This window comes from Rhinolophus sinicus, chromosome 13, assembly GCF_057876585.1.
Source record: "Rhinolophus sinicus isolate RSI-liver-muscle chromosome 13, RSI-T2T, whole genome shotgun sequence".
Classification (NCBI taxonomy): domain Eukaryota; kingdom Metazoa; phylum Chordata; class Mammalia; order Chiroptera; family Rhinolophidae; genus Rhinolophus; species Rhinolophus sinicus.
In genome coordinates, this window is record NC_142513.1 from 26798529 (window position 1) to 26870617 (window position 72089).

General features: G+C 42.3%; 1 protein-coding gene across 3 annotated transcripts; it reads right to left on the reverse strand.

The window, feature by feature from the left end:
- Positions 1-8712: 8712 nt before the first annotated feature.
- PROKR2 (prokineticin receptor 2) lies at positions 8713-19682 on the reverse strand. 3 transcript variants are annotated; one of them, XM_019733714.3, is made up of 3 exons: positions 19287-19682; positions 16617-17220; positions 8713-12391 (listed from the first exon to the last, which is right to left on the reverse strand). In XM_019733714.3, the coding sequence occupies exons 2-3, from the start codon at positions 17072-17074 to the stop codon at positions 11695-11697; spliced, it is 1155 nt and encodes a 384-aa protein (XP_019589273.1). In that variant the 5' UTR covers positions 17075-17220; positions 19287-19682; the 3' UTR covers positions 8713-11694. The 3 variants fall into 3 exon arrangements, with proteins under 3 accessions (XP_019589273.1, XP_019589274.1, XP_088645379.1); XM_019733715.3 differs by having other exon boundaries at positions 19275-19682; XM_088789253.1 differs by lacking the exon at positions 19287-19682 and adding an exon at positions 19078-19207.
- Between the last annotated feature and the right edge of the window lie 52407 nt (positions 19683-72089).

A 72089-nucleotide genomic window follows, 5' to 3' on the forward strand; every position in this document is an offset into this window, starting at 1 on the left:
GGTGGCAGAATCAGAGCACAATCAGGCAGAATCACAAGTTATGCAGTTTGGCTTACTCGTTAGTGCTGGTAGGCGATGGAAAGGATTATTATGATCAAGACAGGTGAAAGCAGTATCTCTGGCACGGGAAGGGCCATTGAAGAATATGTTTAGAAAGTGAGTGGCGCCATGTTATCCATAGTAGAGGAATTCTGTTGTAATACATAATAGTTGGTTGGACTTGGGTAGAGTCATTCGAGGGCCAGCTTCCCAGCCTTGTGTCAGGAGAGTCTCTTGAGTCCTTCCTGAGGTATCCACTGGGCAGCACCCTTGGCTCCCAGGTCTCCTTCTGTCCCCTTCACTACAGGTAACGCAGGTATGCCTGCACACTGCACTCTCCCCATGACCTGGATGGTGCCGCCTCTCTCCAGGCTCAAAAGGGGGGACACATTTCCCTTTTCTGTCCTGTCCCCTATCCCTTTAAGCACCTCCACAATAGAGTATAAGGGGAGATAGGAGGTGGAAATTTTTAATAAAAAAAGTCAAATGTGAAAATCTCACTTTATTTCTCTGTAACTGAGATTAAACTAGCTCTTGAGCCTTAATTTCCACATTTTGGAGAAAACTTGAATTTGCCAATTTCCATATGTACATGTGTCTGTATCTGGGGCTTTATATTCTATTTCATTGGCCTATTGGTCTATCCTGTCCCTGAATTCCTCACTCTTTTAATTACTATAGCTTTATAATATTGTTCTCTGGTAGAATAAGTAAGTGGGTCTTCGAAAAGGTGCCTGGCTTGAATTTTGGGATAAGCTTGTCAAGTTTGCTATTGATTTTTGTTTCTGGATCTTGTAGCCAACTTGCTGTACTCTCATTAATTCTATTAGTTTTTACTAGATTCTTTTGGATTTTCTGTGTAGGGAATCATATTGTCTGCAGATGACGGCAATTGCATTCTTCTTTTCTAATTCTTATTATTTTTTTCCTTGTCTTATGCTGACTTCTAGTACAGGTTGAATAGAAGGGCTAAGAGAAGATATTCGTATCTTATGCTTGCCTTAAAAGGGAGCACCAGTTTCTCTTTAATTCTCATTGTAGGACTCACACTCACATTTTTAGAAACTCTATTGTTTACCCAGGCGATTCACCTCAACCAGGATTTGCCCTTGGTGCTGAGGAACTCCATCTATGAGAGTGACCTTTGGGCTCCGGGCTCCAGAAGGGCTGTGAGGGCTGGCTTTTGACATTCTAGTTCCCATTGCACAGGCCAGGATGAGCTCTTCCTTCCAGTTCTTCTCCCCATCTGCGTATTTTGCAGGCAGACCTCGTCATCCTTCACGTTTTCTAGTGAGTGGCTGTTGAATCAGGTGGAAAGGCATATAACGAACCTTGTGTTTCCTCTCTCTCTCTCTCTCTCTCTCTCTCTCCCCACCTCCCTCCCTCCCACCCCTCTTTATTCTCTCTCTCTCTCTCTCTCTCTCTCTCTCTCTCTCTCTCTCTCTCTCTCTCTCTCTCTCTTTCTCTTTTCTGTCTCCAAGGACAAATGATAATTGTCAGAGACAGTGAAAACCCACAAGGAGACAGAACAACACTTTCCTTCACACCCCATAATTTTAAAAACCACGTTTCCTCAGTGGAGTTCAACTTCTCGTTTTTTATGTGGAAGGATCACTGGCTCCTTTTCTTTTGTTTCAACCCCCCCCTGCAGGCTGTTCACCTGGGTCCCACGGGAGTAAGAAATAGCACTACCTCTTAGTAACTGTTTCCTCCGCGTGGCAGACCCATTTTGAAAAGCTCTGAAATTGCTACATTGAAGCTCAATTAAAGTCTTCGCCAAAGGCTATCCTCCTTTCCACTCTGGGATGGGGAGACTGTGGTTTTCTTCTTCCTGTTCCATAATAAGGCCATAGAACAGATGAGCTGTAGCTTTCAAATTCAGTTCTGTTTTTTTTTTTTTTAAATGAGAAGGAAAAAAAGTTATTCTCCTAGACATGTGGTCCCTAGAAAGTGTGGGCTGCGGTTTGGTTAAATGTGTGTGCGCCCATCCAAGACCTTCCTTTCCAAGGGGTTTCAATTTGTATCAAAGTGGCAGAATTTTGTGGGGGTGGGGGGCGGGGGGGCGGCAGGAATGCTGCCAGATGTGGCCATTTGACAAATTCAAACCCTGGACTCCATGGTTTTATTCAACTAGAACTTCAAGTTATGTCTTGTGACAAACGAGGTTTGAACTCAGGAGATGACAGTCAGTTCTCATTATTCACAGTAGTTGGTTTTATAAAGTCACTGCAAACACTGAATTGTTGAATACGGAATAATTGCTCCTTGAGGAATTACAGGGTTAGTTTTCTGTGAGCCTCTGGTCACAACAGTTTTGCCAACCACTCAGTACTTACCATTGTTTTATGTGTGTTTCTGTTTAAAGACACCTTATTTATTGTATATTGTTGATTCATCAACACTGAACTCATGGCCAACAGCTTTATAACTCATGCCTGAAGGAAGCTTATCTAAAACATGTATTTTCTCTTTCTTTTTTCATTTAGGAGCAGTTTGTTGTCTGACAGCCTGAACTCTGTTTGTTCCTCTTGCTTTTATTGCTCTCCCTAAACTTGACCCTTAGCCTGCCTTGACCAGCAGTATTGCCTGTCCCTTTCTGGACCGCCTTCCAAATCAGCCTCATCCTATGGCTGTCCTCACTGATGTTAAGGCAGGAGGGTAAACATTCAGCCAGAGGCATATAGTTTGGGGAGGACCAAAGTGCTTCCTGATTGTTCACCCTCAAAGATAGCAATGGAATTGGTGCCTGTTTGTATTCGTTTCCTATTGCTTCTGTAACAAATCAACACGAACTTAGTGGCTTTAAATAATATAAATTTATTCTCTTTCAGTTTTGGAGGTCAGAAATCCAAAATGACACGGTTGTGTTCCTTCTGAAGACTCCAGGGGATAATTTCTTTTGTTGCCCTTTTTAGCTGTTAGAAGGTGTCTTATTTCCTTGGCTTGTGGTTCCTTTCTCCATCTTCAAAGCACATCATTCCAACCTCTGCTTTTGTCATGACATCTCCTTTTCCTGACTTTTTTCTTCTTGCCTGTGTCTTATAAGGATACTTGTGATGACACTGGGCTCACCCCAGATAATGCAGAATTATCTCCTGATGTCAAGATGCTTAACTTAACACAAGCAAATCCCTTTTGTTACAAGATGACATATTGACAGGCGGTGTGGACATACTTGGAGGGTCATTGTTCAGCCCATCACACTGGGGAGTAGAGGCTCATTCAGAACCACCTCAGTGGGTTTGTAAACCCAACATTAAGCGATGTTTTTACATAAAATCGTGCTTAGAGCAAAGAAGTCAGGCTCAGGTGGAGTAATCTGAGAACCAGAAACCTCAGCACCATGTGGTTTTGTGATGCTATATAGCAGATCCTTGAATAACATTTCATTATAACGTTATAAGATGCTGTAGGAACTTACCTCTTCTTTATATCAATTAGCCTGTGGTAAAGTTGATTTCATTATACATAGTTACACTTAAAGTCACAGAACCTATTGATGACATTAACTGAGGACTTACTGTAATAAGAATAACCTTGGAGAAAAAGCTGGGGTTGCCCCTGCAATAAATGATGCGCAAAGATCTGAAAAGCAGTGGCCTAATTACAAAACAAACAAACAAAAAAACTGTTGTGAAAACAGTGTGGCAGTGGATGGTGATGCTTTCCTGGGTCAGCTATGGACCTCCCAATTTTCTGCTTCCTTCCCTTGATGTTCCCACAACTCTCTGCAAACGGTAGGTGGTGATGATTATAATGAGGAGGAGAAGAACTAATTTCCAGAGTTCATCTACAGCTGCCTCTACATGATACAATGTAACAAATAAAATAAAATAAAACAAAATTTTATTGTGCTGCAATAAAATGAAAACTCGGGACTCCAGGTGTACTGTCTGGGTTTGAGTGAGCCAAACCATGCTTGAAGGTGACGCAGTTCAAACAACTTGAATGATGAGAAACTAATTCATCCACGTGTTTGCCATCCACTTCATATCCCTTTCGGGGGGGCCAGACCTTTAATAATCTTGCCTTCTTTAGTCAAGTAACGGATAAAATCTTCAGATTAACACAGATTCTTGGATCAATATTCTTTCTGCCAGCTATGAATCTATCTAATCGACGTATCACCTCATCTATATTTCTCAATAGTCCCACAAGACTCCCTTGAGAGAAGGTGTTAAAAGTTTAACTGAAATCTAGGAAAGACAGAGGCTTGACACTCATGAATAAATCATCCTAGAATGCACACTTTTGGGAGTCCCAACTATATGTTCAGTCTATGGCATCTAATTTCTTCCATAATATGTAATTTTTTTACAGGCTGGAACATTTGCTGAAAATTTTATGAATCACTTCTTGTTTCAGTATAAAGCTTATATCCAGTTTATGCCATGGATTGGAATAAGCAAAAATGTCATTGTATTCTTTAAATTTATCTGAACTTCTATTCTCTAGCTAATAACTATCATTTTTGAGAGAATCTTTAATTTCTCATCTTAATTTCTTTCTTCTCTTTCAATACTAGCACCAGTTCTCATTGTCAGAAAGCCATTGGCTTTCTTTTGGGGGACTTTTTTTTTTTAAAGGAATATGATCTTTTATCATTTCGTGAGAGCAACTGGATATACAATGTTGAGTAAAGAACAAGAAAACCACATTAAAATTGGGCTGCCATGGTTGGCAAGGCCTAGTCATTGCTGTGCAAAATGGAACTCTCTACCTTCCAAAATGCCAAATGATTGCATCATGAATCTGTGATTGCTCATGAACAAAGTCACAAATATCAAAGCTGTCAATATCAAGGGCTACCATCAACTATATCAAATATATTTTACTATATGCTATATCAACTATATGCTATAACAGCTATATTTTCCTGCACCATCCATGTTGAAGACATGCTAGCTTCTCCTTATTGTTTCGAATGCTATTCTAGAAGGTCTGGATCTGGATCCTGTGCGATAATTTTCATTCCTATCATGTGTTTCCAGTGTGACAACTTCTCTTTCTCTTTTCTCCCCAGTCTTTTGCTGCCTCTTTATCATTGTTATATATGAAATGCTGGCTGACACTATACTTGGATGTATAAGGAAAACATAGCTTCTTGACTTTTCTGTCTTTAGTCGAAGCTTCATGAGCCCCCATCTCACTGGGAGGTGGAGAAGCAAACTTAAACTTAGCTATTAATGACAGATAGTTGTTTTGAATTTAAGTAGATTCCCTTCAACTTAAATCACACACTTTCAGACAGATGAAACCTTTTGGATTTCAGGCTCTGCCCCCTACTCCTTTCCCAACCTGGTGGGGCTTCCTGTGACCTTATGTTGGAGGAAGGGGAGAGGAATTCTCAGAATCAGGTGCAGTTTTGTGGGTCCTAGACCCTTGCTGGCTCTGCTGCAGGATGGATTGCTGAGGAATACTGGGTCCCATCTAGTCTTTTGTAGCCTATAGTCCTGGATACTTGTTCTTGATGGCAAAGGCCCAACATCTAATGGCCTCTTTGACCCAACCCCAGGCTTCTGTCTACCCATTGTGGCCCCTAACTGGGGCACATGAAAATTTATGGATCCTTGCTGGCTGTGGGATATTAAGGCACTGTCTCAGACTCCTCTCTCTTGTTTCTGTCTCCTCCACTGCTGTTTCGCCACGTCTCTGGGCCATATGCAGGCTCCTCTTAGAGGCTTGTGTCCTCCCCCAGATAACCCCGGGGAAGGATTCCATTGGTGCCTCCCTGCCCCATGTTCTTAGGCTTCTCTATGCCTTCGATACTTCTATTGTATTCCCACCTTCACCACCTAGATTTAGCCCCTGAAGAAAACAAGGCCAAATGCAGCTGGTATTCAAGTAACTTCTGTTTCTTTCTTTCCCACTATCATTGGGACTGGAAGAGGTGGGATCTGGTTTCTTCGTCCTCTATGGAAGGGACTTTCTCTCCATCATAGTTTCCTTCTTGAGGGTCATGAAAACTCCTGACTCAGCCTTGATGGTGGAAGGGCATTCTCTCTATAGTATGGAAGGAATCCTGTGATTTGAGCTGGTCAGGTACAGTTAGGAGTACAAGATACGAGGGACTTGGGATCATAGAAAATAAAAATACTCTAGTTTCATAATCCCAAAATATTATATCCATTATATGTGATATACAATATTTTGGATTCATCCAGGAGAAATTCTGTTCCGAGAATTAATCATTCTAAAAGTAACAATTACTACCTGTTGATTGCTTATGATGTAGTAAGCATTTTTCTAAGATATATATTTAACGCACATAGAATCCTATTATGTAAGTACTATTATTATTCCCATTTTACTCACGAGGAACTAAGGCTTGGGTAAGGTATATTTCCAAATTCATATGGTTAAGTAATACTTACTATTTGAACCCAATTCTGTCTGATTGTGAATCCCAGGCTTTTTGAATCCACCCCTATGCCTGGCCTCTTTCTTCATCCTGCTCTTCAGTCTGCTGCTTGAGTCTATTCTTCCTCTAAACACTCTGTATTCTGTGTGCCTTTCAGACCAAGCGATTTGCTGTTCCATTTATATTCCATCTCATTGCTCCTCTTCTATGTCTTTGCTCATTCTATTCCCTTGGCCTAGATACTTTCTCCCCACCATTCCCTATCTTCCAGGGCTCAGCCTAACTACCCCACCACAAACCTTTTCTGATCCTCATGGCTGGAAGGAACCTGTGTTTTAAATTTCCTCCACTTTTGTTCTTATGGTATCTCAACTTTGACATAGAATCAATCACATATTATTTCAAGAGTCACCTTGAGATTCAGGCCTGCATCTCCATTATTTTTGTTCCTCTACAGCAGCCAGCACAGAGACTGGGTGAGTAGATGGGATACCCTTTTCTACACACACTGGATCATCACTGCAGCAGAGTTCAGTCAAAGAATTATGCCCGGATCTTGCCTAGGAGCTGGATCCAGAGCTGGAAACCCATGGTCAGCATTAAACGAGATTTTGGCAACAACCTCTTTCATTTTAGCCTGTGACTCATATGTCACAAAGTGATATCAACAAAGGCATACAAGGACCTTGTGTCTACATGACCTTCTGTTCCAGGAGATGACCTCCCGGCTTCTTGGAGGCAAACCCCCTGCCTACTTCCCTGTTCAGTGATTACTTATTCTTTCCAAGTTCCAATGAATCCCTTGCCTCCCACCAATTTGTTATATCTGAAAAAAATGCCACATTTTTTTTTACACCAGTTTATCTCTTGGAAAAACTGTACTGTATTTGGAGCTCTTTGAACATCTGTAAAGGAGTAAGTGGTTCAAACAGCCCCAGGAGGTGATGTGTGCCTGGTTGGAAGACGTCAGGAGAGTCTAACCTGCTGGCCAAAAGGCATTTGGTTCCCGGGATGCATGAAGAATGTCCACTGCTTGGGGTCAGCAGTCGTAATATGTGTGAAGATTGCACCCTCTGTCTTGGGTGGCCCCAGTCTTGCTTTGTCTTTGAATGTCAGCAAGCCGCTCTCCCACTACCTGCTTTTCCTGGGGCCAGGGTCACCTCCCATCACAATATACCTTCCCACATGGCTCTAGCATCACTTATTAATAGCTTCTGGTGTATTCAAGTCAAACGTCTTTAGACATCCCCCAGTGCGGGCATCTCTCTCATTAGGGGAAAAGAAAGGCAGAAACACTGGAGTGTCCTGGTGTAATTCTCCCCGGTTTCTTTTGAATCCTGGAGTCTGCATTATGAAATCCCTTGGATGGGATGTACTTTTTGCTTGCCAGATGGAGGGAAGGCATCTTTTGTGCAGTTTTTCTCCCATGAGGGGCAGCCGGTTGGTTCAGTGGTTAGAGCATAGTGCTCATAACACAAGGGCTGCCAGTTCAATTCCCACATGGGCCAGTGAGCTGCGCCCTCCACAACTAGATTGAAAACAACTTGACTTGGAGTGGATGGGTCCTGGAAAAACACACTCTTCCCCAATTAAAAAAAAATTTAAAGATTCTCCCATGAGGTCAGAAACTAACTTAAATGGCCCTTTAAGCATTCTTAGAAATGGTCCTTTGGACTCTGGAGGGCAGTTACTGAGTGCAGTTTACTGGACCACAGTGAGACCTTGGGGCAATATTTTGGCTGCAGCAAGTGTTAGCTGGGCAACATTGAGTCATTTCCTCATTTGAAATGCAGACCTTCTCATCTAAGAAAGGAGTGCGTTGAGTTATATGCCCTTAAAAGGTCTTTTCCTGTTCTGGTATCCTATTGGGGTGTGTGTGTGTGTGTGTGTGTGTGTGTGTGTGTGTGTGTGTTCTTGAGCCCAAGGGAGAGATAATGGTTAAATTGCGGAGATAAATTTCAAAGCCATCATTTCTCCCTAGAAATAGAACTCACTTTAAGTTTTCTAATCACCTCCCACATGTCACATTCTCCCTCATAAGTCTGGAATTGGTTTTTATGCCTGAAGGGCTTAAAGCCATCTTTTGATTTCTTCAGTCAGAGCATCAACTTATTTTAGATGTTGGATGCTGAAAGAAAAATCTCTAATAGCTTCATCACAAAGCCATCTTTTCTCTTATTTTGGCTGAGAAAATGGATCCATTTTGCCAAATGAGATTAAAATTTCAATATATAATAGTATATGTAAGTGTTTATATATCTTAGCACATTAAAAGTATTTTTAAGCTTACCATTAGTGTTGAGAAGAAAAAGTTAAACACAATGCAATTAATTTATTACTTTAACACTAGTTAGATGAATGAACAGTTTCCACGCAAACAGCAGTTTTCATTAAACAAACAAGATGATTTTAAAATGAAGGAGTAACGTGGGCCCAAGTAGTGGTTCTCTGTGAATTTGCATGCATGAATGCACTTCTGGGCTGTCAGCTTAAGGGATGTGACCAAGATGAGGCTGGTTGCTGGTATGAGTTGCTGCTGTTCTGAAAATGCCTTCAACAAATTCCTTTTCTGTTTTAAGGTTGAACTGTTTAGATGGCTATTACTTCATTTATGAGGTTGGACAATTAAGATCATGAACTCACCCTAGAAAAAGTGCTACATAACCTCACTGCTGAATATCACTACAGTTACCTTCGAAGTGCTCCCTTTGGGAAACTACACACCAATGGCAGTGCTTAGTTCACCCTTTAAAGCAATTTTGGAACTCTTCCTGGAATGGCCATCAGAGCTGTCATTGTATTACCCTTGATATCCTGAATGTCATAAAAATGTCTTCCTTTCAATATTTCCTTTATCTTTGGGTAATGAAAGAAGTCATTGGGGGCCAGACCAGGTGAGTAAGGAGGGTGTTCCAATACATTTATTTGTTTACTGGCTAAAAACTCCCTCACAGATAGTGCTGTGTGAGCTGGTGCATAGTCGTGATGCAAGAATCATGAATTGTTGGCGAAAAGTTCAGGTCATCTAACTTTTTCACGCAGCCTTTTCAGCACTTCCAAATAGTAAACTTGGTTAACTGTTTATCCAGTTGGTATAAATTCATAACGAATAATCCCTCTGATATCAAAAAAGGTTAGCAACATTGTTGCAACAAGTTCGCGAACTTAATTGTCACATCTCGCATATCTAAATATACTAACATATATAAAAGATTGGTGGGGAAAATGCTCTAACACTCTGGTAAGATTCCTTATTTTAATATTTCATTTAATAACAACCAAGCACTGGAAAATAATAAATACACACTCATATTTACAAACATGATTTCAGGTTACATTTAAGTGAAGAGAGGACAGTACATTTCAGGATCAAAAGGAAAAAGGAGATGAGTTCTTTTGATAGACACAACTGGTACACGGTCTACTCTTAAAGAATGTTATTAGGAGAAGAGTCAAGAAGATGGTAATAAATAAAAATAGTTATTATAATCATAAAAATGCAGATAACCCCCAATACTTACTTGCTTGGTTTTAGAATGCATTGTGTAATTTTGTAAAATCAGAATTTACAAACCATTTGGCTTAGGCTAACATTTTCTGAGAGTACAGTGACTGGGCTTCAAAGTGTCTGCCGGGTGGTGATGGAAGAAAATGTTGATTGAAACTTCACTGTTGAGTAAACAACCCAAAAGTTAATTTAAAAACAAACAAACCACAAGCAAAGAGGTAAATAACGCTTTCTCTTAAAAAAAAAAAAAAAAAAGTCCAAATGTGGATGGCTGAATTCCAAACCAGGTACCATTTATATAGTCTTTGCTTCAAAATGAATCAGGAAGAAATTAGGACAAATACAATCACCACAGATGTACAATAATATAAACAGATTATGAGGCCCTGGGGTCTGCAACATGCAGGGAACACTTGTAGGACAACAGGGATGCTGAAAGCATGGGGGCCACTGACACTCTGAGGTTGAATCTTATAACCCAGGACAGGGATTCCTTTTTTGCCCCAATGTATATGGGCTACACTATAAGAATTCAGGGGTCTCTGGTCCAAATAGAGATGAAAATGTGGGAATGTTTCTCCACTATAAGCCACAGTGGAGGAAGTTTCCCTTGTCGAAACAAACTTTAAGTATCACTTATCCATTCTTATCACTCATATAGTTGAAACACACTGTCACAAAGTATGACCTCAGTGGGCTCTCCCAACAGTCCTAAAACGTAGACAGTACAAGTATGTTCATCATCCTTATTGCATTGAAGCAAAACTGAGACTCAGAGAGAGTCAACATCCAGGTTATATGAGTGTTTGAGTTAGGACTTGAATCCAGGCCTTTGGATTCCAAGTAGAGTTCATTTTGTAAAAGAGGATTTGTTCTAGAAAAGTGGTCCAGACCTTAACAAACAGCCACATAGTTTATGTTCATTGCCAGGAGCAAGCGCCACCTCTTTCTCTGTCCCCTTCCTCCCTGACACTAGGATCCCTTTAATACTTTAAACTAAGGTGTCAGGAACTGGCTGTGTTCTTCATTTCAGGATTATTTGTCTTCACCCCAAAGAACAATGAGCTTTCAAGCATCACTGGAAAAGATTTTTTGGTTCTTTACTTTGAAATTATACCACTGTAGATCACCAATAGCCTGGCTGTGAGAAAATTCTTTTCCGGCTGCCAGAATCCTAGAGAATGTGCTAGGGAAGTAGTAGGGCCCGAGTGGGAAAACTCCATGTGATGGCATGAACTCCCTTCTCATGAGGCTGTAAACCCCATACGCTGACAAACTTATTTTTACATTTCCATCATGTCTGAGTGCCTTATTTTTTACTGCCTTTTGACATTCCCGCAGTGCTGAGATACAGAATAAGGGACGATGGAAAGTCGGTTCAGATGACCATTTGAAGCCTCTGTCTGGCCATTCTGCCATTTAGTTTTGTTATTTAAATACTTTTGCACACAGTCAGTAATTAACAAATGTCAGCTCCTGTGGCCCTTGTCTAATCTCACTGGTGTGGCTGGCACACAGCACATGTTCACGTCAGTTGCCATTACTGTGTAGTCTCACGGGTGCGGTTGTGCATCCAGTAGGTGCTGAGCAGATCTCAGTAAAGGTCAGCGGCTGTGGTTTTGCATATGGTCTCACTGCTTGTTATGACTGAGAAGCATCCAGAAACTCGAGGGTGGTGAGGAATGCACACAGTTGCCCTTTCCCCAGGCAGCCTGTGAACGTGGTTATGGGTACATTTTCCTCTCAGTGCTGCCTTTCGGATTTTCAATTATGAAACACCAGAGGGTCACTTCAGCCTGATACAGTCCACCTCTTCTGTGGCCGGCATGCCGCTGGTTTTGAGGTCGAGTTCGGCGCTGGACTTGCTCCCATGGTGAGAGGGACGCCAGTGGAGCAGCATCATCTTCTTGAAGTACTTCATGGTGTTGTTCTTGACGGTCACGAAGCACACGGTGTTGATCATGCTGTTGCTCATGGCGATGCACTCGACGACGTAGAAAGCCGTGAGGTAGTGCTTCTCCTTGACGAACACGGTGGGAAAGAAGTCGCGCACGATGGTGAAGCCGTAGAAGGGCGCCCAGCACAGCACGTAGGCGGTGAGGATACACATGAGCACCAGGACCGTCTTCCGGCGGCAGCGCAGCCGCTTCCGGATCTGCTCCGTCTGGAAACCAGGGACGGCCTTGAACCAGAGTTCCCGGGAGATCCTGGCGTAGCACAGGGTCATGGTGACCACCGGGCCCACGAACTCGATGCCGAAGATGAAGAGGAAGTAGGACTTGTAGTAGAGCTCCTGGTCCACTGGCCAGATCTGGCCACAAAAGATCTTTTGCTGGTTTTTGACGATAAAGAGGACCGTTTCTGTTGCGAAGTAGGCGGATGGGATGGCGATGAGAATGGACACCATCCAGACCAAAGCGATCAGGATGGAGGCCGTTTGATAATTCATCCGTGGTTTCAAGGGGTGAACGATAGCGAGATATCTGGTGGGGAAGGGAAGCCATCAATAATGATGAAAGTGTGCTTGGGAACTTCTAACTAACTCCAAACTATTATTAGTTTATAACTAACCCCAAACACACACAAAAGCAGACAAAATGGCATGAGTCCCCATGTAGCTATTAAATCCAGCTTCAACAAGCGTTGTCGTATTTTACCAAGATCATTTGGCATTTGGAGAAGTGGGGTGGATTAGAGGAAACAGCACAGGCCTTGGGTCAAACAGGTGGAATAAATCCCGGCTTTTCCCCTGATTGGCTTTGGAGTCTGGAGTGAATCACTTAAGTCTTTCTATGTTTCATCAACTGCGATATGGGATAAAATGACACCTATCTTGCAGGGATGCTGTGACTATTAAATATGATAATGTTTGTAAAATGCTAGGCTTGTAGTAGGTGTTCAATAAATACACGTGGCTTATTATTATTATGAGTCCTATTGATACTACCTTGGCTTTCAGTCTTGCCATTCTGTCCAAGAACATAATACTTTCAAAACTCCTTATTCTAAATATCCCGTGGCTTAGAGGAGAAAGAAGGGCTGTGGACCTCAGAGAGAGGCAGGGGCGTTTTTTAGGGCAGTAAACTAGGACTTTCTCGCTCCTTCCCCCAGGTGTCATCCTGCATCACAGAGCAGGGGAATCAGAGTGGACTTGGGGTGGAATCTAAGGAATCTAATAAGTAAGTGACTGGCCCAAGCTTACTTGGTGCAGGGACCAGAATCCTGGCTCATGATACAAAGCTTTTACACCCACTTCCCTGGGCTATCTCAAGCTTAGATGAGGTGTGTGAAGTTGCCTTGACACCATAGAGCAAGGTGGTTGTTGCCATCTATCTGCTTAGATGTGTTTCCTGAGGTCAACACTCTCCTTCTAGGGTCTCTGTGACTTGAAATAGCATCCCAAAGGCCTAGGCACAAGTTTCCTGTTCTCCCCAGATGCACCCTCCTACACAGCAGTAAAGGCTACCTGTTCTGCTAGTTCCTCTATCAGCTGGACCAGCTGCACCCCCAATCCTCAACCTAATGGGGTTTACCTCTCTGCTAGTTGGCAAAATTATTCAAATAAGCCAATCACATTCTCCCATGGGAACCAAGGGTCACCCCATCCAATTGTCACTCTAAAGCCTGCTGCCCACAGCCCCAGCTGGTTCATTCTGTTCCTGAGTGCAACTGCTACACGGCCCTGCATGGTGTGCGGTATCCTCCTCCCACGGGCTGTGAGTATATGGGACAAATTAACTGCCATTGGTTGCATCTGTCCAGTGTCAGGTATTGTGTGTTCAGTCACCTTGTGCTATTTAGGGCAGGAGAATCCTGCCTTCATCAATGGGGTGAGTAGAAGGTGGTGAGCATAGCACACTTGAATTTCAACATCTTCTCCATGAATCATTACCAGACTACATCACTAACATAATGATCACATCTTCCTCCAAGTTACTCTTACCTGCCACTTGATAATTCTAGCGTCTGTGGGAAGAAAAGCTCCCTGAGCTCAAGGACTGTGTATTCTACTACTTTATGTTTCCACACCCATAGGCTGGGCACACACAGCAGGGCAAGCAACCTGTTGTGGATTTACCAGGTTGCAGCAGATGCTGTCGGGGTTCCTCTCATATCCTTTGGCTCTTATCGCTTCAATGCACACCTGTCCACTCCCATCTGCTAGCACCTGCATTTCATTATCTGCAGGCCTCCTCTGGCTTCCAGAGTCCTCTAGGCTACCTGCACAGCATTTCCAGAGCAGCTCTCACCAATGACTTCTGAGTTGGTGTATAAATACCCCAGCACCTTTCCACTTCCCACTCCTAAGAGAACTCTGAGGTGTGATCTGTACCAGCCCAAGAGGAATAAGCATCAGTTGCCCCCAGTGGAAACTTGCTCAGTAACACAGTCTATACTGACTGCCTTCCCTTGCCTGCCTCACTTTCTATCTCCCTATAGGCGCGTCCTGGGTGCTACCTGCGACACGAATCCTTAGTTTGGGAGTAAGCCAAACTAAGACACAGATATAAGGCTCTGTGCTAGGCACTGTGGAGACAGAAAGATATAAAATATGGTTATTGCGTTTAAAATACAATGTTCTTTGGAAAAGACTATCTGTATCTCCTCCATACACAGCATGAGATTGGGAAGACAAGGGGACATCAGATTATAAAGGCTCAGGAATGCTAGACTCAGGATTTAGCATGTATTCTGTTAGGTACTGAAACTTTTGGATGTTTGTAAGCAATAAAATATTTTAGGAAAACTCATCAATGATGATATTCTGATGCTTAATATGAATGAGTATGTATTTCAGAGGACAGTGAGGAGCCCCTGAGGGGGGTGAAGAGACAGGTTAGAGGAGCATTATGATGGTCCAGCTATGGCCGACCAAGAGATGAGGTTGGGGGACAATTAGTTGCCAAGATTTGGTGCAGGGCTGAACACAAAAGGTGGGTGGTTGGGTGGGGGTCAGACAGGAAGAAAGGCAATGAATGATGCTGATTTTTTCTGTTTGGGTGATTGGGAACCTGGTGGAACTGCTGATGGAGCTGGAAATCTGACTGGGGCAGAGCTGATCTGTGGTGAAAAAAGAACTACTTTTTGTGTTGTAACAGGATGGTTGCTTCTTAAGAAACTTCTCTTACCAAAAGAAAACCAGAAAAACAAAGAAACAAAAAAACCCAAAGTACATTATAAAGACAAAATTTCAATGGGACAGAGGGGCTGAGAGTGATAACTCTCACTTGAGCAAACAATAGAATCACTCAGAGAACTGGATAAAAATGCAGATTCCTGGACCCTGGCCCAGGAATTCTTTTGTTTAGCAGGGCTGGGGTGGGGCCCAGGAATCTGATTTTACATCACTGTATCAAAGAATACCTTGTATCATTTCCCTGGGGGAATTTTGTGCAGTTGGTTGATGGTTACATTTCATAAACACTGGTTTCAGGGCTGGAGAGCCTCACAGGTGTAATAACAAAATTGTTTTTCCTGCCAGAATTATGTTATAGAAAAGAAGATGCCTTTTACGTATGTGTATTTAATGATCATAAATGAAAAATAATCAACTGGTTGATTTAAAAGGACAACAAACCTAAATAGCACTGAGAACAAGGGAAAAACAAAAGGGTTAAAAGAGGACAAAAGTGGGGGGAAAAATGATTAAACATGGAGGAAAAACAGAGGGTTGCTAGAGGGGCGGGGGGGGGGGATAGGGGAAGGTGAGAGGTTTTGGGAACGTACAGAGGGATAGTGGATAGTGGATGGGGGTTCACACAGTGTGAGGGATATAAATGATAAACGTCTAAGTTTTGCTTTGTCTTGTGCACCTGAAACTAATTAAAAAAAAAAAGATTAAAAAACATCAAAATGAGTTTCAGCATAGCTTACAATGGTGGACCAACTGGATGTGACACCAATTGCTCCCCTCAAACAGCCATTGCTGGCCTATAACTGTTTACATAAATAAAACATGTGTCAGATTTGTCATAAGCTGCTATTAGAAATTTTATTTTATAAATCTGTAACAGAGCAAGGACTTCCAGAACATCTCATGCAAATGTATGCAAATGAGCAATGGATGTATGCAAAAAAGCAAAGGAAGCATGTCCTTTCCTCTTTTCTGTAAACAAGCCCTATTATATGATTTTAAAATCAGCTGTGCAACAAACTCACTAGAAACAAGAGTACATCCTGTATGATTCCATTTTTATGAAGGTAAAGAACAGCCAACACTAAACTGTGATGATGGAAATCAGATCAGGGTTGTGTGTGGTGGGAAGTTGCCTGGTAAGCGACATCAGGAAGTTTCCTAGGGGATGAAAGTGTTCTGTATCTTGAACTGGGTAGTGGTTACAGAAAAACTTGGTACATGCTATCGTGCCTGGAAACCGGTTAACTCTTCTATGGCTTCTAAGTAGTAAGCTGCCTAAACTTTCTGCTTTTGCTTTTGTGTTTGATGTCACTCATGGTCATGTGACATGCCTGTTATTCGAAACAGATGTGGCATTTGTGGGGCATGGCCCAGAACTGGGGGGCTCAGAAGCCTCACTCTTGCTCACATATGGGAGAACACGAGCCACAACTGGAGAAACCAGGTCTCTTCTTGCCCCATGATAGGTCAGTGAGCATTCATATCGGAAGCAATGCCAACTGTCAGAGCTGAAGTGAGGGAAGGGGCAGCCTGGCCCAGCCCCCATCTTTGTCCCAGCCCAACATCCTCACCTGTCAATAGCGATGGCCAGCAGGGCGTTGGTGGAGACGTAGAGGGACACAGTACGCAGGTAATTGACAGAGGCACAGAGCACGTGGCCATGCTCCCAGGACAGCTGGCGTACCACGTAGTAGTCCATCTCGAAAGGGCAGCAGACGATGGCCACCAGAAAGTCAGAGATGGCCAGGTTAGCGATGAGCAGGTTGGTGAGGTTGCGCAGCTTCTTATAGCGGACAAGGGCAGCAATAAAGACAAAGTTGCCAATGCCGCAAACCAGCATGATACCTGCCAGTGCCACACCGATGACGATCTTGGCTGCGAAGAAGGTCCGAGTCTTGGTCATGTCCTCGTCCTCGTCCAGAGGGAGGTCGTAATCACCATAACTGAAGTTGAAGGGAAGGGAGGAAGCATGGTCTTGGGATGAATTGAAGTTGGGTGCAAAACCAGTGTTTCCATTCTGGGTGGCCATGGTGAAGCTGGCAGGTAGGGTGGTGGATGGGAGTCTCCGGGTCTGAGCACTCTGAGCTCCGGGTGCAGACCTTCTGCTTTCACGAGGTCAGTGAGCCGAGCACCCCGCTCACATCCTTGGAGAGAGTCAACACGTCATCCTGGATCCTGGAAGGAGACACAACTAGTGGACAACATGCAGGAGAACACCTGGTAGCATTGCCCCAGAGTCCCCCAGGTATAGGCCAACCAGATCCTGTGCTTACCCACAGACAGAACCGCCTGGGGTATAGGGGAAAGGTGACACAAGATCTGGAAATTAGAAAATCCTCCACCAGCTGTCAGGCTGTCAGACAGACTAGGCATAGGATGGACTGGACTCTCCAGGCACATTCAAGAAGAATGTCCGTCTTTGCCTTTTCCCCGGGAGCCAAGACCACTGACTGCCCAGTCACCCCCCCCCCCCCATTAGCCCTCACAGCGATCTTCTGGAAGTTTTCCAAGGCTCTTTCAGGGAGCCAGGCTTCTATGGCAGTCACAATGTTAGCCAGGGACTAGGATACAGCAGGGTCTTTTCTCCAAAGCAGGGCACTGCTCCCTCTGTCCTGGCCAAACCATGGACTTGGAAATAACCAAATCCATTTTCACATGGACAGGCTGAGTCATCTTGGGGCAGTGGATTTATGCTCTCTGTGTCCCAATCTTCCTGTAAACCAAACTCCTGCTGCCCAGCCCAGGGCCTGGCACACAGCGGGGGCTGGAAAAGAGGAATCTGTTGAATGGATGAATGAGGATTCCAGCCAGGATTCTGCAGGTGGAAGGGGTGTGGGTGGGAGGGAATTCTGCTGCTTCCCTGAATTCTGAGAAGGAGCTCTAGAAAGAAATCCTTTGTCTACTTCCCCTTCCTCCCTTGTTTCCTTCACCAGGCCCCCAATTCCCCTTCCAGAATCAGCAAGGTCGATCACCAAGGTCTGCATCCTCTGAAAGTGGTAGGTGTTCCAAGACCTGGCCTGTTCCAAGCCCCCCAAGGAGCAGGAGAGTGTCAGCAAGGTCCTAGGAGGGCCTGAGGACAAACCTGTCCCTAAGTCCTTTATATCCTCAAGATGCCCTCAAGAGACGAAATAAGGGATCTGAAGTATTGAGCCCTCAGGCGACAGGGTACCACTGGGTTCAAGCTGTCAGAAGGAAAAAGACCCGGACACCAGTGCCCGCAGTGGGGGCTCCAGTCGTCCAGTTGTGAACCATCTGCGCACCCCCCCCTTAGCACACCTGGAAACGACTTCAAATGTGGGGGCCACGCGATGCTGGTAGCAAGAAGTGGACCAAACTGGACAGGAGGTCGGGCCCTGTCCTGTGAGAGGAGAGGGAGAGCCAGGGAAAGAAACTGCCCCGAAAGGCAGGGACAGCAGTTGCAGGGTGGCAGGGACACTCCAACCTGAGGTAAAGAGAGGTTCAAGTCCAGAGGTTTTTGCAGCCGGGGGTGTCCTCCCTCCCGGTCGCCTCTCGGTCTCACGCGAGGCACAATGCCCGCAGACAGTATTCAGCCCGAAACCGAGAAGCGGGAGTGGGGCCCTCTCGGCTTCTACGCTCCACGGCTCTCCAGGTCCTAGGACCCCAGAGGAGGGGGCATGCGCCCGGATTGGGCAGATCCCAGCCCCATTTCCGCGGGATGCACTACCTGCCCTTTACCAACTCCCTCCCGGAGCCTCCTGCCCTCCTTTCCGTGATTAACCACCCGGCGCGGCCTCGCGGTCCCCACTGGCGCCGCCCTGGCAGAGGCGGGAATCAAGTCAGAAATTCGGGCTTGAAAAGCAAAGTGGGTCTGGCCTCCGGGCGGGAAGAAAACTGGGGGTGGAGGTGGAAACAGTGAGCACGAATTTTCCCAGAGACGCTTCCCTTTTTCTGCTCTCTTTTCAAGAAGGTGCACCCCTGCCCATGCCCTTCCCTGCAATTTGGCGCTCACCCATCAGCCCACCATCCGTTGACTCCCTCTGCCCGCGCCCGCACTCCCCAGTCTCAGTTTACCATCTCCTTCTCGGTCTCAGCGGGTCCATGGGATGGGGGGCTCTCACCGCACCAACTCCTCTTCTGCGAGCCAGCCCGCGGGTATCCCCAGAGAGGCGGGAGGCAAAGCAGCCCCAAACCCGCGGAGAAGTGGGCGTCGGCGCACCCAGCCCGGGCGACGCCTCCGTGGCACCAATGGAGCCCCGGGCTGTGCTGACCTCAGCATTTACCTGCCTCGGCGCCTTCTTCCTCCGCGCCCCGGGAACCCAGGCTTGTACTTGAGGAGGCGCTGCGTTGGGGGCGTCTGTGTTTCTTACTCGCCCGGGGTGCTTTCCCGGAGCGTCGCGGTCTCTGTCTTCCCGCTGGAGTTGGCGCTCCGCCTCCACCTCTCTTCTTCGCGCCTCGGACCCAGCCGGAGGCGCCCCGCCCCGCGCTCGACTCCGCCCCAGGGTCCCCCGCCCGCTTCCTAGCCAAGGCCGAAGATGGGCGCTGGGCTCCCGCACCCGGTGCGCCCAGGGCGCAGGGCGCACGGAGCTCCGGGGCCGTTGGCGGGGATCCCCAGTCGGCCGGGTTGACCCTTCGCAGGGTTTTTTGCGCCTTCGCACCCCGGTGTCATTGCGACCGCAGTAGCTCGATTTAGATGATGCGATTTGAAGCAACCTGCAATGCTCTCTGTGTCCCACGGTGGCTGGCGCCGCATGGGAGGTGGACTACCAGCGCAGAGTGGGCTTTGGGTGGTGGGTGGTGGTGGAGGAAGCACCCCCACGAGGAAGCTGGGGTTGGGGGCAGCTTGCCTTGCTCAAGGCTCTGACCCTCTCCAAAGTCCTCACCAAAACCCACCGAAGCCCACCACTGCCAGATTCCTTGGCCGTTCAAACACCATCCCATCTGGGTCTCCACCTGTCTGTGGGAGACTCCAGAGCCCTCCACTTTGCTTCCAACGGGCTTTGATTTTAGGCAATTTTCATGACCTCTCCGATCTTTGGTTTCCTGATAACACTGAGCGAGGGGATTGAACTCTAAGAAGCTGCTAATTCTAATGACTGGTAGCTGGAAAACACAGAGAGAAGCTCTGCGTTTTTAGAATTGGAACTGGGAGCTGTGGCAGGAGACTGAGTACCCCACTGTGAAATCCCAGCCAATCGCTGCCAGCTTGGAATATGGACTCTGCTTTGTTAGATCTTCCCATTTTTTCAAAGAGTCTGGAATTTCAAGACTTTATAAATATTGTTGGGTTAGTTAAAACAAAATAAAACAAAAAAACCTGTGTTGGCCAAAGACAGCAGATCTCAGAATGAATATAGTCCACTGGGATGCCAGCTCAAAATTCCTGAAACCCTTTGGGTGGTGACATTCTGTGATTTTGTATTTCCCACCTAATGTGGAACTAATCCCACCCTCCTCCCTTTAAAACAATTTTAAATAGTTTTTACAGCTTTGTTGGGATATAACTAACACATAATATTGTATAAGTTTAAGATATACAACTTGATGACTTGATACATGTATACATTGTGAAATGATTACCACAATTAGGTTAGTTAACACATCCATCACCAAATGAAATTATAGTGTGTGTGTGTGTGTGTGTGTGTGTGTGTGTGTGTGTGTATGTGCTGAGAACTTTTAAGATCTGGTCGCTAGGCAACTTTTAAGTACCTCTTAACTTTCAGTATTATTAACTATAGTCATGCTGTACATTAGATCCCCTGAACTTATTCATCTTGTATCTGGAAATTTGTACCCTTGACCAACATCTACCCATTTCCTCACCCCCACCTCCTGGCAACCACCATTCTACTCTGTGATTCTGAGTTTGGCTTCTTTTAGACTCCACATATAAGTGAGATCATACAGTATTTGTCTTTTTCTGTCTGACTTATTTCACTCATCAAAATGCCTTTAAGTTCCATCCATGTTGTCCCAAATGGTAGTATATCCTTCTATTTATGGTTGAATAATATTCCACTGTGTGTTTGTATGGCATTTTATGGCTTTTTTACGGCACACTCACACACACACACACACACACACACACACACACAAACACACACACTCCATATATACCATCCATTCCTCTGTCGCTTGACACTTAGGTTATTTCCATGTCTTGGCTATTCTGAATAATGCTGCAATGAACATGGGGTGCAGATACCTTTTTAAGATAACAATTTCATTTTCTTCAGATATATACTCAGATGTGGGACAGCTGGATTATACGGTAGTTCTACTTTTAATTTTTTGAGGAACCTCTGTATTGTTTCTATAGTGGCTGCACCAATTTGCAATACCACACACTCGAGTTCTCTTTTCTCCATATCCTTGCCAACACTTGTTTTTGCTTGTCTTTAAGATGACAGCCATTCCAGTAGGTTGAGGTGACATTGTGGTTTTGATTTGCATTTCCCTGATGGTTAGTGATGTTGAGCATCTTTTCATGTCCCTTTTGGCCATTTGTATGTCTTCTTTGAAAAAAATGTTTATTCAGGTCCTTTTTCTACATGAAAGAAGCTAATCTGTAAAGGCTACATACTGATTATCCTAACTACCGGTATATGACATTCTAGAAAAGGCAAAACTATGGAGACAGTGGAAAGATCAGCGGTTGCCAGAGGTTAGGGGGTAGAATGAATAGGTGGAAGGAACAGAGGATTTTTAGGGCAGTGAAACTACTCTTTATGATATTATAATAGGACATACATGTCATTCATTATACACTTGTCCAAACCCACAGAATGTACAAGACCAAGAGTGAACCCGGATGTACACTATGGACTTTGGGTGATAATGATGTGTCATTATAGGTTCACTAATTGTAACAAATGTGCCACTTTGGTGAGGGATGTTGAAAATGGGAGGAAGCTATGCATGTGTGGGGCAGGGAACATTAGAAATCTCTGTACCCTCCACTCAATTTTGCTGTGAACCTAAAACTAGTATTTCTTTTGCAAATGCAGTGATATATCTCATTTATTCCCTTTTAAGAAGTTCCCATATCAAAATATAGAGCACTTCTTCAGTCTTTCTTTTGTAATTGTAGGATGGTCCATTGTGTGGATATACTACAATTTTTTTTTATAGTTCTCAATTGCTAGACACATGGGTTTAATATTTTCAAAAGATGACTGTTAAATTACAAATTGGATTATTTCCCAATCTTTAGCAAATAGAGTGCTATACATGGTGCTATAATATAAAATTAATAGTACTTCAATGAATAACTTTGTACATAACATCTTTTTGTATATGAGCAAATATATTTGAATGACAAATTCCTAGAAGTGGTATTGCTCAAGGCATAAAAGCATTTGTAATTTTTGTAGATATTGCCACCTCAAACTACATAAGGGTCTAACTATTTTTCACTTTTGTGGTAAGCAGTGTTTAATAGAGGTGACTCCCAGGGTCTGAATCAACAATCAATTGTCTGTTGAGACCAAAGAAGGCAATATTCAAAAGCATGATTTCTCAGGAATGCCGTTCTCTCACACCTGTCCTCAGTTCTGAATGTAGGGTGTCTTCTCAGTCATTCAAACTATGGTATGGAGGGGCACTGGGAAAATTCCTGAGAAAACTACCTCAAGTTATTTTTCTGTGGGTCTGTGTGTCTCTCCTAGAGTAATTAATAATCAAATTAAAAATGTGCCTTTGTTATCGACTGCAGGCACATAGTTAGGTAAACTCTTTAATTACTTTGAAAGGAAATGTAATTAAGCTCTATGAATCATGGTTAGGAAATATGGAGCATAATTAATGGCTCAAGGTGCATTGGCTCTGGCTCCCACCTTTCACTCAATCCACTTGGCTGTCACAACCTTCTGGAAAGGGTGGCTCTGTAAGACACACTGGCTGGCTCTCCTGACCCAGGCAGAGTATTTTTCCCTCTCTGGTTTCCACGTGCCTCCAGGGCAGTGCCAAGAAGATGATAGTCGGGGGTGAGACAAGGCATCAGGGTCTCTGCCCGCCAGCCATACTCCCTGTCTATGGAGGAAGACACAAGAATGTGGTAGCTTACACAAAAGCTAGATTTTTGGTCAGAAACCTGTGATTGCTTTTCATACTGTTTCAGAAAGTTTTCAGAATTCTCAGGAGGAGGCAGTGGTAGGGCGAGGGTGGGTTGAGTGAGCAAAGTCCTTGCAAGAAGCAGGTTATCAATGGACTAAAAATTGGACTTGATAGTATGAAATCTGGTTAATGAAATCCCCTTGGTGGTAATGACATTGTTCTCTGGAAGGACAGGTGAATGAGAGGACTATGTTGTAGCTAATAAAAAAGATTGAAGGCTTTCGAGTCAAGAGCTATGTTTGGTTGGGTTTGGAAAGCGTTTAGTTTTATAGGGAAGTACTTGTGTGTCAATTTATGTAAACCTTCAGCTTCTCTGGTGCTTCCTGCTCCAGGTAAAGGCCCTATATCCAAGTGCTCACATGTTGTCTCTACTTGAGCTCAGGAAAGGTCACACAACTCCTCCCTCTGGTATGTCATCTGAGGTGGGGTTTGGGTGTAAACGTGCAGAACAAAATCACATAATATAGAAAGTCCAAAGTTAAATTCCTCCTCTGCCTCCCCGCCACAATCCAGGCCCTTACAGGTGACGCCTTTTTACTGGACTTCATTATACACATGCAGATGCAAACCAGACTGGCTTTGGGGGTGCTTGAGCTCACTATGGAAAGAGGAAGGGGAAGGAAGAAAACCATTTTCACTATGGGTGACCTAGGGCTCTGAGTCATTTAATTAGAATACCATGTTTCCCTGAAAATAAAACCTAGCTCGACCATCAGCTCTAATGCATCTTTTGGAGCAAAAATTAATATAAGACCGGGTATACAATATAATATAATATAATATAATATAATATAATATAATATAATATAATATAATATAATATAATATAATATAATACTGGGTCTTATGTTAATTTTTGCTCCAAAAGACACATTAGAGTTGATTGTCTGGCTAGGTCTTATTTTCAGGGGAACAAGGTATTAAAAAGAATGTGACCTCGGGTTTGTGCTCCAAGGTGAAATAAGCTGTCTTTGTTCGGGTTCCTATAAAAGTACATCTTGAGACAAAAATTTGAGAGCACCAAGTTTACTGGAGGTGATCATATTAGGGGAGTAGAAAAATGAGACTGGAAAGGGTGTGGAATCATGCAATTTACCACTGTGGGCAAATGGAACTTCATTCCACTGGGGAACTCTGGGAGGTAGTGTGGAACAAACACCCCCCCAACACACACACCGGAATTCTACCAGCAGAGGGGGTGAGGAAGCTCACACTCATCTGCTGAGAACTGTTCCCGAAGGGTGTTAATTCCCAATCTGTCTACTCTGCTCCGCCCATGGGCAGAACAGAATCTTGTGATCAAAGTATCTGATCTTGTCCTCAGGCAGAGATGCCTGTTCTGTCAGTTAGAAGATATGCACTGAAATAGTGAGTGTATGCATGTGTATATGTGTGTGTGTGTGTGTGGGGGGGTACCCAGCACCTTTGCCACGTGGGTATCACTGTGGTTCTCGGTTGGCCCTGTTCTTCATGTCTCTCATCCTCCAGCAGGTTCATATGAACATACCCTTGGCATGGTGTGGCAGAGGTACAAGAGCAAGCAAGTACTAATGTATAAAACCATTCCAAGCCTCTCCTTGCATCACATCTGCTAACATCCCATTGATAAATCACATGAGTCCAGAGTCATAGGTTGGAGCAGGTCACCTTACCCATTATGGGAAAGTTACATACATAGCAAAAGGGCATGGAGCAAAAGGGCCAAATAGTACAATCAACCACAATCATCTCCTGTGCCTTGGGTCCCAGAGCAGCCTGCCCTGTCTTTTCAGCTGCTGTTCTGAATCTGTGAGTCACCTCACCACCTCAATAACTTCCCTTTTTGGCCCAATTTACCCAGAATTGGAGTCTGTTGTTTGCTATCAAGGAACCCTAAAAGATCCAGGCATTTTCATTCAAGAGAGAATAGGCTCAGTGAGATTCCAAAGGTCCATAGATCACATAGCTAGTGGTTGGCAAAACTGGGATTCAAACCAGGTTGCAAATTCCAGACTTTTTTTCCCATTACCCTAACTTGAGAATTGTGGTTTCTCTAGTGCAAGGGTGAGACAGGCTGGGGTCAGGATTTAACGCATGTTCTCTTGCTCTCATGAACTCTGCCTGTGTCTGAGGGAGTGTGGTATTGAAGCAAGAACTGGACCAAACAGGAGAAGAATGAACAAGATGCCCAGGACCAGGGCTTGACTCTGGGGACTATAAGCATTGTAGTCCAGATGGTGTGGTATTAGATTAGCTATGATGGCAGTTCTCAAATTGGAGTGTGTATTAAAACCTTTTTCAAAATACACATGTCTTGGCCCCTGGTTGGTAGATTCTTATTCCACATATCAATAAAAATTTCCTGGCTTCTTCAAGTATTCATGTTCCCAGAAAATAAAACAACACAAAAACTAAAAATACCCTGACGGAAATCATTGACTGTAAGAAATGGACCTTATGCCCTCTGCTGCAAAACAGCACAGCAGCTCCCTAGCAGAATGGCATTTTGTTTTCCGACTTTGCTAGGCAATGTAAGGCTTTGAAAATGCAGTTCGGAGTGTAGCTTAGATGGGCAAAGATGGGGAAGGTGAGAGGTATTAGCTTCTCCAAAGGCACAGCTTCTTCAGGGAACTGGCAGTAGATCTTGAGAAAATGTATCCAGCAAGTCCTCACTTAAGGTAGTTGATACGTTCTGCTAGTTTAAGCGAAATGACATATAATTAGACCATAGGCTGATTGATATAAACAAGAGTTAGATTCCTATGGTATCTCATCAACGTTATAATGAAATGACGTTGAAAGACGGATGATGTTGAACGAAATGTTACCTGCTGTACCCAGTTAGTGGCCTGAATCATACACGCACATTTCTTTTCAACAGAAGGCATCTAACATTTAAGTCCAGAAACGCTCTCATAGGGATGTCAGCTGTGAGGTCCTGAAGTGGCTTCCGAGCTCAGACGTCCTTATAGTCCAGCTGGTGGCACATTTGTGATGTTTGTATCACTTTGGACATGAACTGGGAATAAAGAAACCAGAAACTCCCAAAGCTTGCTGCTCCAATAGCAAATATTCTCAACAAGAGAACTAAAAAATGTCCTTAAACAAAGGCATATGAGAGCACGGAACGTTCGTGCTGTTGGCCGTGACTTTGAAGGAATGGTGAGCGACAGTAGAGGGAGGCCATGCTAGTCAAAATCACTCATCTGTTTCAAGCCCCGTGTCAGGATACGTGCACTCTCTTCACCACACAACACTGTCCCTGCCCCATTAGGGACCCTTTGTAGGGAATGATGAGAATCGGGGTGTGGGCAGGACCAGCAAGGGCTATTGGGCTTCCCCATGGCAAAAGCAGGGGCTGGCGGAAGCCCCATGCAGACGTGCAGTCTGTATTTGCTGAGTCCCAGCCTCCCAATGGAGAGATCCCCTACTGGAGAAGAAGTTAGAAAGAAAAAAAGAGGAAGAGGTAGAAAGAGATAACCGAGATGGGACATTATAAATGTTGGTGTTTATACTGCCCTTGAAAGGTGAGAAGTGAAGGAGTGAGCCCACACTGACATTGTCCATGTCTGCAGGCCCAGCAGGTGCCGTGCTCTTTCTCCTAGCTGCAGCCCCTCTTTCTTTTTAATGACAAAGGCCTTCCTTAATTCTCATGGCTTGATTCCCCTGGTGTGTCTGTGCCCATAGAACCCCCTTTGCTTTGTAACCTGCAAAGCTGAAGTTCATGCTACAGCTTTCCTGTTACTTAAGGCCAGCTAATTCAATCTGTGTCACTAGATATTGAATTGTAGGGTGTTCTGAAGTCAACATCTCCTCATTTACTTCTGCTGATCTTCCAAAGCTGGTTAACACCGTGACCTTCCTGAGGCTCATCTGGTGGTCATGAGTTTCCCAGAGCTGGAGGCAGACGTTTACCTGATGCCTTGAATTAGTGATTGTTGCTATTTTTCTTGAAGGAGAAAGTGTTCTTGATGGGACAACTATTTTCCCTTTTTCTTTTGTAGGCAGCACTTAACGCTCTAAGTGTGTGGGGGAGCCATTTTGCAATTGGACTGGCTTTAGACCAAAGTCTGGCAACTTCCAGAACTAGTAAATGATAGTCTATCATCATACATCACACATATACAAGTAAAAAACATATAACATTAAATGTACCAACAAAACCACTTTAAGTGTACAGTTCAGTAGTGTTAAGTGTATTTACATTCACTTATTACAAAGTTCTAGCAACAGATTGCTAGAACTTTTCTATTTTGAAAAACTAAACTCTAGATCCATTAAACAATAACTCCCCCTCTCCCCTCCCAGCCCTTATCCGCCACCTTTTTTCTACTTTCTATTGCTACAGTTTTGACGAGAGTCTATTATCTTTGCATCTATCCCAAATGCCAAAGCAGTTAGTACTTCCATTGTACCTCATGGTTACTCAAATAGGTTAACCCAGTTATGATTCTTTACCCTAAGTTCTTTTAGCCTCACTTCAAAAATTATTATGAATGAAAATGGCACACCAACCCAGGCTGGCCCTCCAAGAAGTCAACATTCTATCACGAAAGCTGGTTAATCCAGATACTTTATACATGTGTAAAAGATTCTTGGGAAAAGATACTACAACATAGTAACAGTGATTATCTCTAGATGGTAAAATTTTGATTGCATTTTTAACTTGTCTTTATTTTTAAATAGATGCATGGGAGGCATGGATTACTTGTCTAACAAAGAATAGACACATACAAAACAAAAACAATAAGTTGTCCAGATATTTGGTACCATGTAAAAAACATTTCTTTTTTATACTTTCAATGTTTGTGAAAAGCTGATTGGGGAATGAATTAAACCCAGGAGTTAGTTTTCATAAATGTTTTCTAATAGCCAAACAATTGGTTAAGAACCATCTAAGCAGTGAAAAGTCTTCCCTAGGAGAAAGCTAAACACACTGGTGAAACTTCCTGTCATCAGGGAACCACATCAGTAAAGAAAAATTAGGGGAAGTTATTCTGCCTGGGCACAGGACTCAAATAATTCAGCTCAAAGTCACCTGGGGAGTAACTTTTCACAAGACCTTTGCCTTCGTCAAACATCTCTGGTTGCAACTTGAACCAGCCCATGCTGAGGGGAACCTGGGGGAGAGAGCCAGGTACGTGTCATGGGAACCAAGTCAGAGCTCTTGGGGTCCAGAATCTCAGCTGGAGGATCATCACAGAGCTTGCATCACCACATTCTGGGGCTCTGCCTGGTTTTCTGCATCCTCTTCTCTCAGCGTGTGTGCTCTGTTCTTCTCTCTCCCTGTCCCAGACCAAGCACCATCTGACTTCTCAGTTTTAAAGCCCAGGAATCCTGCATGCCTAGGAAAGAAAGATAATTTTTTTTGGAAAAATGACAAACATTCTTTTTCTTTTTATTTATTTATTTTAATCTAGGAAAGGAAATTTTTATTAAAATTGAATAAACCATTTCTAAATTATTTCAGGTGTACAAAACAACATAGTGATTAGACATCTACACACCTCACAAAACAATAACTCCAATACGACTATTACTTATCTGACACCATATATAGTTACTGCAATACCACTGACTGTATTCTGTATGCTGTACTATATAGTATTCCTGTGACGATTGCTTTTAAATTACAGTTGACATTCAATATTATGTTATATTAGTTTCAGGTGTACAGCATAGTGGTTAAACACTTACATAATTTATGAAGTGATCTCCCTGATAAGTCTAGTACCCATCTGACATCATACATAGTTATTAAAATACTATCATAGTTATTAAAATACAGTATCCCTGTACTGTATTTTACATCCTGTGACTCTTTTTGTTTTTTTTTTTAAAGATTTTATTTTTTTTATTTTTTTTATTGGGGAAGGGGAACAGGACTTTATTGGGGAACAGTGTGTACATCCGGGACTTTTCCGAGTCAAGTTGTTTTGTTCTTTCAATCTTAGTTGTAGAAGGCTCAGCTCAACTCCAGGTCCAGTTTCCGTTGTTAGTTTCAGAGGGCGCAGCCCATCATCCCTTGCGGGAGTCCAACTGGCAACCTTGTGGTTGAGAGGACGCGCTCCAACCAACTGAGCCATCCGGGAGCTCAGCGGCAGCTCAGCTCAAGGTGCAGTGTTCAATCTTAGTTGCAGGGGGTGCAGCCCACCATCCCTTGCAGGAGTCCAACTGGCAACATTGTGGTTGAGAGCCTGTGCTCCAACCAACTGAGCCATCTGGCCACCCGGAAGCTGAGCGGCAGCTCATTGACTTCATTCTAGTTGCGGAGGGCGCAGCTTGCTGGCCCATGAGGGAATCGAACCGGCAGCCCCATTGCCCAGAGCTTGGGCTCTAACCAACTGAGCCAACCATCTGTCCCCCTGTGACTCTTTTGTAACTACCAACTTGTACTTCTTAACCCCTTTACCTTTGTGAGAGAGAGAGCTTAATGGACCCAGCTTCCTAGGGTATCTGCCCAGGAGGCCACTAGCCTGCCGGGTGCATTGGTGTTATTGGGGAAAGGAAGACTTCCTCCAGAAAGATGCAGCGCTGAGTCAAGGCACACACTCAGGCTTCACTTGCGCCTGCCCACTCCTTCCCTTGTGCAGGGCACAACCCACACAACGGTACATGGCAACTCTTGTCCACCTTTGGTCCAATCAGCTGTGGCTGGGATGGGAGCAGGCAGAATCACAAGGTTTTCCCCAGCAGGTGGGTGGGGAGACAGCACTCCTCCCCTCCACTCCTCACCCCAGGAAAAAAAACAACTCTAGAATGGCCCGCCCTACCTTTTTCAGGCAGATCATGTCACAGTGGGGCTGGAGGTACTTTGTGCTGTCATATTCCACAAAGAACCTTTGGAATATGTAATCTTTGCTTGTAAGCATAAAGAACATGATTAAATTAAAGTTGATAACGGTTTTACTATGTATAGCCAGGAGAAAACAATAGAGGTCACCTGGGTTCAATTTATATCGTCAGATAACTGAATGAAATACAAGATAATTTTTTGAGACTTACCATGGAAAAACAAATGGTGTATTAGAGAAAGGAATAGAAGTTCTTCTTCAGGAGGATTACATCCTAGAAATTTAGAAGCACCTGGAATGGTTCAGAATTGTGTCTGCCAAGAGAGGGGGCAGGCATGAATGGCACGGTCTGGAGTGTGTCTCCTGGCCCCTACTGAACTATGTAGATTAACTGGCTCAGAGAAATCAATCAGATTTGTCCTTTCTTAACTCTTTGAACCCACTCTTTTAAACTAGTTCATGGTTGTCTGAAATCTGTTTGTAACTGTCAATCTTCTTACCCTATTAGACATAAAAACACAGCTGTGTTTTGGGAAAGCCTCTGGTCTCTTCTATATCTGTTTTTCCTCCTCCTCAGTCTCTCCTATGTTTGACAAGACTCCAGTCTGTGTCAGGAGTCCCCTGGTTCCCTTTTCTCTCTGCAAAGCAGACTCTCCTGCTGGGTCGTCATTCACTGAGGCTTCATTTCCCTGCCCTTCTGGTGACATGGGATTTCCAAATTTCCTTTGACCCTGACTGCCACTGATGGCCCTTCCTCAGCTTCTTACCATCCCTTTAGACCTAATGTAGATGGGCACGCATTTCAAAATGTCATTCCATGAGCCTTTGTGAAATGACAGGGCATTTTCTTCTTCTGTAGTTGGAGGTCAACATATTTATAAATGACTTTAGAATATTCTTTGAGACATTGGGACTGTTCTTAGGTTTTCTGTTTCGGATTTTACTGCCTATTTTCTGCCTCAAAATAACCCCAACTTGATTCAGTTCAAGGCAGTCAATACCAGCTCTGGGCTGGATGGGGCAATCGTGGCAGGAAATGCTGATGGTCACATTTACAACACGGATATAATTGGTTGAATCAGCCCTGTCCAGGGTGGGAAGTTTGGGAAGTTTCTGTATCTCTTCTAACCCCGTCATCCTGGTGTGTTATCTTCTTGTTTGGAGAACATTGAGTTGTACTACATGTCTTCTGCTATAGGTGTAACATGACTTAGGCAACTGACTGTTCAGTAGTGACTTGGAAGGTTTTAAAAGTCTAGGGAGAAAAGCAGTTTGGCTCATTCTAGAGATCTTTGGCTTAAAAAGCTGGAGAGGATTTGTAGGAGTCAGGTTGTAAAATACAGACAAAATCCCTGAGTAACAAAAGACTCTTATGGGAAAGTCACAGTATAGATGCAATTGACTTTTGCGCACACAGTTTAGGAGTCCTGTGGTTGAGCCATAAAATTGTTAGGATGTAGGGGCCAAAGAACTCCGAATAGTAAGCCAAGAATAATCTTCAAAAGAAATTTAGAAGCATTTTCTGCCAGGCAGGCAGAGACAGAAAAGGGAATCCTCAGAGTAGGGAAGGTTATTGAGAAAATGATTACATATTTAAACCTCTAATTAAACAGCTGGACACCTTCTGGTGTGTTTTGGTAACTTTCCAGAGTTAAGGAGATGCTCAAGAAGAGAAAACATTTAATTAATCATTGTTGGAAAATTGTGAAGTTTGGGTGTCAGAGCACTCATTTTATGTTACCCTCCCTAGAATATGAAATTGCTAGGAGTGGAAATTGGAGATGAATGAACGTGCCTTCTGATGCTTTTGTAAAGGGTGTCGCAGAACATGTATTAGTGGGTGGATCACGTGCTGTATTCTCAATTCTCCAGGCTGAAGAATGACTTACATCTGTTGATACACTTAGAAACAGGCATATTCAGTGGATCTGGTTCTCAGGCTTGGCTGTACACTGGAATCAAACAAAGGAGCTGTAAAAATATATTGATACCTAGGGTCTACTCCCAGGGATTCTGGCTTAATTGATCTGGAGTGTGGCCTGGGTATTGGGATTTTTAAAAGCTTCTCCAGATGATTCTAATATGCAGCAAAGTTTGAGCACTCTGTGGGATTTTCTTGTTGCTTTAAACATTTTTCAATTTACTCTTTGAGGTTAGATTGATTGGCCGTTATTGCGGGTTGGCATTTCTACTCAACAGTGTGTTTATGTTATAACCCAGCTAAAAAAAGTTGAGAATGTTCCAATGTATTCTTCAGTTGCTCATGTCTACCTTATACTAAAATAAGTATGTATGTAGAAACTCACAAGATAATTTGTTTTAAGTTCAATTGAATTTAAAATTTGCTGAAACCATTTTAAGTTTTGTTTTTAGAATCCTGATAAAGACTCAGCATCAGTCTTGTTTTACAAAGGGTTATAATCTATGAAAAGGGATCTAATTTTTTAAAACATAAGGTACAGTTTATATCTTGAACCAAAGTTTGTATGTTAGAGAGGTTCTGAAGCATATCAGTTAGCTTTTGCTGCATAACAAATTGTGCCAAAATGTAGTGGCTTAGACCAAGAGCTATTCATTATTTCTCATGAGTCTCTGGGTCACCTGGGCAGTTCTGCTGTTCTCAGCTGGGCTTGTTTATGTGTCTGACCTGGATATGGGCTGATTGGTCTCGAATGGCTTCACTCATATGTCTGCTGGTTTTCTAGCTATAGACGGGGGTGATGGGAATGACTGGGGTCTCTCACCCTTCAGCAGGCTGGCCTGGCCTCACTCAAATAGTAGTCTCAAGGTTCCAAGCGTAGCAAGAGGCAAGTCCCAATGTGCAAGCAAGCACTTTCCAAGATGCTGCTTGTGTTACATGCTTCTGTCCCATTGGCCAAGTGGTGAGAACATTTTTTTTTTGTGGTGAGAACTTTTTTCCCCCCTATCTTGCCATGTTGGAACTTCTCCCCACCCCTGCCCCCAACATTCTTGCATTAATTTTTTTTTCACAGAATTGTCAATGGATTGTTGTTTTCACTCCACCTCCAGTAAATTCTCTTCTCCTTCCAGATTTCAGCCTTGAAGTATCAGCCATCAGATTACTAGTTAATTAGAAAGGAGGAAAGGTAGCTTTATAATAGAGTTATTGAGAAGGCATCACTTTAGCCAAAGGGTCAATCTTTACATTTATGGCACTTTAGCCAAAGGGTCAATCTTTACATTACAACCATGGAAGAAAGTGACATCAGGTGACCACTAATGTGATGCACTGAATGTACAGAACCTCATTTCTGTTGTTGTGCCAAAAATGAATAAGCTGAATCTTGTTATGAGAAAAAAAGCCACACAAATACAGTGTAGGTACGTTATACAAAATAACTGGTTTGGACACTTCAAAATGCCAATATCATGTAAGACAAAAAGTGTCAGGACAGCTATTCTAGATGAAAGAAGATTAAAGAGACATGAAAATAAAATGCAGTATGGGAACATAGAATGGCTCCTGGATTGAAAACAAATCTATAAGGATATTGTTGGGAAGATCTGGGAAAATTTAAATATGGACTGTATGTTCAATATTATTAAATTGATATTAACTTTCGAAGGTGTGCAAATGATATTGTGGCTGTGAAGGGGAATACTCTTAGAAGCAACAAACTTAAATATTCCAGGGTTAATTGTCATGATGTCTGCAACTTACTTTCAATTAGTTTCAATGAAAAACAAACAAATGTGACAAGATCATAACAAATGGTATATAGATGTTTATTCTATTCTTTCAAATTCTAATCAGTTGGAACTTTCAAGATAAAAAGTTGGAGGAAGTGTTTTGGACATTTGCACTAAAACTGCAATGGCAAACTTTCATTCTCTATCATGATCTGAAGTTTTCAAGTTCGCTTTTAGGCCAAAAACAAGAACAAGAGCAAAACCTCAGAAGTTTTCTTGTACTCCAGGCCAGGAAATCTTTGGACACAAGCCACCCGGGAGGCTGGCATAGGGAGAGCCCCAGGAAACTTACCCATAATGCACAGGGGCATCTTTCTGCTTAGAGTCAGGAATTCTCTGCCATGTGCAGACCACCAGGTCTGAGCGCTTACTTTGGCTTTTGAAATCAATTTTGTCACAGAACGTACCCTGCTCTTCCTCTACTGCCCTTTCTGGGAATATTTTGGCTTCATGTTGCTTTGGTGCTTTGTGTGTTCCCCTAGGAAGCCACAGAAAACACGGGAACTGTCATCACTCATAAATCCCTCTATTTCCCAAATTGCGCATCCTAGATTCAGTTGGGAAACAGGAAATGGGTACTGTTCCATGAAACTTTGGCTAGCTCCACTTGGGATTGACTCCAGGCTCATGTATTCCATATTGGCCAGGCATGCATTCCTTTTAAACATTATTCCTAAAGAAAGACCTAAAATTTAGAATTTAAAATGTTTTTCTTGCCTATGGTACCTTCCAAGGGAAGACCCAGCTGGGCCTCTGAGCCCTGGATGGTGTATTGTTCCTCTCCTCGTACATTGTAGGGTCTCATGGTGACTTCCCAAAGCTGGGCAAATGCCACCCATTAGTACCCACTGCACAACTCAGCAGCTCCTGGTCTAAACACCAGTGGCCCTGAACTGACGGAACTCAATTCCAAATTCAGTTTCAGAGTATTCTTCATATTCTATTGTAACATTTGGATGTGGTTTTAAAATACAGATGACAGTACACTGTTGCTTTCTTTCTCTGACAAGAAAAGAAAATCATCAGGTTATTCATGTCAGCAAAACTAGGTAGGGGATGTGATTCTGAACTGGTTTTGGATGATGAGTTTGTGGGAAATGTGTAAGAGAGGGGAAGACAGTTCAGGCTGATGACCATCGATGTGGAAATGTGAGACAGCTTGGAGCATTCTGGAAACCATAAACCATCCAGTGAGGCTGGACAGTAGGGTGAGTGTCGTGTCCAGCACCACACGAGCTGTGGGAAGCGAGAAGGGCGGCACAGGGTTAAGAAAAGACAGTAGCCAAGATTAGAGTGCCAGCGAGGCCAAGGGTCTCAAGCCTCAAGGACTGAGCCCCGAATCGGGCCAACACGTAGTTTTTATCGGTAAACTTCTAAAGAGGTAAAAGATTGTTAATCTCAAGATCTGTGTGTTAGTAGCCTGCTGGCTGTCTTTCCGAAAGTTCCCATTGTGTTCCAGCTTGTACTTTGCCTTCACACACACGCACATCTCCAAGGAATCCACTGAAGGGGAGGGACCGATATGATTCCATCGGGTCTCAGTTTGCTGAGACACTCCCTTGTGAAATCCTGGGAAGAGCGCGGGGGAACAAACGGCTTGGCAGCTGTAAGGCAACAGGTGAGTCAGAGGGTCGCAGTGAAAGATAACCTGAACAGGTGGCCAAGGGACAGGTCACAGGCAGTCTCACCTCCTGGTACATTAAGGAGTTTAGACTTCATTCTTCAGGTTTGTACTTTTCTATTTTTGTTATTTGTAAATCATTTGTTGGATGCCATTATTAAAAAGGATAACTGATTACAGGTAAATTAAGAAGAAACAATTTAATACAATCTTAAAGTAATACACTGAAGCATATGTTTTTTAAAAGAACATAATTGTTTCATATCAGTGAGATGGTATTTTTGACACGTCTACCAAAGCTCAAGGATAGAAAAGTTGTGCCACCCTATTCCATCGATTTCTTTTCTTAGTCTTTCTAAAATTAGAAATTCCTAACTCACAATGCATTCTGGGAATGGCAGCCCACATTTAGCTGCTTTTTCAGATGGATCTGTGGACTTGGATTGAATGGAGAGAGAAATTATGGAGGATTCTCCCAGAAGACCACATTCAGCACTTTGTTGGACACAAAGTCAATGAGAACACTGCCCTTAAAGGATGGAGTTTCGACCTAGGAAGAAACCACGAATGGATTCATATCCACTCTTTGGATGTAATTTAGTTCCAAAGAATTCTTCGTATTCTATTGTAACATTTATTTGGAAGTGGTTTTAAGATACCAATGATAGTATGCTATTGATTTCTTTTTCTGACAAGAAAAGAAAATCATCAAGAGTTGGCAAAGAACCAAATGCTCAAAGATTGAGCCATTTGTACAATGTTTAAATTTGTTTCAAAGTTATTTCTCTTCAGCACTCTGAAGATATTTGTTACTCAAGTGACTTCTGCAGCCAAGTTGCTAAAGACAAACACCTGAATCCTTTGTAGCTAACCTGTTTTCCACTTTGATTGATTTTGGGTTTTAACGTTTTCCTTTTCAAAATTTTCATTTTTAATAAGTCCCGGGAGGAATCCAAGGCTGCAAGTGCCTTTGAAATGCCAATGACCTACTGCAATGCACATGAAGTCTCATAGCTAGCTCATTCTTTGTCCTTCGTTGACACGATCCAGTCATCCATCACTAATGGATCCTTTTGTTTTGAAGTTTCACGTGGTATGTGTATGTGTGAATTAAAAGGAATACTGGACTTATTTTACTGAACTCTTGTCAGAATATTTTAATCTGTGGACTCCTGTCCTTATTCAATGCCGAGAAATTCTCAGCTCTTCTCTCTCCAGCAGTATTTTTGCACTATTTCCTCTGTTTTTAATGATCTTCTTTCTACTTTCTTTGGATTTGTGTTTCTACTTTCTGTGATCCAGGCCTTTGCATTTGCTGTTGCCTCTGTCTGGGATGCTCTTCCCACCAAACCTTCTACCATATCCTCCAAGGTCCAATTCAAATAACTCCTCTTACATGAAACCTCTTTTGATTCCCTACTAGATATTCCCAGTTCTCCAATCACACAAAATTATAAACCCTCTGAAGCCAGAATGGTGCCTTCTCTTCCTTTGTATTTCTCAAGGTTCCAGAAGAGTGCAGGGCACAGGTAACTTATGGCATGTTTGGTAGGTTGCTTTTGATACCTGAAAAAGAGTTGGAAGGTCACTATAGACAAGGAAACTAGAACTCTGGTTTGGGGGGAAAGGATGGGGACCATGGGGCATTCTGGGATAATGTACTGCACATATGCAGACATAAATTATGCGAGCAAATGGTGACTGCTCTTTCAGAAATAATGATAGCCATTAATAGCTAATATTTGTGGAGTCTCTGTTGTGTGACAGTTACTGTGCTAAGCACTTTAATTTATTGTTTCAGTTCATGCTCAAAACAGAACGGTGAGGGAGGCAGTAGGATTCTCATTTCCCAGTTAGGACACCAAGGTCGAGAGTGGTGGGTGATGTTCCCAGGCGCACACCGCCGGTCAGATAAGCTGGGATAGAAGCCCATGTCTGGCTGACTGCAGGATGTGCTCAGATAACCGCCATGTTCCAAGGTCTTCCGAAAGGCAATGTCTGAGTACACAGGACCAGGTCACTTAGTGACCATTAAACATTTTGAATGTGTTGTTTGGCTAATGCCATAGGGAAAACTTGCTTTTGTCCCGAAAATGTGATTTCTGTGGCAACCTGGAAGTCTTGTGGCCTCACCAACTCTAAACCAAAAATCACTCTTAGGCTTTTGGAATTAGCTTTGGGCCACTACTTACATAACTGATGACTTTTAAGAGTAAGACATTGTAATTATATTTACATTTGAAGTATTATTCATGCCGTTCTCAGGGAATATTGGAACATTCTGACACTTCTCAGATAATTTGCAAATGTCTTAAATGTCAATATGCAAAAAAGTCAGTGACATTTGAAGAAGCTCTCCACATTTACATCTTTGTATTAATGGGGGGGAGGAACCCATATTCCTGCAAAACAGCAAAGCCTCATCATTTATGGAATAAGCCTGACAAACCTGCCAGATTTTGCTGGTCATAAAAATTTTGTTTTGGCTTGATTTACCTTGGTATTTTGAAGAGCTGTGGTTTTCTTACAAAGTATGTGATGCTAATTACATGACAGCAAAATGCTCTCTCTCTGCAATTTTGCAAATAGGTCTGAGAATAATTTAGGGTGGTGGGGGTAACCACCTTCCAAATGTAGACACCACGGGTATGAGTTTTGTTTTCTTGAATGTTGAGGTCAGAGTGGGCAGAATGAGCGGCTCTGTCAAAATTGTGTGGGAAAATTAAGACAACCAACTTCCAAAGTGGCTTTGTTTGGGTCATGCAAGGTGACAGTCACTTATACTATCCCCTTCAGAACACTCTCACTATGCCTGCCTAAGCGGTAACCCTCTGCTGAAAGGTTCCTATACAGAGGTCAGTGCTATGGGTTGATTGTATCCCCCCGCCCCCCAAAGATATGTTGAAGTCCTAACTTCGGATACTCGTGAAGGTAACTGTATGTGGAAATAGACCTTTACAGGTGTAATCAAGTTCAGATGAAATCATTCGTGTGGGTCCTTAGCCAATATAACTGGTGTTCCTATAAGAAGAGGGAGCAGACACACACACAGAGAGTAGATGGCTATGTGAAGCTAGAGGCAGAGGTGGGAGCTATGCTTCCACAAACCAAGGAACGCTTGGGGCCACCAGAAACTGGAAGAGGCAGGATGCATCCCCCCCCCCCCCCCCCGCCACCTACAGGCTTCAGAGGGAGCATGGCCTTGTTAAGACCTTGATTTGCGGCTTCTAACCTCCAGAACTGTGAGACAATACATGTCTGCTCTTTTAAGCCAGTTTGTGGTACTTTGTTACAGCAACCTTAGGGACGTAATATAGTCAGTGACTCAAACCACTGACTGGTATTTAGAAACACCTGGGGAGCTCATAGACAATACTAATGTCTGGGCTACCCCACCCTAGACTAATAGAATTTCCACACTGTTAACTTTGGCCTGGGTACTTTTTGAATGCCCCGTCATTTCTGGTAGGTAATTCTAATGTGCAGCCAAGGCTGAGAACCACCGACAAGGTCATCATTCTTTGTACCCCGTACCCATGTTTCTCAGGCTTCTACTAATGAGGTCCATGACTCACACCTCTGGCCCACAGGTAGGTGTGCTCTGTCCTTTGAATGCAAGGATTCTGCCCAACAGCAGCATCCTATGCAGGAAAGACTATGTTCTGTGACCCGCCAGATCTTCTCTCTTGGGGAATTTGAATGGAAAATAGAAAAACAATATCAGCAGATAGTCGAGAGGCACGGAATCTGGGAGAAGGCAGTGAGCCCAGCTCAGAGCAGGAGGAGCCATGAGTAAGCAGGTGGCATGAGTCAGTGGGAGGCATGGGAGAGTGGGGGAAGGGCTACAGAGAAAAACAGAAATGGAGGTGCTGAGTCTGAGCTTGGAAGGTTTCTTGAGCGGCTGTGGGTTCCTGGAGCTTCCAGTAGGTAACCAGCACTGCTGCAGTGTTGGCAACTGGGATGAAAGATGCTCCATCCTCCGCCATCTCCTCACTCTGTGAGGTTGTCTGTGGACAAGCAGTGTCACCCGGGAGCTCGTTAGCAATGCAGGATATTGGGCCTTCCCTTTGCCTTCCTGACTCAGGATCTGCATTTTTACAAAATCCCCAGCGGATACACTTGCTCCATAAGTTTGTCAAGCACAGCGACATAAGTCCTGGCTGAGTGGCTCCTGGTATTATTTCCTGGGCTTCCTTACTCCCTGTTCCTCCTTTTAAAAACCAAGTCCCGTTGCCAGAGGGTAAGGGGGGTGGGGGGTGGGGGGTGGGAGATGAGGGTAAGGGAGATCGAATATATGGTGATGGAAGGAGAACTGACTCTGGGTGATGAACACACAATGGGATTTATAGATGATGTAATACAGAATTGTACACCTGAAATCTATGTAATCTTACTAACAATTGTCACCCCAATAAATTTAATAAAATAAAATTAAAAAAAAAAAAAAAAACCAAGTCCCCTGAGGGAACCCGAATTCGTACCTGATTCTTGCAGCCTGAAAGATCTTCTCCCCGCAAAAGGCAGGAGTAATTTTCTGTGTAAGAGCTGTATAAAGTTGGAGAGATTTTGAAAATGTGTCTGGGCATTAGGGATTGAACAGATGGCCTGTGCCCTTCATCCAGTGTTGGTTCTACAGAGGCAAAGCTTTACAACGATCTCTAGTTCAGTGGTTCTCGAACTGATCTCTGGACCGGCAGCTTCAGCATCACCCAGGAATATGTGTTAGAAATGCAAATTCCCAGGCCCCACCCCAGACCTACTGAATCAGACACTCTGGGGGTGGGATGTAGGGGTTTTTGCTTTAAGAAGCCATCCCAGGAATGCTGGTGCATGCCAGCACTTGAGAACCATTGTGCTGGTTCATTGGTTTTATTCCATACACTCTCTCATCTTCCGAACTACTGGACACATGACCTGGAATGTCACATCTAATTCGTTGATAAAAATACTGGTAAAATAGCTCTGTGATAATCCCAAATTCAAAAGGACCCAAATGACCACAACAGCAAAATGGGTAAACAAATTGAGGTATAGTCATACACTGAAATATAGTAATAAGAATGAATGATTTACAGCTGCAGACAAAATGTTGAATGAAAGAAGCCAGGCACAAAAGACTACCTATTGTATGATTCCATCTATATAAAATACAAACACAGCCCAAAGGTATCTACGCTGTGAGAAGTCAGGCTTTGCATAGGGTACTCTACCTCCCTGCGTCACTGTCCCCACTCCAGCCTGCCCCCCTGCTATTTCCTGTCTAAATCCTACTTACCCTGCTATTAGCTTAGATGTACATTTTCAGGTACCTTTCTCTGTCACCTCATTCAGAAGTCACACAGAAGGAGAAGTGTCTGAAAGGAGGCATGAGGAGGGCTTTAGGGGGAACTGGTAATGTTCTATTTCTTGCTCTGAGTTCTCATGAACTGGTGTGTTCATTTTGTAAAAAGTGTAAGCAGCTCTACACTTACCATTGGTGCACTTTTCTGTATATATGTTATTATATGTCCATAAAATTAAAAAAAAATACTGGTGGGTGGTTATTGTAAAATGTTTGAGTCCTGATGTGATTTTCCTACTGCATATTTTTTATAGCCTATAATTTGGGGTTTCGGTCCAATCTCCTGTTTTCAGTACATGACATCAGGAACGTTAGTGACCCACATGGTTGTGTGAATGAAACCCCAAAACCTCACTTGGAACAGCATTTTAACACTGGGAAATGATTAGAAGTTTATAAAGTATTCTAAAATACATCTTGCTAATGTTTCCAAGTCAAATTTTGCAATAGCAATTTATTTTGTTTTTGATCCATGAACAATTTCACCCAATTGTTTCTTTCTGAAATAGTGGCCTTATCATCTTTTTTATTTATTTATTTTCCAGTGAGCCCTTTTCAATCACCTTTGGAATTCAGTGGAAAAGGAAATGTCTGTGTGATTATTTGTTCTCCAGAAACCCACTGAGGAAACATGTGGCCCGAGCTTTTTCAGGAAGTAATTGTATTGATTAAGATGAACATCTAAGAAAATAGAGATAAAAAAGCAAAAAAAAAAAAAAGCAAGGAATAATAATAAAATAAAAAGAAAGAAAAAAAAAGGCGAACATCTAAGAGATGTTATAAACTCAAAATGAAGCCATTTACAAATCATTACAGCTCCTTTCCCAAAACTACAAATACTTATTACATATGCATGGCCTAAACTGCATTTTAGATAAGTAATCAGAAAAGAGGGAGAAACAGGAAAGCATACCAACCTAATCAGTGTTTATTCAAACCCAAAACGGCATGGTGTAGCCCCTCTGCCATTATAATTTACAAGGTATTTGAAGAAAGAATAATGTTCCCTTTTGCGAGTTGCAAGACTTGGTTTTATTTCTATTACCCAGATTGAGGTTTAATAGAAAATCCTGCCACAACTTTATCCAAATTGGATTGCTGGGGCTTGAGGTGGAAGGAACATTTGAGGTCCTTTTGTGTAATCAGCTTCTTTGACAGGTAGGAAAAATGAAGCCCACAGAGACTGAGTGGCCTTCCCAAGGTCATGTACCTGGTTAGTGAGAGAGCTTGGCTGGACTCAGTCTCTGGGCTTTTTCCATGGACAAGCTGAAAGCTCAACAGAGAGCTGGTTCTGGAGTGAGGGGTGGGGTGGGCAAAAGTGATGAGAGCCCCAAGTGCCTAAAGCAGAAACAAGCCACTCTCAGAACTGGGATGTGGTCACAACAGAAGACTGCGACATGCCAATTTTGCCTCCTTGACTGTTTCCAGGCTGGATCCCTGTGTCTCTTGTGGATTTTCTTCCCTGTTCCACTTTTCTCTATTGGTTCAATTTGGTACACGAGGTTTTGAGAGCTATGTGCCTGCTAGGCACGTAGCTAGATGTTGGAGATTTGCCAATGAACAACACTGTCCCCACCCTCAATGTGTTGAAGAGCAGATATTAAATCAATCATAATGAGGGGGAAATGCAGGATGCTGAGAGGTGTATAACAGAGTTTTGAAGCTAGTTCAGGGTGACAGAGAAAGGCTCCAAAAGTTTCCTCTAAGCCAGGAATGACAGAATGAATTGGCTTAAGACAGTGAAGACCAGGGGATAGCTAGGCTGGGGACAATGTCCCAGGCAGATAAAACATCATGACCAAAGCCTGGATTCAAGAGACACAGTGTCACCACCAATTGGTATTAATGGAAAGGGGATTTGGGTTTACACAAGTAAGGACTAGCACTGGAGATTGAGCAGAAACTAAGGGACGTGCAGCCCTGGACATGGGAAATGTCTGGTGCAAATGCTGCTAATATCTCCAAATATCCTCTCTACCTTCATGCCCCTTGCCCAAGTCCTGGAGCTAGAAGGCATCTGACTGGCTGAACTTAAGTCACATGCTGGACCCCTTCTATGCTGGGGAACCCAGGAGGAGATAGAAGGAGGCTGGCATTGGGAAAGGCTTTTATACGAAGACTACAATATTGGGAACATTCAAATTGGGTATAAAGCCAATAATTGTCATTTTTTGCTTATTTATATCTTTGCTTGTTTGTTTTCTGTCTCTTTTCCCTGCACTGTAACCTCTCCAACTGTCCACTGTTGTCCACTGCTGGATCCCTAAGCCTTGAATAGTAGACAATCAATAAAAACGTGTGGACTGTATCAATGAGTGAACATTCAGGGGATGTAAACATAGTCCACATTGCCCCATGTGTAGACAAGAGTGAGTTTGTCCTTGTTAAAAAGATGTGGATTTTGGCTCAAGGTAAGGAAGACTTTTCTAACAACCGAGGTGTCAAACAGCATTACAATCCATCTCATGAATAATAGGTCTCTGAGTGTGGAGGTGGCAATGGGATTTCAACATGGATATCCATTACCCCTTCCTGTGCTAACAGCCCCTGCAAACTCTTGTCTGGGGCTTCCTTCCCCCACTCTCAGGCCATGTGTTTTCTGGACAGTTCACTTCACTTCCAAATCCAAAGGCTAATCTAATTGGAAAATTCCACCCCCCTGGCCACAGTGACTAGTTCAAGGAGAGGCATGTGACCCAAATCAGGTCAAGCAGGGCCAACTGGTTCCAACCCAAGATTTTTGTTAGAGCCTTAGGGGAAGCAGATGCTATCTTCTGAGGGATTTGGGGCCATGATAATAAGGGCCTGGAGTAGCCAGGGGCCCCCGTGTAAACTCGAGAATGAAGCTGACATGGAAGAAGGCAGAACTGAGAGAGAGAGGGAAGTCCTCACTTGTGTATGCTTGAAGCCAAATCCATGAATCTTTAAAATGTGAGTCAACATTTTTCCTTGGGTTGGGTTTTCTGTTAGTTGCAACAAGCTGAGTCCCAAATGATACAAGTGCCAACTCTGATCAATTGCTAGTGACTACGCATAACATTGTTGGAAGACCATCCTGAGGCCAAATCCTGAAACCATGGAAAGAGTAAGGTTGGTGAGTGTTGTCACAGGAGTGGGAAGGGGAGTGGTGTCATGCATGCCATCTGTTTGCCATCCTTGGACTAGCTGCTCATGTCTCAGGGTGTCTTAGCACAGATTCCTATCAGAAAGGTTGGGCCAGGTCTTATCAGTGGACATAGAAGGTGGAACCACGCATGCAATTTAAAATTTTCTGGTAGCCATAGTATAAAAATTAAAAAAAGAAACAGTGAAACTAATTTTAATAATATATTTTATTTAACCCAATACATCCAATATTATCATGTCAACATGTGACACTAGCCACACTTCAAGTGCTCATGAGCCACATGTGGCTAGTCTACTGTACTGGACAGCACAATTCTAGAACCATAGAGTACTGGAACTAGAATAGACTTTGAGTCAGATGGAACCTCCTCATTGCACAGATGGGTAAATGGGAGCTGAGAGAGAAGTGAGTAACTTACCAAAGTACACGAGTCGTTGTAGTGACTTTCTGTGGCATATTTCCTTCTTTTTCTCCAAACACTAAGTCTGTATAGTGAGTATGGTAGACAGAGTAATTACCCCCCCCCCGCCCCCAACCACCACCAAAGATGTCCATGTCGCCCTACTCTCTGGAACCTACATGGCAAAAAGGCCTTTGCTGATATGATTAAGTTAAAGTCCTTGAGATGGGAAGATTACCCTGGATTATCCTAGATCATCCAGGTGGACCCATTGTAATCACAGGGCCCTTAAAAGAGGGAGGAGGTTAGAAGTCAGAAGAAGATGTGATGATGGAAGCAAAGGTTAGAGTGATGCACTTTGAAGATGGAGGAAGAGACCATGAGTCAAGGGATGCAGGAGGCCTCTCGAAGCTGGAAAAGGCAAGGAAACAGGTCCTTTTCTGAAGCCTCCAGAAGGAACAGAACCCGCCTATACCTTATGACTTACGATAGCCTGTGCCTCACTTCACAGACTTCTGACCTCTAGGGCTGTAAAAGAATAAATGTGTTGTTTTAAGTCACTTAACTTGTAGTAATTTGTTATGGAAGTGATGGGAAACCAATACAGTGACTCTGCTCAGTGAATTCAGAAAAATTTTTTCCTTGATTGTTTTAGATGGAAATCCATGTCCCCTACAATAAGATGGCTCATCTTCACTCTAGGGAATTCAGAGGCATATGTGGCCAGTTTCTGCACACGATCCTCCATTTCCCTGGGGGTACAGCTGAAGGACAATTCTCTAGCATAGCCCTTGGCATCCTACCAAAGCTTCCACCAGTAAAAAGTGACAAGATGAATCTTTCCACTCTAAGTTTGCCTTTGGTGGGCTCCAAGTCTGGGCTGGGGAAGGAGTCCTCAAGCTTACTGGCAGGTTATTTTTCTTGGCTTTTCCTCCAAGGTGCTACAGAAGACTGCAAAGCAAATGCTCTCCGGCATTCCATGAATAATGTGGGCACAAAAGGAAAAAATAAAAGACAAAAACACCAGAGTTCACATCTTTCTTTCCTTTTATTAAATGCCAAGCACAGTTAGAGAACTTTAAATGTGACATTTTCATAATTCAATTTACCCATTTGGAAAATCCAGTTTAATAAAGCCAGCTGTATTAGTTCTAAGAACACCAGACGGAGAGTCTAAGGACTGAGAATCAACCAAGAATTAGCTCATGACTTCTCTGCATCTGTGTTTCTTCATCATCAAAAAGAAAAGCTGAATTGGGAGTTCCTTTGTGGCTCTCAGATTTTATTTTAATTGTATATGGGAAGTTTACTGCCGGTGTAAGGAGCAAGCATCATCACCACACACAACACTAAAAGCCTAATTTCTACTTTAGAAAAATTTGTCATCATGCTTGACTTTAGTGTTGTTTTGAATCTCACAGAATCATACATTTTTTTTTTTTTAGGGAGCTTAACATCTATTTATTTTTTCATTTTGTATGCATTTATTGAGCAGTATTGTTGTGCCATAATCTTTTGGTAATGAGTAAACATTGAACCCTCTTCAAACAAACAAACAAACAAACAAACAAATAAACAACTAGGTAGACAGAATGATCATTGCAACTTAAATTGGTTAAAAGCCTTAATAAAGTTAAACCAAAATTGCTGTGGGAGCAAATACAAACAAGAAAGTCAATGTTTAAGATGGTACTACATTAGTTAAGAAGTGACAATCTTTTAAAAACTATAACGGGAATATTAAAATACTTACTAGCAGATATGTAAAAGACATGTGTGATTTGAAATGAATAAAACAAATTAGGATCACACCATTTAAAAGGCATGTGGCTAGCAGCTTCTGGCACACTCTCTCCTGATTTGCATTTAATACCCATAAAAATATGCACAAAAGTTTATGGAGTGTGTGTGTGTGTGTGTGTGTGTGTGTGTGTGTGTGTGTAGGAAAATTTATTTGACACGTAGCTAAAAGGTTACAGACACAGATACATGTTGGCAGGCCCTGAATGTCTTCTTTATAGAAAAGTCTACGGTATCTAGTACACAAAGTTTTTTATTTATTTTTTCCTCTTAGTGAAAAAAGAGGAGGCTTTAAAATTAAATACGACTTAATTTACATATTTCAGCTACATAACTGGCAATGTGATCTTGAGCAAAATAGTAAATCTCTCTGAGGCTCAGTTGTTACCAGAAAATAGTAGCCAAACCACAGAATCAGACAATATTGAAGGGGCCGTTGAGAATGCCCATCCCAACCCCTCATTTCACAGTTAAGAAAAGCAAAGCTCCGAGGGGTTAATTGACTTGCCCATGTCTCGGGACTAGAAATGATGTCTCCTGATTCACAAGCCAGAGCCCCTCTTACTTCCAGATCAACGCCTTTATATCATCCTACTTATAAGTCTATAGTTTCTCTTAAGAATAGCTAAGTGGCATACCCTTCCTATCCCTGCCAGTGGTGAAGAAGGAGAGAGAATCGTGCTGGGTACATTGCTGAGATGGAAAAATCTGTGAGGCTCAGTTATCTGCATGTAAATAACTTTGGGTAGAGGTTTGGCCATCTTTGCTGCCCTGGTCACTGGTGATCATGAAGCGGCCTCCTGAAGGGGACTGACTACTCTTATTAATTCCAAAACTTATATTTCAGAGTGGGGGCAGCAAGTTGGGGAGAGGGTGAGGTCTGCTATAAAGGGGTTTTCCTTTTCTGGCTCTTATGTCCACTTAACACTCATTTTTTCGCTCTAAGAAACTGGCAAATAAAGACAAAAAAGTCAACTCCAAACTATCAGTTTTCCTCTAAGAAATTGGCAAATAAAGAAAAATTCATAGAGTTCCTTTATGGTTGTTCTAGCTCAGAAGCACCCAACGTACACCTGATGACTCAAGGGAGAACCAGAGTGCTATGCCCTCCCAGGTTCTACTGCTCCCAAATCCACGTAGCAGGCACTGACTTACAACCACCACACAGGTGCCAGGAAATTATATTTCACCTCCCTACCTTACGCAAAGATCAGTTTCAAGTGGGTATTGATCTAAATCTGAAAGGTAAAGCAACACAGTTTTTAGAAGAAAACATAGGAGAATATTTTTCTATCCTTGGTATTAGAAAAGCTTTCTTAGATTTAGCGTTTAAAATTGTTCTTTGAGAAAGTGGCTTGGGGATGACAGTCACTTAAGTTTTATTAATACTGTTTATTAATACAATCTTAATTGTCCCCTTAAACTTTAGATTTCCCATTATCTTTTCTAGCTAAAGAATGGAGCATTTGGATTAATTAAACAGTTATAAAGTAATTATCATTATATATATATATATATATATATATATATATATCAAAACACATCAAAGTACACTCAATATTGTCACATACAATAATTACTTTTCCTTTGACAAATCATTCCTTTGACAAATCAGAAGACACTTCAAGATTCTCCATGCTTTGGGACCTTTCTTATGAATGCTAATTATAGATGTGCAAAAGTGTTCATCCAGATAAAAATAAGGGCAGAAAAATTCACTTTTCTTGTGTTCAGAATGGAGACTGGAAGAGGCTGGCAGGAGCAACAAAAAGAACACAAACCATTACATGAAGTATTTACACCAAAATCAAGGAGCATTTTATAAGGTTTTGAATAAAGAAAATGGGCTTCTCTCTGGCTTTTACAGTTCCAGTTTCATAGTCTCAAATGGTTCTCTCGATAATGAGTAGCTTTACATATCATGGGAAAGGAAGAAGTGGTGAATAAATAAAATAGTTTAACTTCCTATAATTAAAGAATCAGGAAATTTTATGGTTGGAAGAAACTTTAGAAGATATTGATATATAGAAAGAGAATGCCGATATAGATATTCCTCTAAAATACAGTATTCATATTGACCCATTTGCAGTATAAATCAATGAGATTCTTGCTCTACGGTAAGTCACATTGTTATTTCTCACAGCAGATGGCTACCTGGAATTTAATGTTGCAGGCAAGTCTCATTTTACTAGCAGGTTGGGTTCCAAAATGTGCAGACTGGATACCTGAATTTAGGAGATAATTTGCCATGGAATCAACTCATAAGTGGAGGTTGGATTGTCAGGCCATAAGACATAAAACCCATAAGTGCATTGTGCCCCAAAGTACTGGTAGAGACCCCACCCACCTTGTCTCCTAATCACAGTTCAGGCTTCAGTGTTGCCTCTGTGTGGTGTTGGAGTCAACAAGACCACGGTTCAAACCCCAGCTCTGCCCCATGCCAGATGTGTGTCTTTGGAGTAACTGACTTACCTTCCCGTGCCTCCATTTTCTCTACTGTGAAATGGGGTCAATCATGCTCTCTTGAGGTCACCAGACTCCAAGATATTCTCTAGTGTTTCCCAATCCTGGTTTTCATGCCCTGGTGTAGTCTCCTCCTACACAGAATAGGGCTGGTCTGTATAATTAATTGGATATTGTGGAAGTGACAGAATGTGACTTCTGAGGCTGTGTCAGAAGACATATGGCAGCTTGCTTTCCCTTGAATCTCTTGCTCTGGGGAAGCTGGCGGCCATGTTGTGAGGACACTCAGGCAGCCCCAAACTGAAGCAGTCCAAGTGGCAAGGAGCTGACACTCCTGCCAACAGCCAGCACTCTCTTGCCAGGTACGTGAGTGAGGATCCTCCAAACCTAGTCAACTCAGGGCCAATAAAATTAAATGTTTATTGTTTTAAGTTCCTAAGTATTGGGGGTAATTTGTTATGAAGCAATAGATAACGAATGTGTCATCTCATGGATTGGATAATGTAAGGAATGAAGAGAAGGCATTAGCCTAGACTCTGGGTAGGGAAAGCACACGACAAATGGCGGCTGTTCATATTACTATCCCCTTGTTATGCCTTCAATGCCTGGTGCGCTGATAAATTTCACTGCCAGAAATAAAACAATCACCCCATTAGGCTTCAGTCATGAGTACACAGACTGCTGAGGATGGCAGGAGACATTTCTTTCTTTTTCCCATTGGGTTTCTCTTTGATCCCACAGATTTGTGAGCCTCAGATGGTGTCCACCGTCCCTTCTGCCTCTTGTCACCTTCCTCTTCTCTTTGCTACCCCTCTGTCCTCCTCCCTTGGCTCCATCAGGTGGCACAAAGGTGTCAGGCAGGTGGAAATGGTGAGGTAGTTCCTGATTCTAGCCTAATAGATCCTTGATCCTTCCCAGAAGGGTGTGTAATTTTGGTACCTTATTACGCTAAAGACCCATTCCCATCCAGGATGGGGGTCAATCTCAAGGAAGGAGGTTAGCAACCCCAGGCTGTCACAATATTGTAATATTAATATTCTAATAATATTTCACCTTTCCATGGCTAGTCAAGGTAACATTTCCATCATATCCAATGGACAATCCTCTTATTTTTGTAGTTCTTTTTTGGAGGAGGTTGAAGGAAGAGTTGGTTTCTTGATATCATCTGCAATGCTTTGCCTGGACAGTCCTCAGTAACCATGAACTGGACACCATCTGAGCTCGCTGATGGGTTATTTCAGATGCTCCTGTGTGATTCCGGTGCTCATATGAAGTACTCTCAATCTGCACTGCGGCACTTGAGTGTACCAAGAGAAAAGAAAATCAAACACATAATTATTATTTGGAATTTGTGTTCATGTAGGCATATTAAATTAGAACCAATTAGCAATTATGGTAAATTTTGTTGTTGTGAGGCTTAATGGAAAAATTTAAGAGAATAGAAAGAGTTCTTGAGAGTGCTTATTAATGCAAACAAACATTAGGCTTAGAATTTCACATGAGAATAAAATTCAAGATGGAAATACTAAAAATACTAAAAATACTAAATACAAGTAAGAACTTATTTTCAGAGAGTCCCAAGATAACTGAAATAATAACTAACATTTACCTATCTATCAGCACTTTACCTATATCAATCCTCACTTACAACCCTGTGAGGGACATCCTTTGATCTCCATTTTACAGATAAGAAAATTGAACACAGAGTGGTTAAAAAACTTGCCAGAGGGTACCCAACTGGTGACAAGCAGAACCAACCCCCCTGGTATCTTTTCTGAAACGTTAGAATCTTCCCTTACAAGTTTTCTTATATAAAAACATCATGAACAAAAGAATGGGTTACTAATAGATTTTAAAAAACAAGTGCCTGACTCTTTTTATTCTGATAAACACATGCGATTTAGGCAGACACTTAACAAATTTAAGTGTCTGACACTTGATGTTATACTACTAGATCTTCCCACAGTTATCTAGTTCAGCATTGTCCAATGGAAATGTGAGTCACGTGTATGATTCTAAATTTTCTAGTAATAACTTAAAAAAAAAACAAGTGAAATTAATTTTAAGGATAGATTTTATTTAATCCAACATATCCAATATATCTGAGGAAAAAACAAGCAAAGTCAGGCAGGGATTCTGAGTAGGCAGGAGATTTTGGTTAGCATGATTCTCTGAAAATTTAAGGAGTGAATAGCCATTCAGAACTCATTATTTTTCCATTATTTTGTCATACTGGGCAGCAGTTTCTACAGATTTCAAACTCAAAAAGCAAGTTCACTGGATTTAACTCTAGTTATCAGTAAAAGCCATAAAAGACTTATACAAGCAGCTCTTAACATTAAAAAAAATTTCCTATTTTAGAAATTAAGGTATACTTTATACACAGTAAAACTCACCCCTTTTCATATGACTGTATCCACCACCACAGTCAAGACATAAAATGACTCCATCACATTGCCAAATTCCCCAGTGCTGCTCCTTTGTAGTCAGGGCCAGCTCCTTATTTTCAGGGCCCTGTACAAAAGGCAGGAATAAAGGGCTAGTAAATATAGCAAAGTACAAAGCTTTATTTATTTGTTCTGCAATTTCTTTGGAATTGTCATGGAGTTTTCTTATTTGCTATTTAATGTTCTAAGAAAAATTAAAACTTTACATTAGCATACATGTTATGATTCATTTTTATACTATGTTATGCCAGTTTTAAATGTCAATAGAAGAGCATTTAACTAGTATGTGGCACCATTGAAATCACACAATTTGGATCTCATAGCTCGTGCATGCTTATGTTATTTCATTCTTACTAGAATGACAGCTGCATGAAACTAACTCAATTGTTTTTAATTTGCTTCTTGATGCACATATTTTCTGCCAATACTCTGAGGAGCCAGTGGATTCTGTAACACAATTTCCTTGTACTTTAATTCTCATTGTATTCTTATAATGTTACGGATCCTAGGGTTTGTGCTCATGAGGCATATGAGATTCACTCTCATGAACATTTCACGTGGATGGGGCAGCAAGGGCCCATGGTGGTGAGGCAGGATAGATAGCCTAGGGTATCGACCCACCTCTCCAGGATACAGGAACTAGTTTCATCTGGCAGGGCCAGTATCCGTGACCGGGGCCTGACCTATAGCTAATTTTAATGTCATTGTAATCTCATTTACATTGCTGTTACTGGAACTCCCATCATGCGCCTGATGCCATGACAGTTCCGGAGGAACCACATAAGGACAAAAAGGAGGGAAATGGGAGATCCACCCCTAGGGATGAGGACGCAGGGTGATGTCCCCAAATTCCTGCCCCTGAGAGATAAAAACCCTAATCAAGACCTTCTCCAGGCAACCGAGTCTCTGAGTTCCTTCGCACTTCCTTCTCAAGTGTGTACTTTCGCTTTAATAAACTCCCTGGCTTTCCTACATTTGTTTCACTCTTGAATTCTTTCTCACTCGAGGACGAGAACCTGGTTTCTGCTCCAGGTGGAGTCCACTTTGGGACGTCTGTGAGAGCCTCCAGCATCAGTGGGTAAGAATGCTGTATGCATCTTCTCTGTTCACAGGCATACTCCATTGATCCACCAGACTTCAATTACAAAACATAGGTTTAAAGATAAAATGATGAAACGTTTCAAGACAGTAACAGCAGAGCGTTCAACTAAATTTGGGGCCCTTCTGAGCACGGAGCCTTCAGGCCACTCCATCCTAACGCTGGCCCTGTCGACAGTCACCCCCGCCCTCTGCCTCTAACCTCTGGCCACCATTGATCTGTTTTCTGGCTCTGGAATTTTGCCTTTTCAAGAATGCAGTATAAATGGAATCACACAGTATATGAGTTTCCTGAGTCTGGTTAATCTCTGCTGCAGTGTGTCAGTATTCCACTGTATGTGTGTATCATTATTTATTTCTCCTCCCCAGTTGATGGACAACCTTAATCTTAGTACTGAGGGGTGTTCCTGTTCTTTGAATTTTCAGGTTAACCAGATTTTTTTTTTTTTACATTTATTTTTTTTAGGCAGATCTTGGTTGTAGCTGCCTGACCCATATGCCACTCTTAATTGCTTTGGCCATAATCACGCTCTCTGCCTGTACGGTGTTGGCCAGAAGGAATTCCCTCCTCTCCACTTTTTGAGTTCTTGTGGCTGGGCTACTAATAAAATTGGTATAGGCAGAATAACAAGAAAATCCCAAGTTTTATTATTATATGTATACATGAAAGAATTAAAAGAATAACTCTCTATGAGAGAAGTGGAACAGGCAATTTATTTATATATCCTTTACATAAAGAAACAATAAATTTGTGGGTGTTTGACAAGACAAAGGAGCAAAGGTTTGGGGGTACGTAGTTAGTAAGCAATTTAAGTAGAATGTTTAGGGCAGTAAATTGGTAAAATTAACAAGGGTCTGTTTATATGGGCTTCTCAGCTCTGGATTCTCTCTCTCTCTGGAGATAAGGCTGCATCTTCATTAATCTGATTGCTCGGTAGTCCTTTTGTGGCAAGGAGGGCACCTTTCATCTGCAGTTAGAGAGACAGAGGAAGGTGAGAGAGCACCTCCCATTCAGGCTGCTTCTCAAGTGATTTTAATTCAAAATAATCAATATGCTATTGTAGGATGTTTGAGGGGGGGCCTGCCTTGAGCCCAGTAATGGCAATGGTGTGGTGAGGAGGAAAATAACATGCAAATGAAGTAAATAGAGGAAGGTCTGGGGCGGAACTGAGAGGGGTGTACTTCAGGAAAGGATATATAACGCACAGGAGGAATACATTATGTATAAAAGAGTTACCCTGAGTCAGCATGCTCAAGGGAATGCTGACTTCTTACTTTTCCAGTTGAATTTATCATTAGAGAATAAATCCATAGATCTGAATCTACTTAGTAGAGACAGGTCTACTCCAGCCCCTGCATTATAGAAAATTCTGGAAATCAAGAATGCAGACCTGGTGCCCTGAGGCAGAGTTCAGAGCATTCCCATCAGCTTCTGCCAGCCTGGCCCTCAATCCTGTCATCACCTGGAGGGTTGGCCCCTCCCAGAACAGGAAGTAGAAGAGGGAGTCAATGCAGCATGTCTAGACCATTAAACAAGACTCATGGCTGATGCATTATGCTAAACCCTTCTAGGTGGTCTTCAGGGTTTAAAGATGCAGCTGAGGCTTTCAGTGGCCTCATCAGCACTTTGCTCCACGGGGTTCCTGCTGCAAGCCCCATGGCTCTCCTACTTGGTGCATGGGCAGGGCTGGTCACAATTGGTAGCGATTAGTCTTCAGTGAAATGGTGGCCGACTCCAGCGTGGTTTGTGCAGTCTCCCAGAGGCCCCAGCCGGACTGAGCTCCACTGGCCCACAGTGGACACCTTCACACTCCCTGTGCTGGCTCCCTTCCCTCCTCCATCTCACTTCTTCACTTCCTGGGACCACTTCCCAAATGAACTATTTGCACTCGAATGTTTATCTCAGGGTCAACAGAAGAGGTTAAGCTCCTACAGGGGGTCCAGTGTATTGTGGCCTCAAGGCCTTCTTTGTCTAACAGGCATGTCTCTGCTCAGATGGTGTAGACACTCCTGATAAGAACTTACCTCACTGTGCTGTAACTGCTGTCTACTTGGGCTTCAGCTTCTAAGCTTTCAGTATTATTATTAGTAGTAGTATTAGTATTTTACACGAGTCAAATTACTGGCATATAGCAGGGCCTCAATGTCATTGCTGATTGTTGATAAAGATAAAATGGTGATAAAGACACTAGGAATGTATGCTCCAAATCTGAAGATACAACCAGAGAGGGTAGAAGAAGCCGCACTGAACTCTTAGGAATCTCAGGATATGCTTTGGAAGTTCTGTTCATTAGTATTTTTCCCCCTTGGGTGAGTCATGGGGCTTTTTTCTGAGCTAGGTAGGGAAGCGAGAGAGTTGTGAGTGTGGGTGCCTGCCTCAATACTCTCCAGGTGATTTCACCTACTTGTCTTTTGTCTCACTTTACCAAACAAAGTCAATTTGGAGAAAGGAGAAAGAAGCATCTGGTAAGTCCAAGGCTCCAGTATGGGGTTCCAGTTAGCTGACATCTCTTGCTGCTCTTCCTGGGGGCCACTCCTGACCAATGGATTACCTGCTTCATGGTGACCTAGCCCATCTTTGCCCTGGTACCCTTTCGCCCTCACCTGGCTCCCTGTACCGCCTGCATTCCTTGCACTGTACACAGAGGGGAAGCATGAGGCATGAGTAAGGGCCTGGAGTCCAGCATCAGACTGTGTGGCTTCCAATTTGGGGTGAACAATTTTCAGCTATGTGACCATAAGCAAGCTCTGGGCCTCAGTCTCCCCATCTGTAAAGGAGTAAAACTAATAGCACTGGATTTTTTGTTTTAATTTTTTTTGAAGAGTAACATACCTAAGCACACACATGACACGTGTACAGTGGACACATTTTCACAAACTGAGCACACCCAGGTGACCAACGTCCAGATCAGCAAGCAGAACATTCCGGAGATCCCTAACCGATACCCCCCACACACACACACACACACACACACCTCCGCAGTAGAGGGCTGTGTCATCAATAAATGAGCTAACAATTGTAAAGTCCTTAGAACAGTGCCTGGCATATAATAATCACATGATCAGTGTTCATGAAAATATAAATTAATTAGAAGGGAACTTGGGCTTTCTGAAGCCATAACCACTTACTTCACTTTAGCGAAAGCAGGGTTATCATACAATTTTCATTCCCTCTCTCCTATGGTGCAGCAGGCAGGATGAGTTAAGAGTCTTCAAGATAATCAATTATTTCCTTATCACGGAGGACCAGATGGCACATTATACAGCAAACAGCTCCCGTAGAAGGCCAACAATTTTGCTTCAATGAGGAAAGAAATATGCAATTAGGCTGCTGTCACCCTAACAAAGGGCCAGATGCACAGCAGCCCGGGCCCCAGTGAGGAGCCAGCACAGCCCGGGCCCAGGTTAGGGGGGCCAGAAGTCAGGTGTGTAGGGGCGAAGTGGGAAGGGGGTCCCAAATGTGGCTTCCTTTGTCGCTTGCACATCCTATAAGGCACAAGGAGAACTGGTCTGAGTAAAGTTCCGGTCGAAATGGCCAAAGTGAACTGAAGCAGGATTGGAGGAGTTAGTACAGGCACACGCAACTTCACTATGCAATGTTTTAAAACTGACAGAGGAAATAGTGGTACCATTCATGGCGACTTGTACTTTTATTCTCACTTGAAATACATCTATGTTCCTTTTCTTTGTGACACAAAGACAAAAAAAGAGACGAAAACATTGAACAATCAAACTGTTTAGAAGGGGAAAAGCGATGGCTTACACCATATTTCCTGGAACACATTACATTCTGGAAAAAATGGTTGAGTATTCTGTTCTACCATTGCTTGGAGCCACCTATAGAGATATAAAGATACACTGAAGAAAGTAGGAGAAGATCTGAAGACATTTCCTGATGGGGTGGCCTAGGGGGCAGGAGGCAGCTCCTGGAGCTGTTGGCGCATCACTTTTTATTGGAAGAAATGCTCATATTTTGGAGAGAGGAGTCTTACACAGTAACGGCATTAAGGAAAACAGTTTCGGAAAATCTCTGGGTTGCAAAGAGATATTTTAAATTCCTACATCCTGCTGATTTCTCTAGACAAGGGTACATATGATTTTCAGAAATTAATAAATAATTTTGCTTCTGCAATTGTATGTCCACATTCCATCCTCGGGAAATCAAGACAATTTTGATTAGACTTAGAATCCTCTTTGGGCATGAGTCAGAGGCCAGAGCTACATTCATGTTGCAGAGAGCCACCACCATCCTGGTTAGGACCTGTGTGTGTCTCTGTTGGAGGAACTCAGTGTAGAGAAAGGTTTAAATGGGAAACCAATTAGGAATATCAGAGCTGCTCCAGTTCTTTCTTCTGTCCCATTTTCCTCACTTCAGGGTTGTTTTCGTCGAGAAGAAATGTATGGTGCCTTGGTGTGTGTGTGTGTGTGTGTGTGTGTGTGTGTGTGTGTGTGTGTGTGTGTGTTTAAGGGAGAGGAGCTAGAGAAATTGCTTCATTAAATTCCTGTGCATGTCTAAATTTTAATAACTTGGGCTTGCAGGTTCCACAGAAACAATCCATACATAATGTCCCAAACTAATTTCGTTAATACTAGTGCCTTATCCTGCACATGAGGCGTTCTAATTTCCGATCCTGTGTAAATGAACAACAGCTGCTATGAGCAGGAGGGAAGTTTATGTTGTGTACCTAGGGTGACTGAAATCCTTATTGCCTTGGTAAAGATAATTCCCAGACTGTTTCTTCTGTAGCTACAGTCTACATTAGTGAAAACATTAAACCATTAAGCTATTGAACTTGTAAAATTCCGCAAGGATTTTGTGAACTCCTTGCATGAGTCCACTAATTTTTCCAAGTTTCTCATATGATGTATTCAATTTAGGTTAGAGTGTTTCTCCTACCTCTTAGGCATTAGGCCCCTAAAAGGGAGGTAGGTGAAAGCATTATTTATAAGGATTTGTAAGAGTAGGAGGACAGTGATAGACACAGCTGGAACGGTGAATTGGCGAGCATGGGTTTCAAAGTCTGTCTACATCACGTCATCATCCAGCATTCTCTGCTAACTGAGTGAGCATGGCTTCCACTGACGAGGCACAATGACGTTTCCTCTAGGAAGACCATACAGTGATGCAGCTCCCACCAGTGGTAGAGACGGCAGTGAATTCTCATAGTCCTCCCATTGTGAGGTGGCTGCTATTCCCCTCCCCCACCTTGATTCAGAGATGGACTTAGTGATTGGCTTGTCCTAAAGAATGCAGTGAAGTGATATCCTGGAACTCCTAAGACTAGGTAATAGGACACATTTCAGCTTCTGCCTGGGCTTCTCCGAACACTCACCTTTAGACCCACATGCCATGTTGTAAGGAAGCTCAAGAAGACCTGTAGAGAAGACCACATGGAAAGGAACTGAAACCTCAGGATACCAATTCTGGTCAAATTCCCAGTGACAGCTAGTGCCACCTTGTCAGCCAAGCAAGTGTGCCATCTTGAAAGTGGATACTCAGCCCCAGTCCAGTTGCTGATTATCAAATTAAGCAGAGATGAGCTGTGCCTGCCAATGGCCTGTCCAAATTTCAGATACATTAGCAAAATGATGGTTGCTATTTTAAACTACTAAGTTTTTTTTTTTTTTAATATAGCAAGAGATAACTGAAACACCCCCTGGTAAGTCTGCTCCACAATGTTTTGGAATTTGATTGCCATGATTGGTCTTTGGGAGCAAAGGGGTGCCTGGGACTTAAGCTTCGTCTCCATAAGATTCACCAGCTGCTTATTCTTAGTTCTGCTTAACTCCACAGAAAGCAGGTCCACCTTGTCAAGCAGCTTGGAGGTGAGTGGGTTAAGTATCATCTTCATCTTTTGGATCAGGAGACAGATGTTGGGGTTTCTCTCCAGAGCAGCCAAGCTCCTACCACAGTCCTGCTTCTGTGGCTTACTCAGCCTTCTTGGGGAGTACATAGTTGTTGAGCAGTCCCTTCCTGGGAGGTGGAGAGGTTCTTCTTCTCTGTGATGCCACAAGTGTGTGATGCCACTCGGGGACGTCTTGTAGGAGGCATCATTGAAGAGCTCCTTCTCTGCTCTTGCTAGCTTGTTCTCCATTCTCTGGGGAGAGTGAACCAGGCATCCAGACCTGGGGTGTTTTTCAGAATCCGACACCTGTTTCCACATGCTAGGTAAAGTGGCTGGCCATCATTGTTGATGCTTTTGTGTGCTGGAGTCCTGGAGAAAACGGAATGTGTTTTCTAGAAGGTGCATCTTGAAAGCTCTGGACATCAGTACATTAATTAATGTCCAACCTCGTGTGTGTGTGTGTGTGTGTGTGTGTGTGTGTGTGTATATAAAATCTTCACAGGGTTATATTTTAGGATTCATCTTCATCACTGATCGAGTTGTGGTTTATTCTGCTCCACCTGTTCCTGAGTTTTGTACTCCGCAGAATAGGACTTTACTGAATTTGGGCTGTGCGGGGGAAAGTGTAGGTCTGGGAGTGAGGTCCTCCTGTGCAGGGCTGTGGCTGGGTGGCCCTGGGAGTTACTGGGGCTAGCAGGTGCCACACTTCTCCCCTTGTCTGTGTGTCTACTCACTGTACTTTTGCATGATGTCATGGGAATCTGGGAGTCATGTCTACAGAAGGTCACAGGAACCCCTGAAACAATGGGGCCTGACATCTGTATCCTCCACTCAGTGGACGAGGGTAGACCAATATAGTTAAAAGTACATGTCCTTCATTCTAGAAATTCTACTCCTGGCATATTTTTACTGGCTATCTACTGTAACATATTTTAGTGGAAAAATATTTGAAACATCATGAATGCACATTAATAGGTGATGCATTTAAACAATGGTAATTCATTCTTTCCAGGGAGTATCATGTTGCCTTTAAACATATGTATTAGAACTATATCACTTGATATAACAAATGTAAATGCTTAGAAGAGTGCCTGGCTCATATTATGTGTACAATAGCTAATGGTTTTTGTTGTTATAAAGTGAGAAAAATAAAGATGCGGGTATATAGCAACGTAATACATATATATGTATATATGTATGATTATCTTGTATCTGTAAAATACGTAAAATACCTTTATGTGAACAATACATGTTTGTGATTAGGTGAGCATAGAGAAAGTTGTGGAAAGGTGAAAAAAGAGAGCAGGAGCTAAGGGGAAAAAAAGACTGAAAACAAAGAAAAGTTTTTCTGATGAAACAACTTGTATAAAATCATCTCATCTTTGAAAGTTTATATATGTGTGTATACAGAGAGAGAAGTGAAAAGCTAGTTACCAAAATATAACTCGTGGTTATCTTCAGGTAGTGAGGGTCACAGAATTTTTTCTTTTCCTAACTTCTTCCTTACTCTTTTCTTCACTTTTTGGATTTTTAAAACAACGAATATGAGCAGATTCTAAATCTGGAAAAATCCTCTCAGCGAAAAATGAGGTCTCTGACCCCAAATGCTCGTTTCGCACATGAGTGACCTGAGCTGGGAGAAATGCAGGGTTTCTTTCCTGATACGTCTATCTGGAAGATGTGCATTTTACCACCTGCAAACGGCAACCCTTCTCGTCAGTGCCTTTGAAAACCACAATTCCATCCAGGAGGTTGGGATGCTTTCCTGTGGTCATTATTTTTATGGACCCATTTTCTTCTTTTTCTGGGTTTATTGAGCTATAATGAACATATAATGTCATGTAAGTTTAAGGTGTACAATAGGATGATTTGATACATGTATATATTGCAAAATGATTGTCACAATAAGGTTAGCTAATACCTCCATCAACTCACATAATTACATTTTCGATGCAGTGAAAACATTTAAAATTTACTCACACAACAACTACCAAGTATATAAAACAGTGTTGTTATCTATAGTCACCATACTATATATTAGCTCCCCAGAACTTATTCATCTTATAATTAGGAGTTTGTACCTTGTGACTAACATCTCCCCATTGCCCCCACCCCAACCATTCTGCTCACGGTTTCTATGCATTTGGCTTTTTTTTTTTTAAATAGATTTCACGTATAAGTGAGATCATGCAATATTTGTCTTTCTCAATCTGACTTATTTCACTTCCCATAATGCCTCGAAGTTCCATCATGTTGTTGAAAATGGCAGGATTTCCCTCTTTTTATGGCTGAATAATGCTCCACTGTGTGTGAGTGTGTGTGTGTGTGTGTGTGTGTGTGTGTGTACCATTGTACGTATGTACCACCCATTCATCTGTCAATGGGCACTTAGATTATTTCCATGTTTTGCCTATTTGAATGATGCGGCAGTGATCATGGAGGTGTAGATATCTCTTCAAGTTAGTGGTTTGATTTCCCTTCTGATGTATACCCATAAGTGGGATTGCAGATCAATGGTAGTTCTGTTTTTAATTTTTTGAGGAAACTTCACACTATTTTTCATAGTGGCTGCACCAGTTTACATACCTACCAACAGTAAACAGGGTTTCCTTTGCTCCACATCCTCACCAACACTTGTTGTCGCTTAACTTTTTGATAATAGACATTTGATCAGGTGTGAGGTGGTATCTCGTATGGTTTTGATTTGCATTTCCCTGATGATTAGTGATGCTGAGCAACTTTTCATGTACCTATTGGCCATTTGTATGTTTTATTTGGGGGAAAATGTCTATTCAGGTCCTCAACCCGTTTTTAAATTAGCTTTTTTCCCCTTTCTGTTTAGTTGTTGGTTCTACTTCTTTCGAGTGCCGAATCACAAAAAGAAAATGCTGAACTCTTTAAAGAGAAATAACTGATTGGAAAGAGCAGAAGGATGTTTTTTGAGATGATAAAAATGTTCTAAGTCTTAATCTGGGTTGTAGTTACACAGGTACAACTTATAGGTACAATGTCATTGAGCTGTATGCATAAGATGTATACACTTTATGGTATATAAATTTTACTTCAATAAAATGCAGTTAACAATAGATATATGAGATATACTCCTTGGAGAGACTGTCATGTACTCAAACATTTTCAAAACAAGATATGAGCGGATTCATGGAGGTAGAGTGGAGTGTCACACTCAGGAGGGGTCCAATTTATTACCATGAGATTGTTTCCATCATGTGCATTTCTTCGCCAAACATCCCAATAATCTGAAACCATTTTGCTTCATCTTGGACACTTTGTTGGTAGGTAGATGTACCTTCCTTAACCAAGTTCTCCCTGCCCCAAGAGAAGTGCTACTTTGCAGATAAAAGCACATAAATAAAGGTTTTGGAATCGTGCCTAGATGCTGGGAGGAAACAAAAGAATCACAAAATACAGCCCTGTTGAGTAATGCACATTTGGAAGAAAAACAGAATCATTTAAGTCATATTATATATAATCAGAGCCAAGAATGAGAAGTCAGGTTAACACATAGCAATTTCTTTGGCTTTGGGGCTTTAACATTCGCATTCTGAACAGCTGTCAGGGCATCAAGAATGCATCGCCTGGGAAGCCTCTAATATTTTTTAATATTCATATTACTAATAACTCCCTTCTCACGGCCACCCAGCCCCTCAGTGTCTAGGTGCTTGGAGCACCCTAACTGAACTTGTTTTAGAATAGCCCTAGGACATGACTTCTTAGTTTGAAAGCACTGTTAACCTTCTAACACCAGCTTGTTGGACTTTTTAATTTGGTACCCGTACCTGGTGTTAATCTTCCTCTGTTTACATGGAATTGGGGTAATTTTCTCCCCATGTCATCAATCATATATATATATATATATATATATATATATATATATATATATATATAAATTTTGGGAAGTTATTTTCACTGTTAATCTTTACTAAGTGCCAGAGTGCCAGTAAGATAACAAAAGCTGCAAGATGGTGAAAAAAAAATCTAATAGCAAGGAATCAGTCAGACTCTTTCCACTCAAACATGGGCTTTTTATGTGTGGCTATAGCTTTATTTTATTCTTTTCAAACCTATTATAGCAGCAAAGAATAAGCATTAGAACACAGCCCTCCATGGTGCCTGCTCCTAGTCCTGTATAAGGAAGGGGAGGAAGGCTTTGACCCATTCTCAGTTCCAGGTAGGGGAGAGGGAAAGCAATGGAACAATATCTGCAGGCTGGTTGTTTAATGTGGGCTCTGGAAAAACACCTTTCAAGTGTACCCATTATCCCCTAACCCTGCCCTTGCGCCCCATCCTCTGTTTTTAGGGTAGTTTGTAATTTACTGGGTGTAGCCCAGTTAGTCCAGAGAGTGAACTAGGGATGCTAATGAGGTCAAGATCACATGGTTATTATCCAATATTGTCCAGTGTTGACCAGTTGAGAAACAAATTGATGGCCAAAGGATGGGTTCTAGAACCAGACAGATCTGGGTTTGAAATTTGGGCTCTTCTACCTATTCTGGTCTTGGAATGGTTAATTAACCTCTCTGAGCCACTTAGGAATGACATATGTATAATATTATCTAGTTTTCAGGATTGTTGAGGGGGATTAAATGATATGTATATACATGCCTGTCATATATTAGTTTCTCATTAAATAGATATGCTTTTACTAGCTTTTCTAAAAATTTATTTCCAAAACTGCAAACAGCATCTTATCTGCTTATAAATAATTGTCTTAACAAAGGTTGAATCTCTAGCACCTGGGCAGTGTTTGACATATAGTATGATTTCAATACACATTTAAATATGTAAATGTATACCACTGCCTTTAAAGGCATTACCATCTGTGGTATATTCTGTGTACCCAGCTTCTCTCTTTGACCAGGAGTATATCTGAATAGATACAATAAAGTGGGCTCTACAGGGAAAGAGAGAGAATTATGCTTTGATAAAAAGAGAAGGTGGGAACTAGGCTCACCAGATGACTCTAGTCACCCAAAACATACAGGGATATTCTGTCTTGTCTGCCCTGGGCCTCTGGAATAAGGGCATGGCATTCTACTGGGTAGCCTGGCTTTCCTACCCTTTCTGTCCCCAGACATGGGATATGGTCTTTCTTCCTCTCTTTCCAGATGTACTGTAGGGCTCTTCCCAGCTTAATGACAGCTTTGCCCCAGTTTTCTACCATCTTGGTCCCAATATTCACTTCTTTGCAATACTGATCCTTAGGATTAGAAGCTTTTCTCAGACTGTCAGGGAAAGTCTGTGCTGAGAAGAAACACTGAAAATAGAATCTTGATTGAGCAGGACAGAAATGATAGGAGCCAAAGACAAAGAGTCTAGATAAAAGTGAGGGAAAGGGAGAGGCAGCGGCTTCTCTCTGAGAGTGACTGTGTTTATGAGCACTTCCCAAAAACAACAGAAGAGGGAACTCAAGAGCTGTGAAGTGATAAAAGCAGTCCGGATCCATCTTTTCCTCTTAAGAGTATAGGTAACTTAATCACTCTTGAAAGTGAGCCACAGAAAAGGACTGAGTTCGACTGCTATGCAAAATTACTATACAGAACGAAAAGAATATGGAGCAAAATAACCCTTTTATAAGCAACAAAGGCATGTAAAAAAGACAATGCCAAAAGAACATAAAGACTAACTTCATATTTTAAAGCAAGTTAAAAGAAATTAATAAAATGATAAAAGCAATAAAAGCATAAATCCAAGTTAGAAAAACTCAGAAAATAAGTGATGTAACAAATGGGAGTTTTGGAAAGAGAAGAACTAAACACGGTACAAATTAGAGAGAAAAAAATTACTTCAGAAGCTTAAAGCTAAACTAGAAGGAAGCCAAGAGTTAAAAAATTAACCACAGATAATGGTTTAAGGGAAAATTTGCAAAGGAGGAAAACATTTAAAATAAATACAAGAGATAAAAAGGATTTAAGAGAAAATGATAGATATAAAAGACAAGTAAAAACGATCCAACATATGTACAACAGGAAGCCCCCAATGTAGAAAGCCTACACAATGGAATAGACAAACACTAAAACTATAACTCAAGAAAATTTTTATGAAATTAGAAAGACATGAAACTACACATTAAGTGGACACATGATGTACATAGGAAAACCAACACAGTACGGCTAAAACTGAAAAAAATCTTGGGCATTGAGACAAAAAGGTCAAGTCATTTATAAAGAAAGAAAGAAAATAAGATTGCCATTAGATATTTGATGCAATGTTTTGTGCCTGAAAACAATAAGTTCAGTAATTCTCATAATAAAAAACCAATAGACAATAGTCAAAAAAAATAGGGGATTAATAGTATTGCATAGGAACTTCCCAGAATGCTGGGTGAGAGGCAGAGGAGCTGTGGCTGCCTGAGCTATGTACAGCAATGTGCTCCTTGCTGCTCCCCCACACTGGCCTCAGCTGTTTCACTGGCTGTCAAAAATGGTGAAAGAAACCATTTACTATGTTTTGGGGGATCAAACCCAATGCCACCCAGGAAGAATTGAAAAAGGCTTACAGGAAAGAGGCCTTGAAATACCACCCTGGTAAGAATCCAAATGAAGGAGAAAAGTTTAAACATTTCTCAAGCTTACAAAGGACTCTCTGATGCAAAGAAAATGGAATGATATAATAAAGGAGGAGAACAGGGAATTAAAGAAGGTGGAGCAGGTGATGGTTTTGGCTCTGCCATGGACATCTTTGATAAATTTTGGGGGGCAGGAGGAAGGATGCAGAAAGAAAGAAGAGGTAAAACTGTTGTGCATCAGCTCTCAGTAACCTTAGAAGATTTATATAATGGTGCAAGAAGACTAGCCCTGCAAAAGCATGTGCTTTGTGACAAACGTGAAGGCTGAGGTGATAAGAAAGGAGCAGTAGAGTGCTGTCCCAAATGCTGAGGTACTGGGATGTATATAAGAATTCATCAGATAGGACCTGGGATGGTTCAGCAAATTCAGTCTGTGTGCATGGAGTGACAGGGCCATGGGGAACGGATCAGTCCTAAAGATAGATGTAAAAGCTACAATGTAAGGAAAATAGTTCCAGAGAAGAAGATTCTAGAAGTTCATATTCACAAAGGCCTGAAAGATGGCCAGAAGATAACAGTCCATGGTGAAGGAGACCAAGAACCAGGACTGGAGCCTGGAGATATTATCATTGCTTTAGATCAGAAAAACCATACTGTTTTTCCTCGAAGAAACCTTTTCATATGTATGGACATACAGCTAGTTGAAATATTGTGTGACTTATGAAAGCCAATATCTGCAATTGACAACCAAACCATAGTTATCACCTCTCATCCAGGTCAGATTGTGAAGCGTGGAAACATGAAGTGTGTGCTAAATGAAGGCATGCCAATTTATCATACACCATATGAAAAGAATCGCCTAATCATTGAATTTAAGGTAAAGTTTCCTGAGATTGTCTTTCTCTCTCCTGATAAACTCTCTTTGCTTGAAAAACTCCTACCTGAAAGGAAGTAGAAGAGAGTCAAGAAATGGACCAGGTAGAACTGATGGACTTTGATCCAAATCAAGAAAGACGGTGCCGTTACAATGGAGAAGCATATGAGGATGATGACCATCATCTTAGGGGTGGTTTCGGTGTCAGACCTCTTAACTGGGGCCAGGGAATAACACTCACTGCTGGCATTTTATACGCAGTAGTGAGTGAGTGGAGGACTATAACCATAATATGCTCACTACTTTCTATTGCTTTTGTTTTACCGTTCAACGATAGTAGTGTTTCAAAAGTTAAATGAAGAATAAGCTCAAATACAGAAGCTCAAAAAATAGTATTGCACAAAGATAATAGTATAAAAGTAAACATTAGAACAATTATGCAAACTTTTCTAAATAACAAAATTTATACTTTACCAAAGAAAGGGCAGATAAAATAAACCACATAGTTAAAAGCTATATTTAAACATATATGATAAAACAGTATGTAAGAATTGAGATAAAATATATTAGTCAATTGATAAATGTAATCAAAAAAGATTTTCAGATTGAATAATGAAGTAAATTAGTGATATGTTGTATATAAGACAAACCAAAATAAAAAAGATTCAAAAGGTAAAAAATAAAAGAGTGGATAAAGATATATGAGGCATGTGCAAATTTAAAGAAGGTAGAGGCATATGCAAATTTAAAGAAGGTAGAGGTCTCAATCTTGATATCTGACAAAGTAGAATTAATACCCAAAAGCTTAAAAAAGAAAAAAAAATACAAGGAAAGATACTTTATAAGGCTAAATTCTTTATAAATATATAACTGTTATTAATATTTGTGTACCAAGTAACACTTTAACAATTTTCAGAAAGCAAAAATTAGAAGAAATGTAAGGAGAAAAGAAATACCCTAATAGTAGAAAACTCTAACACAATTTGCTCAGTTCCAAACAGATCATATTGGGGGGGAAATCAGTAAGAATATAGTAGACTTATGCAACATAATAATCAAATAGATCTTATATATATCTAACTATTAACCCCAATAATAGAAAAGACACCTTTTCCATTCTACATGGAACATTCATGAAGACTGAGCACATCTTAGGCCACAAAGAAAATGTTAGTAAATTCTAAAAAATTACATTCTAATCAAAGTGCTGTAAATTAATTACATCAGATCACCTACTTGGAAATTTAAAAACCCACTGTTAAACTCTTGCATCAAAGAAAAAATACTAAATAAAATTGTACAATTCTTTTGAAAGTAATGATAAGCAGTAAACAGAGGAAACAGTATGTAACTATCAATAAAAATGAAAAACAAATAATCAAGTACAAAAATGAGAAAAATAACAAAACTAAGCCAGAAAAAGCAGAAGGAATAAATTAATAAGGATGAAAGCAAAAATTAATAAGAGACTGGTTCTTTAAAACAAAATCAATAAAATAGCCAAATTGCTAACCTAATTAGTAAAAAAGGAAGCAAACACGTAACATTAATGTCAAAGGGAAAAACCATCAAAACAGGAAATTTAAAAAAATCATTAAGAGGCCACTTTGCACAACTCTATGCAAATACATTTGACAATCCTAATGAAATTATACATTTCTAGAAAAATACAATTTACCAAATGGATCCCCGGGGTAGGTATAAAAACTTACTACATAATCTTCTATGATAGATAGCTATATAGAGAAAGTGATCAAAATAAATTGCAGTGATGTCCCTGGACACCTTGAGAAGACCCTTCCCCTAAAATGTGATTTATCAGGACTATCATAGCAAATTAAAAAAGAAAACCTGGTGATATCTCATTTATACTACAAGAAGCAATTTTCTTTGATGGATGAACTCAGTCTGGAATGAACCAGGTTCAGTCTGAGCATGAGCCAGGACAAGAATTAATCTACACCCTGATAAGCAGCAAAGTCTATAACAACCTCAAAAAGTGAAAACAGCCTAATAGTCAACTGGCTCCGCTTTCTTAAACCCTCCTTATTATGAACCCCCAGCACAATCCCAAATGATATGCGAAGCCCCTCCCAGTTTCCTCCTACCGAGGTAACCCATGAATTCTCCATGATTCCTCGGGTACGTGTCCTTTTTTGCCACACCAAGCTCAATAAACCTAACTTTATCTTTGACTACAGAAGTGTACCTGGTCGTCTTTGACTGGTGGGCACTTGCAGACATCATTGAATGAATCCCTTAAACCATGGACACTTAAGTCAAATTTCTCAGTCATGTCCCATTCCAGGAATTAGAGTCTAGTAGCAGAAAAGAAATCCAGTCTGTGTGAAAGAGATCTAAAGATACCACAACTCCAGGAGTCTTGCTTCTCCTACTCATTTTCTCTACATGTCCATTGTTTAGGGTCATCTTGTTACCCCAGTCTCAACACCCTCTCAACCACCACCCCTCCCCATCTTGTCTCCTCTCTCTTTCCATTCTTTTATGAAGATCAGTTTAGTCCTTTCCCAGCATGAAAGACTCTTCCCTAGGAGGAGGAGGGAGAATGAGGCTTTGGTTTTAGGGTTCTTTTGATGGGCTGGGGTGGACGTGACAAAACTGCCCTATTAGTAGCTTTTTGCCCTCTCACGAGGCTGGAGTTTATGAGTAGGTTCCTTGTCATTGACGCATCCCAACAATGTCTCAACAATTGAGAAGAGGTGTTGGCAGTTGCAATTCTTCCCCTTGTAGAATTGAGGGGGGAAAGCCCAGAAAGACTAAGAACTCCCTAGCCAGTAAATTGGCAGACTTCAATCAGAGCCTTTTGTTCCAAGCAGGCTCTCTAGTGAACACATCATGAACTCATGGCATTTACATTAGTAATAGTTTCAAAACCACCACCTCCCCTGATGAGCTCCTACTATGTGCCAGATTAAGGCTAGGTGCTTTATGCTAGTGCTTCTCAAACTGGGATATATATGCTAATCACTTGGGCATCTTGGTAAAATGCAGAAATGCAAACCAGTTCAGCATTTCTAATAAGTGTGTTCTCTCTTAATGCAGACGCCACAGGTCCATGGACCATACTTTGAGTAGCAAGGCTTTATATGTGCCGCCTTGATTCAGTGTCACAATAAGCCCACGTGACAATGCTTCTAAATCCTGACTGCACTTGGGGGTGGGGGTGGGGGTTGTTAAGCTTTCTAATCCTCAAATGCAGCCCATACTAATCATGTCAGCATCCCTGGGAGAGAGACCCAGGTGGCTCTAACACAGGCTAAAGGTGAGAACCCCTATATGGGCTAAGTAAGAGTACTGTCATTTTATAACCAAAGAAACTAAAGCTCAGCGAGAGTAATTACTTTATCTTAGATCCTATACAGTCAGTGATGGAGGTAGGATTTGAACCCGGGGCTGTCTGTTTTCAGAGTCCATGCGCTTAACCACTGTTCTCTACGGGCTCTCATGGAGATGACACTAGCTTGCAATCTATTATTGTTAATGGAGGAAAGAAGATCCACACACGTTGAACCATCAGAAAACAGTCGGCGTCCACAGATGCCTCAGTGCTAAGACTCTCAGGATGATTTATGACCCTTTAGCATTAGGAGGGTAGAAAGCTCTCCCTGGGGTGGAGGTGCCTGCTGCTCCCCCTTTGACCCAGCACATGCCATGGAATTGACTATGCACCACTGGATTCCATGCCTCTCCAATAAATGCTGATTGATCAGCGTTATTGTCTCTCCCATTGAAGTTCCAAGTGTAAGAAAAAGCCAGGTGCGCTAAATCATCCCTAAAATGCATGCGATTGAGGAAGTGGATTCAGAGAGAGAGAGAGAGAGAGAGAGAGAGAGAGAGAGAGAGAGAGAGAGAGAGAGAAACTCTCCAAGGCTTTATCAAACTGGAATTGTGAAGCCCTGGGTTGGACAGCAGCCAAACGTCTGCCCCTTTCTGATGGGAAGCAAAGGATTCCCTGAGGGACACATTATGCTGGCAATGGCTGGGCTCATTCTCCCATCTGGGAATTCATTAATGAGGGCTTAGGTTCAAAGGCAGATAACAAGCTAATCAAAAGTAGAAGAGAAGCCCTGAAAATCATGCTGCCTAATGAGTAACGCTGGTGAAAGCAGGTGAGAAGGTAGAGCAGGTGGAGGATAGGTGTCTTCTATGCCCTGGGGCTGGCTGACCACCAGGTTTGAACCAGAGTGAATAAAGAAATCTCGGGACAAGAGTATTATTTAAAGTCAGTAATGGCACAATCCTCTATGCCAGCTACCTCCCTCAGTCTTCTTTTGCCCTATTATCATCTCATCATTTCAGAGACTGAGGCCCTGCCCACAAACCATGTCACCTGGGCCCAAGGCCAAACCAGCTGGTTAAGAGGGGCAGGGAGAAGGGGCTTATATGAGAGGCACCCTCTGGCCCCACAAGCTTTCTCAGAGAGAACCCAAAAATGCATTTTTCAACTAAAGAATTACGCTTTTACTTTATGCTTGAAAACAGTTATTTGGGGTATTATAAAATGAAATTTTGTTCTGTGTTTGGCCTCATAAGCTGTGTAGTTTGGGGAAGGAACAGAGAATATAAAGAAGGTTGTTACATTTGTCAGGTTTTCTTTCTCTCCCGTGTGAAATCCTGCTGCTTTCTGATGTCTAAGTACGAGCTCAAACATTTTCTTTGCTCAGTACCCCTCCAGAGCTTTACTTGTGTTCAAAGAGGAAGGAAGCCTGAAGCTTTGCCCGAAACATCACTGTCACGCGAGGTGTCAGGCGGGGTCTCTGCTCCTGCTCCCCACATAAGAACGCAGGATGTGGCTAGGCCAAAAAGGAACACCCACGGAGCCATAGGTAGGGGGTCATAACCACTAAACTCTCGCTGGCGGCTGGGTTGGAGACACAGGAGGCAGGAGCCACACCATCTGCAACCCGCCATCCACTTGTCTCTGCCAAACAATCTCACTTGCTAGCAATCCGCTTCTCTGCAATCTGTAATCCACACTCCGCCGCTTGCTAGCTCAGCCACTATCGTCTTGCTAGCCCCTATTTTCTTGCTAGCGTAGCCACAGCAGTTATATTAGTGGCCAGTGGCTCACTGGTTACAGCTGATGGCCAACTAACCACAGCTGATGGTCATCCAATCACAGTTGATGGCCGTTTACTACCTGAGCCAGCACCTTTTCACGTGAGGCCGAGAGCCTGGAAATTGCTCTCTGTGGCTCTGTCCCCACAATCACCTTTGTGGAACTTCTTTGGTTGTGGCTCTCCTGTGAGTAAGAGTACGGAAATAATTTGAATGTTGGTATACCACCAAGTTGATCACCCACCTGGCCTCTCTCTTCCCCGGTGTCCAACCATGATGGACACCCTTTCTTTGGCCAATTCCTCTCTCTCCCATCTGCCGTGGCCCGCGCAGCCAGGAGGGCTCGACCTGAGGGGGAAGGACGAGGAGATTGAGAAAAGACGTGGAGACAGGAAACAGGAAAGCTGGGATCGGGAGGTCCACCGTCCACAGATGGCGGAGCAGTGGCGCAGTCTTTATTTCACACACAGTGTATATACAGTCTTAGAACAGTTGTCTGTACAAACAAGTTTTAGCAGAACAAGCAGGTATCAGTAGAACATTCTGTTTTGTGTATTGGCCAGTTTGTATGTCTGTGGCTGCATTAGTGTTATCTTGTACTTTCTGGGAAGATGTTGAGGCGAGGCTTCCCCTGGGAATGACCTTGCAGGCTGCAAGGCCCTTGTCAGCTTACAGCCTGCTTCCCACACCCATCCTTCCCTCTATTTTCATCCTTCCCAATGATTCAAACTCTTCTCTTCCCTCCAGCATGAAAAACCATTAAGTTCCCACCCACCTTGGGTCTTACCAATTCTGCAGCTTCTGGCGGTCTCTGACGTGAGTTGGAGGTACCTGATCTCTGCCAGTTACAGGAATCCAAAGCCCCTAGGTGGGAAAGAGAGGTTGTGAGGTGTGTGGCACGTCCACTCCTGGTAGAAACATTTCCCACCCCCCAGGGATTCTGATTAGTAGTTCTGGGAGTCTAAAACTCAGATATAGCTCACATTGCTAGAGTAAGTTTCATGTTGGAAATCCTCAGCAGGTGTACACAGTAGGTTTATCTACCCACCTCCCCAATTACATTACAAAGTCCTCACTCAATAACTTAATAAGGAAAAACTCTATGAAAAATCAATCCTTCCTGACGTATAGACATTTTCCCCTGGCTAGGAGAGAGAGGGTTTTGAATAAGATGGACAAGAAGGTGTTCTCACAACATATAGAATGTCTTTCATTTTATACAGCCACTGTATTGCTCTCACATCTCTAAACAAGTGGTTCCCAGCCTGGCTACCCCCACTGACGTCACCTGGGGAACTTGTAGGAATCCTGGTACCCAGGCTATACCCAAGGTCTTTTGCATCTGAATGTTCGTGATGGGACCCAGGCATCAGTAGCTTTTTTATGACGGTAGTTTTCAAATTTGGCTACACATTTAGAATCTCTTGGGAGGCTTTAAAATATACTAATGCCTCATCCCATCCCCCAGGGATTCTGATTAGTAGTTCTGGGATGCCATCTGTACATAGGGGATTTAAAATATTTCCCCAAGTGAATCTAGTACACAGCCAAGGTTGAAACCAATACTTTAACCATTGTCTTCTTCCAAATTTTCCATCCTGGGGACCAGCTGAGAGAAAACTTTGCTGCTAAACCAAAACAAAACAAAATACCAGTGATCTATTGGTTGATCTATTTATAGTAGTCTTTTTTTTTTCACAATGATTTTGTACACTGAGTCTACAGGCAAAATGGCATGAGGCAGAAAGCTTCAGTTCATGACTTTATTCTCCTAACAACCCCTCTCCTTGAGCTCCCGCCTTCTGCTCTGAGTCACAATAAAACTGTGACCAACAAACAAGGACAACCCAGGTACTTGAGCC

Excerpts from the sequence above, each read along its gene's own strand:
- PROKR2 (XM_019733714.3), bottom strand. The coding sequence starts at position 17,074 with ATGGCCACCCAGAATGGAAACACTGGTTTTGCACCCAACTTCAATTCA. Across the intron at positions 12,392-16,616 it reads CTGGCCATCGCTATTGACAG|ATATCTCGCTATCGTTCACC; the intron begins GTGAGGATGTTG and ends CTTCCCCACCAG.